This window comes from Eucalyptus grandis, chromosome 6 (assembly GCF_016545825.1).
Source record: "Eucalyptus grandis isolate ANBG69807.140 chromosome 6, ASM1654582v1, whole genome shotgun sequence".
Classification (NCBI taxonomy): domain Eukaryota; kingdom Viridiplantae; phylum Streptophyta; class Magnoliopsida; order Myrtales; family Myrtaceae; genus Eucalyptus; species Eucalyptus grandis.
In genome coordinates, this window is record NC_052617.1 from 46,204,528 (window position 1) to 46,271,223 (window position 66,696).

The 66,696-nt window shown below is 41.0% G+C and overlaps 9 protein-coding genes across 10 annotated transcripts in view; 2 read left to right on the forward strand and 7 right to left on the reverse strand.

Annotated features, from left to right (window-relative positions):
- Positions 1 to 5,378, forward strand: part of LOC104450296 (prolyl endopeptidase) — a 6,285-nt gene extending 907 nt beyond the window's left edge. The window contains exons 2-12 of the mRNA XM_010064798.3: positions 70 to 289; positions 395 to 595; positions 676 to 746; positions 1,498 to 1,657; positions 2,315 to 2,908; positions 3,136 to 3,516; positions 3,593 to 3,668; positions 3,782 to 3,845; positions 4,125 to 4,260; positions 4,852 to 4,965; positions 5,055 to 5,378. Coding sequence (XP_010063100.3) covers positions 70 to 289; positions 395 to 595; positions 676 to 746; positions 1,498 to 1,657; positions 2,315 to 2,908; positions 3,136 to 3,516; positions 3,593 to 3,668; positions 3,782 to 3,845; positions 4,125 to 4,260; positions 4,852 to 4,965; positions 5,055 to 5,120 — 2,083 coding nt within the window. The 3' untranslated portion in view covers positions 5,121 to 5,378. The remainder of the gene's footprint in view (positions 1 to 69; positions 290 to 394; positions 596 to 675; positions 747 to 1,497; positions 1,658 to 2,314; positions 2,909 to 3,135; positions 3,517 to 3,592; positions 3,669 to 3,781; positions 3,846 to 4,124; positions 4,261 to 4,851; positions 4,966 to 5,054) is intronic.
- A 19-nt stretch (positions 5,379 to 5,397) lies between these two features.
- LOC104450297 (tRNA pseudouridine synthase Pus10) lies at positions 5,398 to 12,036 on the reverse strand. Of its 2 annotated transcripts, none has more exons than XM_010064799.2 (15): positions 11,770 to 12,035; positions 10,623 to 10,993; positions 10,150 to 10,270; positions 9,782 to 9,899; positions 9,250 to 9,404; positions 8,785 to 8,856; positions 8,280 to 8,348; positions 8,057 to 8,137; positions 7,866 to 7,985; positions 7,705 to 7,779; positions 7,478 to 7,558; positions 6,491 to 6,564; positions 6,348 to 6,408; positions 6,204 to 6,259; positions 5,398 to 5,705 (listed from the first exon to the last, which is right to left on the reverse strand). In XM_010064799.2, the coding sequence occupies exons 1-15, from the start codon at positions 11,929 to 11,931 to the stop codon at positions 5,630 to 5,632; spliced, it is 1,692 nt and encodes a 563-aa protein (XP_010063101.2). In that variant the 5' UTR covers positions 11,932 to 12,035; the 3' UTR covers positions 5,398 to 5,629. The 2 variants fall into 2 exon arrangements, 1 of the variants encoding a protein (XP_010063101.2); XR_005551971.1 differs by having other exon boundaries at positions 5,664 to 5,705; positions 6,204 to 6,283; positions 11,770 to 12,036.
- A 1,843-nt stretch (positions 12,037 to 13,879) lies between these two features.
- Positions 13,880 to 18,751, reverse strand: LOC104450298 (transcription factor GTE1). Its single transcript, XM_010064800.3, has 9 exons — positions 18,594 to 18,751; positions 18,057 to 18,170; positions 17,706 to 17,912; positions 17,241 to 17,318; positions 15,714 to 15,938; positions 15,451 to 15,549; positions 15,195 to 15,253; positions 14,513 to 14,663; positions 13,880 to 14,382 (listed from the first exon to the last, which is right to left on the reverse strand). Exons 2-9 carry the CDS (start codon positions 18,168 to 18,170, stop codon positions 14,170 to 14,172), a joined length of 1,146 nt encoding a protein of 381 aa, XP_010063102.2. The 5' UTR covers positions 18,594 to 18,751; the 3' UTR covers positions 13,880 to 14,169.
- Positions 18,752 to 21,762: 3,011 nt separating this feature from the next.
- On the reverse strand, positions 21,763 to 26,908 carry LOC104450299 (T-complex protein 1 subunit beta). The gene is made up of 12 exons (XM_010064801.3): positions 26,749 to 26,908; positions 26,489 to 26,526; positions 26,332 to 26,388; positions 26,008 to 26,073; positions 25,716 to 25,827; positions 25,305 to 25,433; positions 24,530 to 24,601; positions 24,169 to 24,284; positions 23,910 to 23,986; positions 23,243 to 23,728; positions 22,805 to 23,120; positions 21,763 to 22,186 (listed from the first exon to the last, which is right to left on the reverse strand). Exons 2-12 carry the CDS (start codon positions 26,492 to 26,494, stop codon positions 22,040 to 22,042), a joined length of 1,584 nt encoding a protein of 527 aa, XP_010063103.1. The 5' UTR covers positions 26,495 to 26,526; positions 26,749 to 26,908; the 3' UTR covers positions 21,763 to 22,039.
- Positions 26,909 to 28,024: 1,116 nt separating this feature from the next.
- On the reverse strand, positions 28,025 to 33,937 carry LOC104450301 (L-ascorbate oxidase homolog). Its single transcript, XM_010064802.3, has 8 exons — positions 33,572 to 33,937; positions 33,283 to 33,392; positions 31,487 to 31,757; positions 30,095 to 30,197; positions 29,600 to 29,945; positions 28,868 to 29,233; positions 28,713 to 28,791; positions 28,025 to 28,483 (listed from the first exon to the last, which is right to left on the reverse strand). The coding sequence occupies exons 1-8, from the start codon at positions 33,704 to 33,706 to the stop codon at positions 28,271 to 28,273; spliced, it is 1,623 nt and encodes a 540-aa protein (XP_010063104.1). The 5' UTR covers positions 33,707 to 33,937; the 3' UTR covers positions 28,025 to 28,270.
- A 3,955-nt stretch (positions 33,938 to 37,892) lies between these two features.
- Positions 37,893 to 42,085, reverse strand: LOC104450302 (cytoplasmic tRNA 2-thiolation protein 1). The gene is made up of 10 exons (XM_010064803.3): positions 41,857 to 42,085; positions 41,307 to 41,421; positions 40,827 to 40,969; positions 40,339 to 40,458; positions 40,013 to 40,125; positions 39,836 to 39,928; positions 39,653 to 39,693; positions 39,069 to 39,135; positions 38,833 to 38,944; positions 37,893 to 38,671 (listed from the first exon to the last, which is right to left on the reverse strand). Exons 1-10 carry the CDS (start codon positions 41,959 to 41,961, stop codon positions 38,507 to 38,509), a joined length of 1,074 nt encoding a protein of 357 aa, XP_010063105.1. The 5' UTR covers positions 41,962 to 42,085; the 3' UTR covers positions 37,893 to 38,506.
- A 2,416-nt stretch (positions 42,086 to 44,501) lies between these two features.
- LOC104450303 (lysine-specific histone demethylase 1 homolog 1) lies at positions 44,502 to 47,034 on the reverse strand. Its single transcript, XM_010064804.3, has one exon. The coding sequence runs from the start codon at positions 46,996 to 46,998 to the stop codon at positions 44,896 to 44,898; it is 2,103 nt and encodes a 700-aa protein (XP_010063106.2). The 5' UTR covers positions 46,999 to 47,034; the 3' UTR covers positions 44,502 to 44,895.
- Positions 47,035 to 47,214: 180 nt separating this feature from the next.
- On the forward strand, positions 47,215 to 50,201 carry LOC104450304 (hypothetical protein). Its single transcript, XM_010064806.3, has 2 exons — positions 47,215 to 47,603; positions 49,521 to 50,201. The coding sequence occupies exons 1-2, from the start codon at positions 47,491 to 47,493 to the stop codon at positions 49,726 to 49,728; spliced, it is 321 nt and encodes a 106-aa protein (XP_010063108.1). The 5' UTR covers positions 47,215 to 47,490; the 3' UTR covers positions 49,729 to 50,201.
- Positions 50,202 to 50,312: 111 nt separating this feature from the next.
- On the reverse strand, positions 50,313 to 54,511 carry LOC104450305 (4-coumarate--CoA ligase-like 5). Its single transcript, XM_010064807.3, has 6 exons — positions 53,626 to 54,511; positions 52,887 to 53,422; positions 51,521 to 51,666; positions 51,338 to 51,405; positions 51,100 to 51,202; positions 50,313 to 50,736 (listed from the first exon to the last, which is right to left on the reverse strand). The coding sequence occupies exons 1-6, from the start codon at positions 54,351 to 54,353 to the stop codon at positions 50,623 to 50,625; spliced, it is 1,695 nt and encodes a 564-aa protein (XP_010063109.2). The 5' UTR covers positions 54,354 to 54,511; the 3' UTR covers positions 50,313 to 50,622.
- Positions 54,512 to 66,696: the final 12,185 nt, after the last annotated feature.

A 66,696-nucleotide genomic window follows, 5' to 3' on the forward strand; every position in this document is an offset into this window, starting at 1 on the left:
GCTTTTAACTTAATAGATTTTGAGATGTATTGTTTGTTTTAGATTTGAATTTTACCATTGGATCTTTAGGCTTGAAGATCCCGACAGTGAAGAAACAAAGGAGTTCGTGCAAAATCAGGTGGAATTGACGCAGACGGTTTTGAAGACGTGTGACGCGACGGATAAACTGAATGAAAAGATAACGAAGCTATTTGATCATCCTCGGTATGAAGCACCGTTCAGGCGAGGGAACAAATACTTTTATTTTCACAATACAGGGCTCCAAGCACAAAGCATCCTCTACGTGCAGGTTTGTTTGTTGAAATCTGGAATTGATCTGAAAGAGAATTTTGTTTATGCCTCTTTCTTGGCCCTTGAATTAAGAGTTGCATTGTGGACGCATCATGTCTTGCAGGATAGTTTAGATGCAGAAGCAGAGGTTTTGCTCGATCCTAATGCTCTCAGTGAAGACGGGACTGTCTCTTTGAACACTCTTTCTGTCAGCGAGGATGCCAAGTACCTTGCTTATGGACTTAGTTCAAGTGGCAGCGATTGGGTGACTATTAAACTTATGCGTGTTGAGGATAAGAAAGTTGAGCCGGATAATTTATCATGGGTGAGGATTTGTAATTTAGTTCCTTTAATGTAAGGCTACACTGGATTGAAACTTGACTAGTGGGAACATACTGGTGACAGGTTAAATTTACTTCTATCAGCTGGACCCATGATGGCAGAGGTTTTTTCTACGGCCGCTACCCAGCCCCGAAGTAAGTACCCGCAACAAATTTAAAACATCTCTCCGGAAGATTTTGTTTGAAAAGAAAAGTCTGACAAGAGAAGAAGGGATTTGAAAGGTAGTTTTAGGATTTAAAGCAGTACTTGTGTTTTAAAATCAGTTGACCTAGGGAAAATTGGTCAAACCAAGACATTTTGGTCGTATTCTTTTACTTCACTTATCTGTTATGCATGTCTATCTCGGTACTGCTTGAAGCATATGTTGTCTTCTAACTTTGTGCTGCCATCGGTTGATTGCGAGTCAACATCAGCCACATAAAATCTTTATTAGCACTTTCATAGACTCTTTTCTTTACAATTGTTCTGGTTCAACTTCGATGTTGGGACTGCATATCTTTGAGAACTCTGAAAGTCGGTGCTGTTTGGCAATATATTCTAAATTTCGTCATTCTGGAGATAAATAATTTAGTCAGTACCGTTTTGCAGTATTTTCTAAATTTGGTCACACTGGAGATGGATAATTTAGTTAGTACCGTTTGACAGTATTTTCTAAATATCTTCAAACTGGATATGGGTACTTGAACACTTGGAGAAGCCTCAGTGGTAGAAAGATATCTGTTGGTTAAATGGATGTAGATAATTGATATGCGATATCCAAATAATGATGTCGTTGTCTTCGGTAGTATCCAAATAATGATCTGTTGTCTTCAGTAGTTTGAGATTATTAGGCTATAAGATGATTGAAAGAGCTAATCATTAGCTAACAGCTGTTCTACATTGTAGAGAGGGAGATATTGATGCTGGGACTGAGACCAACTCTAACCTTTATCATGAAGTATACTATCACTTTGTGGGCACGGATCAAACTGAAGATATTTTATGCTGGAGGGATTCTGATAATCCTAAGTACATGTTTGGAGCCAGCGTCACAGAGGACGGGAAGGTAATTATTTCTTCTGCTGTTCTTGCACAGCAAATGCAGTCTCTGTAAAGATTATGTTTGCACTAACAAGCTGCATATAGAAACATATTTCAGTATATCTGGAGTGTAAGCAAAAACACATAATAGTCTATCTATGTTACGGAGAAACTCCATCCCTTCTGAGTGTGAAAAGCATTTTAATTTTGAATTGTGGAACCAACATAGATGGCAGATAATTGATTATCACTTGTCTATCAACTTTTAGCTATATTAGACAATAGATCAGCAAACTTGCGCTCGTATATTTTCCTATATCCTAAGCCCTCTCTTATCATTTTCGTATGTCATTGGTGCTGCTCCTAGATTTTTCCTTCTTTGATTACTTTGGTCATTTCACTTTGGTCCCTCAGAAAATTAGATGTAGTTCCACAGGTTAGGGAATGTATCCCTAGATGACTTAAGGCATGATTATATGACCCAATGCACACGCCTTTTCATCTCCAAAATTGCATTTCCTTGTTTATTTGCAATTATGCAAGTTCAAGTGGGAATAGATTTGATGGTGTTAACTTTATACAATGTATATAGGCATGCTTGGAGAAGGGCCTGTTTTAATGTCTTCTGACAGTATCTTTCTGAAAAAGCATGTGTTGCTGATTCTTTTGTTTTATTTTTCAGTATGTTCTCTTGGATATAGTAGAAGATTGTGATCCCGTCAACAAAGTTTACTACTGCGACATGTCCAGCCTGCCGGATGGGATTGAAGGTCTCAAGAAGAGAAATGAGCTACTCCCTTTCATTAAGCTTGTAGATAACTTGGATGCAAAGTATGAAGCTGTTGCAAATGATGAAACTGTATTTACTTTCCTGACAAACAAAGATGCCCCCAGGTATAAATTAGTGAGGGTGGACCTGAGAGAACCCAATGTTTGGACTGACGTCATAAAAGAAGCCGAGAAGGATGTGCTGGAATCGGCTTCTGCAGTCAATCATAACCAACTGATAGTGAGTTATTTAAGTGATGTGAAATATGTGGTGCAGATCAGAGATCTGAAAACAGGTTCTTTGCTACATCAATTGCCCATTGACATTGGGACAGTTTCTGGGATCTCTGCTCGCCGTGAAGATAGCACCATTTTTTTTAGCTTTACTAGTTTTCTTTCTCCGGGCATCATATATCAGTGCGATCTACAGAATGAGGCTCCAGATATGAAGATCTTCCGTGAAATTGTAGTTTCTGGATTTGATCGTTCAGAGTTCCAAGTTAATCAGGTAAATAAGAATTTTCACCTGTCAGTATTGGATATATTGTTGACACCATTAGCATTCTTTTCTTAAGTTTGGAATCTGCTTTTGTTGCATGAACTTTTCTTTTCTCTGGTAAAGAGGCCCCGGCGATATACTTTTGTAGCTTTTGTTGATTCGGGGTTTTATGTTAAATGGCTTATGTATGTCAACAACTTATGCCACAATCACATCTCATGGGACATAACTTTCAGGTTTTTGTATCTAGTAAGGATGGCACCAAGATACCGATGTTCATAGTAGCCAGAAAGGGCATCTCTTTGGATGGATCACACCCATGTTTGTTATACGGTTATGGTGGATTCAACATTAGCATTACACCATCATTTAGCGTCAGCCGTACTATACTCATAAGACACTTGGGAGCTGTTTACTGCATAGCAAACATTCGAGGTGGTGGCGAGTATGGAGAGGAATGGCACAAGGCAGGGGCCTTGGCAAAAAAGCAGAACTGCTTTGATGATTTCATCTCTGCTGCTCAGTACCTCGTTTCTGCAGGTTATACCCAACCTAAAAAGCTGTGCATTGAAGGGGGAAGCAATGGTGGACTTCTTATCGGGGCTTGCATCAATCAGGTTTTGTGACTTATCAGTTGATCTGTTTGACCAAATTGATTAGGTAGCTCTATATTCATCTCGTGTTTGTTGGCAGAGACCTGATCTTTTTGGCTGTGCTCTGGCTCATGTTGGTGTTATGGACATGCTGCGATTTCACAAATTTACTATTGGTCAGTCTCCCTCTCCCTCTCCGTCTCCCTCTCCCCTTTCGTGAATTCACGCGTTGCTCGCTTGTCACGTGCAATTGTCCATAACTTTAACATCTAACATAGGCTAACCACAGGGCATGCATGGACTTCTGATTTCGGTTGTGCCGACAAAGAGGAGGAATTCCATTGGTTGATTAAGTAAGTTTGTCCCTCACTTTTACCTGGACAGTGTTAGTGTCAACGGTGACCTGATGAGCTCGTTGGACACACTGACATCGGGTGACAGCTCTTAAATAACATACAGATTTTGACCTGCCACGCTTTTGGAAAGTCCTCTATGCTCCACATCTGCGTCGCATCGAGATTTTTGGCAGCCCTGATGTTGTTTTTCCTCGCATTGCGCCTTTTATTCTTCCAAGTTTTTGCCTGTTTATTTACCATGACCGACAGAGAAATGCTGAGTTATTCTTTTTTTAGGTACTCGCCGCTGCATAATGTGAGGAGGCCATGGGAACAAGGTCCGGATCAATTAGTTCAGTACCCACCTACCATGCTATTGACTGCTGATCATGACGATCGCGTTGTGCCACTACACTCGTTGAAGTTATTGGCTGTAAGTTCTTCACCACGCTCATTGACTGTGTACTTTACCATGATTGACAGCAATCGGTGATGCCCTCCACTTTTTGCTTTAAGCTTGTTTCTAATCAAGTTAATTTGGTCTTATGTTGGTCACTCTTGTGTTTTAGGCTCTTTTCGTTTTCCGGAAAAAAAAAAAATGAATGATTTGAAAAATATTTTCTAAAAAGATTTGCCTATATCACTTAGAAAAATGATAGAATGAAAAAAATATCCGCCCACGGAATAATTTGACATAAATTAGTTATTGTTAATGAAAATATTTCTCATTGATCGATTATTTTAACTGATATAAAAAAATCATTTTCAGGACTATTTTTTTAATCATCTATTTTCGTGAAACAAACGGAACTTTAGTCTTAATGAAAATCATACCTAGCAACCGGATATCACGATAATACTGGTGACAGAACATGGAACGATGGCTACTTTTCATTGTTTTAGCATTATCGCCACGCAGATGGCCGATTCCTATAAAAAAAAAATGGAGCGTGAGGATAAAAGTGTTCATATTTTGTTCATTTCAGAGATTTGATAAATCGGCTTCTACTTTTTCTCCTTTCAGACAATGCAATACGTCCTATGCACAAGCCTTGAGAAAAGCCCCCAAACGAACCCAATATTAGGTCGAATCGAGTGCAAAGCCGGACATGGAGCTGGGCGTCCTACAAAGAAGATGGTATCTCTCTCTCTCTCTCTCTCTCTCTCTGATTCAATTCGACACTATAGTCCATTAACGAAAATTCCATGCCGGTCTCTTTGGTTCAGATTGACGAAGCTGCCGATCGCTATGGTTTCATGGCGAAGATGCTGGATGCCTCCTGGATTGATTAGATGAAGCGATTTAATCGATTCTGAAGTGCCCAGTTTATTTTCTTTTTCTTGTTGACTTCGTAGAAACTTAATTATTGATTATTACTTCACAATGTCTGGGAAATTTCTTTTGAATTAGAAGCTAACACATTGTGATAATGGGATCAAGATAGAACCACAGAAAAAGGTGCTGCTAAGTAGGTTTGCAGCTTAAGCTGATTCTCGTCCTTCCTGTAGTAGCCACCGTTACGCCGATTGCTTTTGATTTTACTTAGCAAATATGAGCAAGTCGACAATCTAAACCAATGCCTGAACTGAATTCGACTTCGAGCATGCATCAAAGTCCATAGCCTCATTAAAAAAAAAAAAAAAAAGAAAGATCCGTTGCGATTGGGTCCATCAGACCGAGATCGTGCGCTGTCCTAGCAAAGAAAAATGGACCCAGAATTTTCTTCAAGGGAAAAAAAAGAAAAGGAAAAGAGGAAACCTTGGTCGTCCTCCTCCACGCTCGTGCATACAAAGGGTTTTAGTTAAAAGACGTCCATTTTGACATCTGTAACGTCAAGCTGCAGTATCTCAGCCCGGCAACCTAGAATTGATCCAACGCTGTATAAAAAGGTTTGAAATTAGTTCCTAGATCTCTGTCCTATCAAAGAAAGGTTCTTAAGATATTCTTAAATCTCTCCCGCGTGCTATCTTGGCTTTTCAAGCAACAGAAAAAGGAAAACGCCCACTTAACTACTTGAAAAGTTCCAGAGTCCATCTTTCTAGGATTGAGAGAACATCCCACATACTTAAAGGCTATTTAACGTTGTAAAGTATACCGTATTAAATTTTATAGGTCTAGAAGAGAACCTACAATCAAATGTATAAACATATATGGACGAAAGATTAATCAAACAATATACAGGATTGGTCAGTTCCTCCTAGTAGGTGACACTTACGATTGTTAAACTACCAAGGTGGTATTTCATGAGCTTGCGCAGTAACCGAATCATGATGTGCAGGTTACACTTGCCTAAGGTTTGAGCTTTACCAGGATAGAAAAGGGTTGTACACTTGAATAAATAATATGTCATCAGCTAAAAGATGGAGCGTACATACCTTGGATGTGTCCGGCCAAGATCACCATGAACAAACTCCTTTATGTATGTGCCAGCCTGCAGATTTAATTGTACCTTTCACTGAAGCAACATCACAAACGAGACGTATGTTCAAAATATTCTAAACTCAAAGAACCCTGTCTACCTGTGTACACAAATGCAAAATGAAGTACTGTGAAGTTCCCGCAATCCTTTCAATCTTCATCCTAAGATTGAAGAGTAGAGATTCTTACAAGCATGCCTTTATAAGCTCGATAATGACACTCACTGAGCTGGAAAAACACTAACCAGTGTATTATTTTCTCGCGATCTAATGGACTCCGACGGTGAAGCACCCTTATTGGGGTCCTTTGCAGAACACACTGATCGAAAGCAAAAGAAATAAATTGCACAGAACTTATACATCATAGAAGCAATGTAATAAGTAAAACTTCAACATTTAATGTTGATATCAGCAGCTTAAGGAATTAACTCGCATAACTGAGGAACAAGAAAAGCAGAATGAATAAGAAGAATTGAATGGAAGCTTTCAAGATTATGTGATCATGGAGTCATTTAGACATCAAGAATGAAAAATGAAAGGCCTTGAACCACATGGCTCCCCCCTTTTCCTGAACACCGTTAAATCGACTGCTTCTTCCCCCATCATTTGAGGGCTCTTTCTCCCCCAAAGGAAAGTAAAAAGAAAAAAGCAACTGTCTCCCAATTCTCTCATGTTTGAAGGTTCATAGTCTCGCAATGCAAATTAAATTTTCTGAGCAATCTAAAAGGAAGCTTTAGGGACAGACTGATAGCAGGCCATTTTTAACATCATCTCATAAGCCATAGACCTCATCTTTAACTTATAACAATGGCATTGGTTCTCAGCACCTCACAAGATGGAGTTTACTATCTCCATTTCAAGTACCACATACTTTACTATTCAGCAGAAGGAAAAAAAAAAAAACTATCATGTCTCATGTGTTAGAAGTCTCCCAAGACGTGTTCAAGCACGTATAGTATAATGCCGTGCCTGACATTCCATTTATTGAAAAAAGAAAAAGCAAACCCATATGCAAATAGCATAGAATTCTTACGATAAACGAACAAAATTGGCCAGTTTTTCACTTCTGCTTACATCTGTGGTCTGATTATGGTTGTCATGATAGTTTGTACTGTATAAGGTAGAGCAACAGTTTCCATGAACCAATGATATCGCACAGAAGGATGTCTCGATAGAAAATTCAACCTTCAAACTTGTCCACAAGGCGAGTGAAATTACCCAGACAAACTTACCATATCTCTGACTGAAGATAAAGACAGCACATCAGGATCCTCAAGTGGCCGGGAAATCCACACCAATGCAGCATACTGCTTCTGCTTGTAATATACCAACAAAACCACAGGATTAACGAGGAGTCAGGTTCATTTGATCCGCTTACAATTTACAGAAATTTGCTGTATATTTTTGCTCCATAATTTCATGTAATTACATATGCAATAGTTTGAGCCAAAAAAATTACCTGCTTTTCTGCTTCTCCTTCACGCATCAATGTCCAGCCCTGACTTCCAACCAACTTGAGATTTTTTATTCTAACCTGAAAGAAGCATTAGTAACTTATAGCTAATAACAATTTCACCAAAAGGGAAGATACAATGCTATAAAAAAACCATTCATACACACCAGTTTGTCTCTTGAGCTATTAATTTTTTCTTCTATATCGTTTAGGAAGATATCCGATGGGACATGTCGCGGATTTTGTATCTCAACCAAGAAAGGTCGACCCGAACCCAACATACGAACCTGGAACAGGAACAGACATTATTCCAGACATGTTCATTGTCAATGTGCAAAGAAGTTCAGAAGTTCAGTACATCAATATCCTCTCTGCCAGCAGCATGAAACTTGTACTTGTCACCTCTGCACATGAGAAGAATGCAGCTGCTTATAATTTCCTGCATGAGAACATAAGGTTCCAAGATTCATATTCATGGTTATATATGAAATCACATGACAAATTGACTCAGCCAAAGATGAGGGGAAAAAGAAAAGAAAAGAAGGAGTGCTATTTTGATAAAAGAAATCACTAGATAGTACCTCAACAGACGCCTCCCCCATTCTCTCTTCATCAATCATCCAACAAGTTTGACTGACGTTTCTTGAATACTATAGCACAAAGAATTGCAAACATATTGCAGTGAGCACCAAAAATATAAGTATTCGCTCGATACCTCAGCTCAAATTGCACAAACTGTCCCAGTTAGAATCTTGAATTAATTAAAAAATTAGTCTAACACCATAATGATTGCCAACATTGCTTACAAGATAGGGCAAGTTAACAATACTTCTCTTAAATGTGCAAAGTAACCCCTTCGCAAGGAAAGATAACACCACACTTGAGTTGACTTTTGATCTTTTTCTTGTTATGAGAAATGAATTTTGAAGATTGTACCTAGTCAACTAATAATCTGATTCTTGACGAAATATGGAAAAAGGTGATGCTCATGACACCTATATCACAGGGATGCAAGATACAGGATACTTTTAAGTAAATCTATAAAATGCCATATATCCCAGAGATTTTCTCTATTAGAGAGTTTACCTTTAAATATCTCCCACCAAAGTAGATAGGGTCCCTGTTGCAATGAAATGAGAAGCTGCAGGGCCTCCTTACCTACAATTTGAATAAAAACCTTGTAAGAACAACCAGTAAAATGCAGCCCCTACTTAATTGCAGAATCAAACAAATTGCCGGGAAAAATTAATATGCTTAATGCATGCAAACGAATTCCTGTTCAACTTAGAAAACTTGACTTCACAAATAAATGCCATCATCTCCTTTACTTTACAACAAGCTTTTTCAATTCCAGTCAAGTTAATAGCAGCAATCATTTCAAACAGCATCAGGAACTTCAGAAGTTAATAACTAACCATATCCATTGCACTATTTCCAAAAATTAAGCATTTAAGAATTTTTTTTCGCAAAAATAAGCATAGCAGCAGCAGAAATAAGCGCCACCAAGCCTTTCTCAGGAAATAAAATCCACAGATGTAGAGAGATAACTACCTTCTCTAGCAATAATTTAGACAAATCAGAACTCTGATGGTGCTGAAGCTCATTTGGGGGTGCGTTACTGACTACTGTATGCCCTACTCCCGTAGTATTACACTGAATGCCGGAATTCGCTGACTCCTCAACTGTCTCTAACCCATTCTCATCGCCTGTGTTAATAGTATTACAATCACAGCAAGGAATTAAAGCTGTTCTTATCCGAGAAGACTAAAGTGAAAAAGAGTAGGACTCAGCAATAGCTTAAAAAAAATTCACCCAACAACATCATTAAATCCTCTTTTAAAGTGCCCATGTAAATTGGAGTACAAGTCTTAGGATAAAAATGAAGATAAGACTGTTGATGGATGAAATCTTAACTTAAACAACATAGTCCCAGATTTATTTATTTTTTACTTGAAAGATGTCAGGATTCAGGAGCTTATATCATCCATAAAATTTATGTGTAAGAAGGGAGATACCCAGGTTGATTGCAGAGCATTCTTAGTTATAGATACAATCTGAACATGAAAAATGAATATGAAAGAACCTGTCTTCCTTCTCTTTGAAGTTGAACCAAACTCGCGCTCAACAGATTTCTCAATAGTTTTTGATGATTCAGAGTACGTCAGACGGATGTGAAGAGGGCCTTGGCCATACTTAACGCCCTGATTCAAGTTCATCAACAGTTAAACTGAGTTCCACCAACATTTTCTGAATATAGAAGCTTTCTATGATTTTTTGGTTTTTGTCTTTTTGGTCAAAAGAAGCTTCCTATGATTAAATGCATCCTTCTTCAGCTATTAGTTTCTCTTCAACTTATACTAACGAAGCCTTATCAATCCCATCACTGCGCAATAGTGGGAAAAGTTGCAATAGTCAACATGCCATGAATCTCACATAAAACATTGCACTCACCAATAACATTTCAAGAGGAGCTGTGATCGAGGACTTTAAGGCATTCTTCAAACAGATGCATTCAGAAAATGGTCTTTCCTGAGAAAAAAGTTGAGATCCATATTTTCTGTCCATATATGACCTGCTTGCAAATGAAGGTAGGGATTCTGCAGTCACTATGCTTCATTTATGTATAAATTGAGCAGCTAAGAGGAAAAATACTGCATACTTCAAGTATACTTCATATAAACAAAAAATTCGCACTTGCAACGGTAGTTTTACTGCATCATAAGAAATAATTTTAGAAAAACTACATCATGAGCAATTCTCCTTGACTGCCTTTAAGCTTTTAACTCGTCATGAGCCAGAACAATTGGCAAAACCGGATGTTTGATGAGAAAGCAAGCATATCTTGAGTATTTTATCTTATATGCACAATTGAAAAGATCAAAATACACTTCAAAATTTTCTGTTCAAATAAAAACAACTCTTACGTAATTATGCGTTCATTATCCAATGTAATTGATGGAATGGAGACTTCGAGAGAGAAACTATCAGTTTGGTGACCTTCTTGCTTGACCAGCTCAGCGATTGAAGCAGCCAGATCATTCATACCATCCTTGGACAGCGACAATTGGCCATCATTGTCGTGATAAAATTGCAAGATACCTAAACAAACACTGCATACAACTGGCTCAGCTAGATTGGTCAAGTGTTCACTTTCTGAAGTCTGACCATCAATAAAATTTCCATCTGAATTTGCCGGCATTTCAATGAGTTCAGTGAAGATGGATGGCGAAAACCAAGGACAGGAGCATACTGGTCCTGGGATTCCAAATAGCCGAATGATGCAACGGCTACATACCTGAAACAGCATTTAAGAAAAAATAAAAGAATTAAACAGATGCACACCTGGGAGAAAAAGGGAAAACTACTTGCAAGTTGCAATCTATCTGCATCTACACTTCGACCGTAAAAAGCTCGAAGACATAATGCATAGTTAAGCTGTTGCTCTCAAACTTCCTCCAACTTTGCCAAAATGAAATCATAATGCATGTGTCGCTATTCCAGCCAACTCATTAGTAGAATAGAATTGAAATCACCTCAAAAAAACACCCGTTCTTTGATTACTGCATTGAGATTTCAATAAGCAGTAAGCTGGATCATGATGCAGAGTTCAAGCATTCAAACATCTATTGGATGAAGATTTTCTTCTTCAAGCTGAAGAAGCAGCAAAAATGATTGCACGCCTGAGGTATATGCGCATCATGTAGTCGAATTCGTTCATTATAATGAGGACCGATCCTCGGTGCGTTCTCAGAGATCAGCGAATTGAAATGGTTTGAAGAATCCAGAAGATACATTCGCGACGCCCGCATGCATACATACACACATACATAAATACATACATCCTCTTGGAGCAATTTCAGCAAACACAAAGCACGAAACATATCACCGCATCTTCTCCAATCATCGAATCAATGCTATCTTCGTTTGATCGATTTACCGCATCAACTAGGCGACGTAAACCGCATTGAGTTGCTCAAAATGACTAGCAAACTCGAACGTCGTCCAAACCACGCGACGGAAAATATTCTTAAAATGCGAAAATAGAGGAGTGACGAGAAGTCGGGAACAAACCCCCGCGGACAGCAGGTCCTTCACGGCGTCGGAAGGCAACGAGCGGACGGCTTCGCGGAAGGCTTGAGAATCCGCGTCGCCGTCGGAGGCGGAGGCGGAGGCGGAGGCGATGACGGGCGCCGCCTCCTGCTGCTCGACGTCCACCGCCGCTTCGCCGGCCATCTCCACAATGGCGCTCTGCTCTCGCTGAGGAATGTTTCGACGGCACTCCAGCAGTGACAATTTTCGCCGGGCGGACGAGGGGAAGCTATCAAATTCGGTATAGTCTGATTTTCATAAAATTCTCGATATCGACCCTAAGTTGAAGAAACCTGATTTTTATTTCAACATTTTGTAAGTTTAAATCAATTTAATGACAGAGCAAACAATATTCAAACCACAAATAGATAAACTTAGGTAGAATTATTTCAATCGAGATAAGCGATTATTTCTATAATTTACGAAAAAATTTAAATACTAAATTATTATCTATAATAAAGATAATTTCATTAATTATTTATTTTATTTCCAAGTGATATAAGTGATTATTTTTAGAAAATAATTTATAAATTATCAATTTTTTTAATGGAGCGTAAGAGCTTATCCTACCCATATTCACATTTTTGTGAACGTGGTCCATAATACATAGGTGTTTAGTGCAAGATGCAATTTTTTATTTTATTTTATTGAATCTTAGTTAGGAGTGGAACAAAAAAAAGAATTAAAATTCAATGGATCCTATGTTAGAAAGCATACTAGCATTGAGCGAAGCAAAAGAAAAAATCTACATTTAGCTCGTAGATGTTATTCTTTTTTTCTCTCGTAGATTTTATTCACTATATAGGATTATGACTATTCATGTATAATTTTTTAAGATGCGCAAATTGAGTCTAAATCTCTATTCAAAATTATTTTGATTCTAAATTATGACACGTTCTGCTAGAAAATAATATATGTATATTTGTACAGCATTAAATGGCACATTTAGCGTTAGAAAGTTCAAAATCGAATTTATATTGAAATGTTTACTTTTTGAATTTTTTGCTCTTTGTAAATCTTCCTACACATGTAATTCGAGTTTTATTTAATCATAAAAACCTAAAAATTTCATAATATTTAAATATTGACACATAAAAGTTTCGAGGTTTTTTTGGAAGTAAAAGAAGATTTCCAATTTTGACAGAAAGTAAAATAGAGGTAGGACGTTTGCCTTTTGATAAACCTAAAAACTCAGAGAAAAATTGCAATAGTGAATTAAATCCAGTAGTTAACTTTGTATAATCACTAGGATATGTGGATCACGATGCATTCCCAGAAGCCAGCAAAAGAAATAGCAAGCCAAAGGCAAAGAAAGCAACCGAGAACCGACCAAAAAAAAAAAAGAAAAGGGAAAGAAAGCAAGACAACCACAGGTTTCATCAACCCTCTGAATCATCTCGGCAGCCTCGGTTGCAGATAAGCAATTTGGTTTGCTTGGCTTTAAATGACTCTGAAAATTCCCAGTTTTGCCGAGAAGCAGCAAAAACGATTGCAAGTCTGAGGTATATGTGCATCCCTGTAGTTGAATTCGTTCGTTATAATTAGCACTGAGCATCACTGATGTTCTTAAGATCAGCGATCTCAAATGATTTTGAAAAAATCCAGAAGATACATACATATACATGCGCGCATAGATTCATACATACTCGTCTTGAAGCAATTTCGGGAAACGCAATGCATGAAACACATCACCGCATCTTCTACAGTCATCGAATCAATTCCATCTTCATTTGATCGACTTACTGCACCAACCAGGCAACGCAAACTGCATCGAATCTGCTCAAGATGACCGGCAAACTTGAACGTCGTTCAAACTATGCAGTTGAAGTCCATTTTGAACAATTGACATACAATTAACCGTTTCACACAAAAAGACGTAGAGGGGCGCTCCTTAAGGATAACAAGAGCATTACATTCATCTGAATCCTTATAGAGATACGTCTCAAAAAGCATGAAAAACCTGCCCAAAATATGAACAATTACATCCACATAACCAATATAGACAAAATAGTTAGACCGAACAAATCTCTATAGTTGAGCTTAGGCACTACGTGATTCTCATTCCTTCTTGCATGATCGCAGATGCTAAGCGAGATGAAGTTTCTAATGTGGATACTATAGACTGGCAGTGCATAGAGTACAGCTGTATCAATTGAGATGCTATTTTGGGTACTCACAGGTTCAGCTGTTCAGGGTTATTACACTAACATCAAAAGCAAGAGTGCTTATCAGTGCGACAAAATTTACAGAGCACTATTGTTCAAAGAATTGTATTGGATAATGCCTCCAAGCTCCAAAAAGGGGGAATAACAAATCTGGTTGCATACCGAGTGCATTAAGGACAAAGCCCCAATGATGGAATCTTTTTATGGTTCAACATGTTTAGGACGAGGGCTTCAAACTCCTTTTCTTGGCAGTTCTAGCAATAGCACTACATATCTCCTTCTTCCTCTTCTTGTTGTTATTGCAGTAGGCCTTATTTTCATTAGTGCGATCGTGGTTGTTGTTGGCATCAACAACAACAGTTGAGCTCCTTTCTTGAACTTCCAAGGCACCCTTAACAAAAAATTTCAACCTCCATAAAGTGCGTTCACTCTACATCACATCAACAGTGAATAAAACAATCAATATATATTGCTCTCCACTCAAACAAAACAAAACTTCAAGAGAGAGCATGTGCAGGAGAGAGAGAGAGAGAGAGAGAGAGAGAGAGAGAGAGTCTAACCTGAGCATCTAAATCTAGGTCCACTAGATCACCCTTTGATTGGAAGCTTGGATCATACTCGGCAACAATCTCCAAGGCCTTGTCGACATCCTCCATTGGCAATTTATCAAGGGCCACTGCTATCTTTCTTTTTTCATCTGTCGAGATTTTCCTGTGATGGAATTGTCAAGCAAATCTTTTGTTAGACGTTTCTGCTCTCAGTCTTCGAGTAAATGCATGCATAACAGCAAATCAAATTCAGTTAAAAAACTCAAGACACTTATGAGTGAAATCTATTTTATTACATTTTAATAGAAACCGCCTTGCAGCAAGCAGCCAGGACAATCTTAAAGCCTTAAAATCTTGACCGGCATCAATCTGACCGGACCATGAGTTGAAGAGACATTGCCTTTATGCAAGGATGAGCTTAAAGCCCGAAAGCACAAACTTGCGACCATAACAAGTTAACATGCATTACCTACGTTGCATGTGCACTATCCACAGAGAAATACACAATGCACAGGCACATAACAGAAACACAGCTAGGGACCAAAAATAAAATAACAAACCCAGCTTAATTATTGATTACATGAAAGTGAGAAATTCGCATGACCAGAGCCAGGAAAGAGAAGAGAGTTATTACAGACAATTTCTTATCCTCAATTCCTACCATGACTTCACTAGAAAAGAACACAAAACTGACCTGCACTTTGAAATAACAATTGCCCTGAGTTTTTCCAGATGCATATCTGCATTGTAAAGCTGAAAGAGTTCCACAAATTATAGTTGAGAAATAATCATCTAGAGTCAGCAATTAGAAGATAGATCTGCTACAGAAGATGATATCTTTACCATTTATTAGCTGACTACACTCTGAATGAAAAGGCTTGCCTGTCCTTAAAGTAGTACTTCCCCATTACAACAAAAAATCTGTAATTTTTATGTTCGTTGGAAAGTACCTCATTACTTATTTTTCTGGCCATTCTGGCATTAGCAGCATCCTTAGCAAGTTGTATATCTAACTGTGCCTCTGCCTCTTCCTGTTCTAGTCTTTTTTCCTACACACACATGGTTATGAAATGAAAAGCAAAATTAATTGTCAACAGATTAGCAGCTCATAGTAGAAGAAACCAAATTAACACTCGAACACATTCAACAGACTGCAAACTGGTGATGAAACCCAAAAAGCCAATAATGACTGGATCCTTAGAGACCAACTGACCTCCTCTGCAACTTTAGGATGTAGTGGGAGCCACTTTTCCTCAAATTTTCCAAGCAATTTCTTGGCCATGACATGAATTTCACTCTTTTCATCATTGTACTTCATTGCATTTTTGAAGACCAGCCTCACGTCAGCACATATCTCTTGGACATTCTTATAAGCAGTACCATCAGTGGCCTCCATTCGCTTTCTAATTGTACCAAAGTCCATTGGCTTCTCAATTACCTAGAATAAATCACCAACCCAATAAATAAAGAAAGCAGTAGAAGACATTAATAAAAGATGTAGCGATATTTAAACTAGCCTGTGCACTGTCATTTATGGATTCTAGTGACAAATTCGTCAACCCTTCTATGTCTTTTGAAAATATTACTCTCATCTCTGCCACACTGAACAGAATTGAGTTGTGCGGAAGAGGCAAAGTTCCTCACTTCTCACTCTCCATGTTTTCCCCTCCAAACAATGTTATTGGCCAATCACTTACCATTATTTCACTCCACCCCCCAAAACCACCACAAAAAGGGGAAAAAAATTGAAAAAAATAAAAGAGATGCCACATTTCCAAAACCACACTCTATAGTTGGACCAAGAATTGCTTGTAGTCTTAAATACCAACACTCTGAGCAAAACCTTCCACTACCTAAAGGACAAACACTATGCCAGGGAAAAAGCTTATAAAAACACGCCATATATAATAGAGAGTGACTGTCATCAAGTTACTAAAATAGGTGATGTAGATGTTACCAAAGATGGTTCAACATAAAAGCTATTCTTTCAACAGAAGAGAGAATTTGTTTTTTCTTTCTCAAATGCAAGTATATGCATAGGATGATTATTAGCAAATGAGGCCTACAAGTTCCTCTACATTAACATGATCTACATCTTACCAAGCACAAATTACATAATCCACATCCATGTAGACGCAATTTTTAAAAAAAAGTCTCCGATAACCAAGTGTCCTATACATAGAGTTACCCAAAAATCTCTGGTAAACAGTCTACAGTAACTTTGGTGCATTTTGGGCCAGGACATCAATCTCCAACCAACCTACGACATATATGAAAAGGAAAAACTGATCCTACAATAGTTGACCTACATATGAGGATGGCCAGCTAGATCATCTCTCGGATCCCGATAACATTGTGAGGCAAATGTTATCGCTTTTTGAAATAGAACTTACTTCACCTCTGCACACATTCTTCTGAGGTAAACATCATGAGTACATCAAATTTTTTATGTATGGAAAAACATGCTAGACAAAAATGTGATTACATCTCAGCACCTCACTTTTAGCTAGTTTGGAAATCTGCTAGCCCAAAAATAGTAGTAGTTGACATTGACAACAAAAGTTTGACCTTCACGAAAGTTGTGTCATTCTTAGATGCAGAAAACTGTAGGTTAAGAGAACATAAAGTAGGGTCAACAAACATCGACAAACAACATTAAAACGCTCTGAAACACCGATCCAAATAATATTTGAGCATCCTGATCAGAGAGATGAAGAGATGAAAAGTACAAAAGCCATACCTTGTGATAGTCATGTAAACCAAGAGCTTTGACATCTACAGGTTGCAGGAAGGGCCATGCCCATTTGTGTTGGGTGATCTGAGAGCAAAATGTATAACATATATCGCCTATCAATATGATTGAAGGATGCCACCAAGTTTCTCTTCCTTAAAAGCCAAAATTCCTAGGTGCTCCAAGTGACAACCTTTTCCACCATAAATAAGAGGCAACGAATACTACAAAATACTGATTGGGAGTATAGAGCAAAATGAAAAGGAGTATCAATTGCCAGCTTGGGACATAAAGTAAGATGAGTTCGGTTCCCTAGAATTTGTTTTTCCCGTTGCTGGGGGTGAAGTAACGTTCAAATAAATGTTCTAATATTGACTAAAACCAAACACGTTCAAGATTACTCAAGCAAAGATAGGACGGATGCATGATTCTAGGACAATCAGTGTCGGCTCGTGCAAGTAAGAAACAACCTGCCTGGCGGAGTATTACACCAAACTGACTGATAAGCTGTTGCATTCTCTTCGCTGCTGCAGCTTCCCTACTACAACCATCCCGTTGCAGCTTCTTGAGACCGCTGATCTGCCTTTCGTCCTTGCCGCGCGCACTTCCTTTGGAGATGCTCAGTTGCTTTATACTTTGATCGTGATGGAATTGCTCGACCTCGCTGACCCTTTTCTCCAGCTGTAAGGGAGTACAAAAACCAAATCAGCACAGCAGAACCCAACTTCTCCAGATACAACGAAACTGAGCATACATAGAGGAGAAGAACTGCGGTACGGTTTTAAGAGGCAAATACTAGTTGATAACAAAAAAATACGACCTCACCTCATTAACCTTTTTCAGTATTTGATCCACGCCGTGCCCATATGCTTCGATCTCGGAACTGCAATTTCCCGCCCCCACATATGGAATCAAACCATCCAACTCCATTTCTTCCATCTGGCACCGAAGAAAAAAGAAACAAGGCCTGAATTCGAGTGTTTACCGCGAACAGCCGGCCACAGAAAAACGCAAGAGCGTGCGCACACGCCCCGGATTCGCACGCCCGCGAACGGACACGAGCCATTCACCGGGGCGTTACATAAAAACTTTATACTTTATACAGCAGAGAAAGCAAGCGCGATCGAGCAAAAGCCTCATGGAAAGGGCCTCAAAATTCAAGCATGCAGCTCCTGAAGCGTGCCTAGCGATTACACTCCTCCGCCTCGCCTTTTCATCGACGTTTTTCCTTCTTCTCTCGGATAATTCCACGCGATCGAACAACAAACAAAGGCTCCCCCGGCGAAATCGAAGGCGTGGATTCTAGTCCGGCAATGGGAAAACAAGTGATCAACGAGAAGATCAGAGGGAATGAGGGATTACATGAAGAAGACGAGCTTCGCTCAGCCGACAGCTTAACCGAATGAATCCTGACGAGAATGACGCCGCTTCTCGGGAAGTGAGAGGCGTTGCAGGGCTTTAGACAGTTTATCAACGAGTCCGTTAACCCTCTCTCGCTAGTGAGTAGTGATACTACTTCGTCTGGTAGAAGTCTAGCGGTAGCCCACTAAAAAGGAAAAAGCTATTCTCACGTAAGCTTTTAAAGCAAGGATAACATATGAAAAAATAAAATAAAATCATAGTGATCCAAATAATCCGTAAACAAGTAATGTGGTCAATGAATTTTTAGTTTATTCAATGTAGTCTCTAAACTTCTTTTTCATCGGTAGATTTATAATCTCAAGAGGAGCATGTCCTTATAATCCCTCATTGTTGGATTAAAAATGCAACATATAATATTTCAATCATCTAATGGCCGTTCCAAACCAAGATATGTTGGATTCCATTTCGATGTTGAAAAAATATAAGCAAACGATGCCTCGTGCAATCCTAAACTTACCCCTTTTCAAGTGGCTTTTACCCCACTTTGACAAATGGACAACTATATGCTGAATGTGATTGTATGCCATGAGTAATGACAGATCACTACTTGCAAATAGATTAAACTTCTAATCGAGTCTATGATTCTACATTTACATTAGTAATATTGTTCAAAGCTTGATTAACACATTTTTTTGGAGGGTACATAAATTTTTCGACAAGTTTGGGATATAATCTTGGACGATGAGTTTATAATCAATGTAAATCATGATATATTAAGTCTTTCAAGCTATAAAGGGTAGTTAGGCATTCCATTATGTTGTTAATTCTACGTATGCATCTGTAAAAGCTGCATAAATCAACAATAGCAACTTTTCTGAAGAGTTGATAATTTATTCCAATTATGTAGTAAATTTCAATTAGTCTGTTATATCCATGATAAGTTCTCTTTGTTACATCGGTAGACGTTGCATTAAAAAATAGGGTCCTCCTTGTTAAATACACAGTGATTGGAAGAATTTAATATTTAATATACCTATTATCTGTTATATCCATGATAAGTTCTCTTTGTTACATCGGTAGACGTTGCATTAAAAAATAGGGTCCTTCTTGTTAAATACACAATGATTGGAAGAATTTAATATTTAATATACCTATTACACATAGCACGAGAACAAACAGTACATTCAAAACTATAAAGTTTCATTTATCGGTTACTTAACAAGTAAGCGTCCTATTGACAAAATCCTTCAAAATAAAAGGAACGGGTACACCTTCTCATAGAAATTCTACACATGCATCAGTAAAAATGCCTTTGAAAGCCAGCTGAGCAACATTCCCAAACACATTAGTAAATATTTGATTAATCTAATATAGGACATAGACAATGACTTCGACATTATAAAATAATTGAGAACATTTCATTGAGTTAGCATTATTCGCACTCTCTATATATATATACACTTTATCGCGTAATAGCTTCTTAAGTGATTCCATTATAGTTATTATGAATGCTTAGTGGGGTAGGTTATGTTATGCCTTTCAAATTGACACGTCATGTTGCCTTATTTATTTACGGCAAAAACACAGGATGGAACACATTTTTCGGGTTTAGCTTAATTACATGAAATAATTTATCCACATCCCAAATGGATCGATCCTCACGCGCGCGAGGGCCGAGGCCCAAAGGGGTCAGGCGCGCGGGATGCAGCCCAGGGAGGCCTTTGCAAGCGCGCTCACGAGGTGGGACCTACACCGTAACGGCCTGGGAAGACTCCAATGGCCACCGCTCCTCCCGCCCGCATCGACATCGTTCCCTCCTTCGGCCACCGGGAAAAGCGGCGCCGGAGCTCGCCGGCCTTGCCTCTTCCTTATGTCGCTCAGCTCCATCCTGGCCGGAAACTTCGTGATCCCGATCAGAGCCCTGCGCCTCCTCCACGGAGAAGGTGACCTGTCGCAGGTGGTAGCCGGAGCGACGGAGCTACTCGATCGCGTCACTCGGAAGAGGGAGTCGGACCGGATCAGATGGCCACTCGCGATCGCTCGGTCTCGGGGGCCGAACGAGTCGGAGTGCAGCAGCAGGGAACCGACGCTGGATTCGCGCTCATCATAGGGAATGGATCTACCGCAGAAGAGGAAGGCGTCGACGGCGGAGATGGCGGGACCGGCGGAGAACTCGAAGTCGGAGGCGTCTTGCGGCCAGGAAGTCGGAGGACGGGTGAAGAATCCCTGGGGGTGGTCGAGGGCGGCGGAGAGAGGGAGGTCGCAGAAGGAGAGGTCGTCGGCGTCGGCGTCCTCGAAGTCGCGGGGAACAGGGGCGTCCGACATGGATGGTTGTGGTTGTGGTTGTGGTTGTGGTTGTGGAGGAGGATGATGAGACGAGATGAGATGAGATGAGGGAGAGCCAGCTGGGCGTGTTGGTAACTTGGTATTTAGCTCGTGAGATCGAGGTTGTGTGGGGCAGAAGGAAGTTCGAAGCTGAAGCAATTATACAGAGGTTCAATTTGGCGGCTTCTAGAACTATGATGTGTCTATAGAGATAGGGAGGGAGAGTGGAGATTGCTGGGGGGTTTAGGGCTTCTAGATGAACACGCACAAGCGACGAATGAATGCAGTGCCAGAAAAAGAAAGAGATCGCCGTTAGACATTGACCCGGGGGGGTGATCGTGAGGACAAAACAAACGCAGACCATCTAGAACGAAGTTCCTTTAAAAGATAAGAACTTATATCAATCATAAAATCAAACAAATTATAAAAAGAATTCACCATCCATGAAATATCTAAACATAAATTATTATTATTAATAAAAAAACTTTTTTTGACTAATTATTTTAAAAAACATGTTATTATTTTGAAAAAAAAATACTTTTTCAAACTATTTATTTTTCACAAAAGAGATAAACATGTAAATCATTAGACTGGACTTGAAGAATTATCAAAGTCTTTTTCATCTAAACGTTGCATTTTATTCAATATTAAGTTTTCAGCAACAGACCACAAGAGCGGACAGCATCAAGCAATACAGCATCAACATAAAGTCAACGGTCAACACTACAGTGAAACACCACCTGAATCATTTGAGAGATGCGTGAACTCCTTTTAGGAGCTTGAATTCGCCTCCACCTCTAAGTTAGACAAGCAGAGCCCCGACTCGAGGAGATGAACCACAAAGTAATCAAGGGCCAGCGCTTCCATTTAGTCAAATATCTCAAAAATGTTTGAAGTTCAGAGACAAAAAAGATAGGCAACACCATGGAGTTGCTCAACGAAGATCCAGATAAAACATAAAAAAGTCTCAGATTGAATAAATCCAGTGGTTAAACTTTGCATAATCACTAGGATATGTGGATCACAATACATTCCCAGAAGCCAGCAAAAGAAATAGCAAGCTGAAGGTAAACAAAAGCAAGAAAACCACAACGGTCTGGGAAGATTACGATCCTCAATCTTCACATTCTATCTTCTCTCCTTCGTGGAGCACAGGTAATGATTTCATCAACCCTAAGAATCATCTCAGCAGCCTCGGTTGCAGATAGCAATACGGCCTGCTTGACTTTAAATGCCTCGGAAATTCCTAGTTCTGCCATATCTCCTACCTGTCATAATGAGAGAAACTGAAATTTGAGACACACCAACACCAGAATTTATGATGGAATGAGCTCGAAATACGGAATGAAATGCAGTACAAACAATGTCAAAATTGTCCTTGATATGAGAAAGGCAAAGAAAAACAAAACATGCAGTTAAGAGTGTGCCCATCAAATGGGGAAAGGAAAAGGCAATTCTCTAACTGGAGCAGGAGTGCACATTCCCCCCTCTCCAAATGTGCATTATGCCTTCAAAACTCAAAACCAAAGAAAATGCTATTCTCCCCAACAAGAGGGAACAAGGACCACGATCAGATCAACCAATATACCCATCAACTCAGAAAATTCAACATGCCCATCTCCTCTCTCATTCCATGCAAGGTTTCAAGTGCGTTAGCCACACATGCATTTGATAATCCTGTGCCCTTTTGGACTCATTGGCGGAGGCTTAAGTATAAAGAAGGTAAAATAAACGGATTCTCCATCTCTTTGGGGTGGAGCATTTGAACCATATTTGAGAAAAAAAGTGTGCAGACCTTGCAAACATGATCTGCCAGATAAATTCATATAGCAGCCAAATTAATTATAATGAACACGTGTGTAATCATTTTGACATGGAGAACTTACAGATCCAGAAATGACATCAATCCCTGCAGTACATCCTTCCTTATGGTGCTCAGCACGAAGCTTAGCAACCAGCTCAGCACTGTCCAGGCCTGCATTATCTGCAATAGTCGTGGGGATAGCCACAAGTGCTCTTGAGAATGCTTCAATAGCATGGGACTTCTTCCCAGGGGTCTTACGGGCTAGCTCATCCACTTCCTTAGCCATGACCATCTCAGGCCATCCACCACCAAGTAACACTCGGCTGTCATTGACCGTTTGAGACAGCACACATAAGGCATCATGCAGTGATCTCTCTGCCTCATCAAGTACATGATGGCTGCAAAAGAATTGAGACATCAAAATGCAACAGCTTGCTAATATAGTATCGCTAGAGTTAGCACAACTCAGCCAGAACCAAACGATTTGGAAGACAAACTAATCGAGAGAATTAGATTGTACCTTGCACCTCTCAATACAATGGTACAAGCCTGACCCAATTCACATCCAGAGAAGTGAATCAACTTGTCCTCACCAATCATGATTTCTTCAATTAGTTTACAGTAGCCGAGCTTAACTGACTCTGGATTGTCGAAGGTTGATGCAATCTCACCACCTGTCACTAGTCCAAGTCGCTCGATTCCCTCAAAATCTGCATGCTCAATTGCGAGTATTCCAGCATCTGCGAAAAGTTCTTCAGGGAAGTTGTATATCAATTGTCTATTGATGAAACAATTGATTCCATGAGCTATAATCTTCTGCACCTTTTCCCTCATCTTTTCTTTCTCAGCCCCTTCGATCTCAGCAACCTTAGACATAGAATCAACACGAACACGTGCCCCATATATCTTGACTTTATCAGTGTCCATTGCAGTGTTTGCCACCAAAATTTTTGCATTCTCTATACGTTTAGGTTGCCCAATACCAATTTTCTTGTCAAGAATAAAACTGGATAACAGAACATACGCAAGTAAGATTTTCTATGAAAATGAACTATCAAACGTATTAGATCAAATACAGGGAAAATTGCTAAATGAAAAGGCAATTTCAAAATAGATGAACATAATTTCCAACTCAAGTCGATGGGGAGGCAGGTGCAAAGGAATTTACAAGGTCTTAATTCACTCACCCCTCATCCAGAAAAGAATCCTTCAAAGATCCTCCGGGCTTCTTGATAATCTGTATGGATTCTAAGTTTGTGCTGCCCTGACAGTTTAATAGACATATCAACAAAGCATTCAAGAGCAGAGGCAGTGCAAGCTAACAGATACTACAAATAAGATCGTGTGCTCCAGACATATATACAAAGAAACTCAGAAGTGAGACCAGCAGCACTGAAAAGCTTTTTTTTATTTATTTTTTTCCTTGCTTGATAACTGGAAACAAACCTTTAGCCTCATAACAGCATCAACGGCCAACTGGGCAAAATGTTCCTTGTCTTGAGATAATATTTTGGAACTCAAAGTTGTCCTCGCAATCTTCATTAAGTCTGACTTAAATTTCTCTGTATCATCCAAGGTGATTGTGAATTAGTCATACAAGTTACAAAAGGCACAGATGTTGAGCAAATGAACCAGCAAAAGAGAAAGGTAGTTGGATTTAGCAGCAGCAAAAAACAACTGCACCTACATATATATAATTAGTGAATTTCACTACACCCAAGGATACACAACAATAAAATATTCACCGTAGAAACAAGAGTTATCTAAATGTTGCAAGCAAATCACAGGCGATGGTCAAGAAGAACACCTGCATCTTCTTTGTTATCCACTACCCTCTGTAATAGAACATCACGTGCGCATTCAGCTGCCATTCGATATCCTGCAGGGAGGAAGCACTCAAGATGACTCCGACCTTCAGACATCAGCATCAAGTGAAAGGTGGTAGAGATTACGGAAAAAATAAGACAACTCAGCCCTCGACATTCTACTGCAATGACAACCCTATCTATAACAGCATGCATAGACCATTTTAGCATGTGATGTATCCTGAGAACCGACATTCCTCTTGACTGAGCATGACTGGAACCACCTATCATCAGCATCCACCTAGACGACCAAAACCTAATCAAAAGATGTTTACCCAACAAATGATAAAGTGTCATCCAGCTTACATCAAAGCATGCCTTGAGGGAAAGATTTTTCAACTGGACGTAAAGTGTTCAGCGCTCTATCAATGCATAAACTTCAAGAAATGGCAGAACAGTTTTCACTACAGATTAAGAAGGTTTGATGTGGTTATGAGTGTGACTAGTTAAGAAGAACCAAAAGAATATTGAAAATAAACAGGGTCGCAAGAGGAAAATGCTCAAAATTTATAGGAAATGTCCTGGGTCACAGATACCAATATTCACATCTCAAACTCAGTGGAAAATATCGGAACAAGCTGAGCTACCATCGAAGAGAAATGGCCAAGGAAGTGTACGATTCAGAGGAAACGAGAAAGGAAGATAAGGATTTCTACAAAAGAGAATAGAATCCACAAGAACTTCAAAACATCCCAAATAGAGAAAACAAGCACAAACCAGAAATTATCGTCATTGGGTGGATCTTTGCATTGACCAGCTTCTCTGCCTCACGTAGAAGCTCTCCAGCCAATACAACAACTGATGTGGTCCCATCACCAACTTCATCATCTTGAACTTTAGAGATATCTGACTCACGTATTAAGTTTTGCCACACCAGATATTGACATCAGACTCCAGAAAGCAAACAATGAAAAATCTTCCCTATGTGCCACAGTTAACAGCTCTACAGTTTTCCTATTAATAAACTTGATTCTTTCAAAAGTAGAATATTTAGAATCAAAATCATAGAAATTTTCCTTATCCACTAGAGTACATTCACGGAAAATCTTCTACAGCCAGAAAAACATGTAATTATGAATAACAAGAATTTTTCATAGTAGAATAGCACTTGTATCATATGAAGGATACCAACGAGGACTTTAGCAGCCGGATTGTCAATATGAAGAGATTTTAAGATGGTGGCACCATCATTTGTAACAGTGACTTCCCGTCCTCTGCCCGTTGATTGCAGAATCTTATCCTGAAGACAAAATACATCGAGAGAACCAACTTCAAATCACATAACAAAGGCTAGGGTTAGTAGCATCTCCAATCCATAGCTCACATCAAGCAGAACTCCAATTCAAACATACATTGGAAGAGGCTAACTAATGGAAGCCATTCCAATTAGACAATATGCTCGAACAACAGTAAATCTTACCATTCCTTTTGGACCTAATGTGGTCTTGACCAAGTCAGCAATTGCCATTGCTCCAATAAAGGATGCCTGAAACCAAAAGCCGTAAATTCGTAAGAGGGAACGACCGAGCAGTAACTCCCATACTCGGTGCGTTACCGACTACGCTCAAGTCACTCCACTCTTGTGGCCAACATGCATATTGAAAAAAAAAAAAAAAAAAAAAAAAACATTTACCGTCTGCCAATTAACCTACTTAGGATGCCGTAGTGACAAAAATGCATGAACAAGCGACTCCAAAAGAAAATCAACCGACTCTCTAGACAGACGGTTGCAATCGAAACTCACCATTCTGGCGCGCTCCCCCTTTTCTTCACTGGCCTCATCCTTGAATATCCTATCAATCTGAGATTTCCCACAGAGAAGAAACGAAAATCAAATCACACGGAACCACGAAACATACTAAATGGAAACCGCGGCCGTCGAAGCCGTCGGCCGGACATACCGCCATCGTGGACTCGCGAGACGCTCCGAAACTCCCACCTGCAAAACAACATTCGCAACAGCATTGCTTTAACGCAACAGCACAACATCATTTCGGATCGAAACGCCGATAAAAAAACCACATCCTAGCGCGGCCGTTTTCAGTTCCATTTGCAGTACACATTCGCAAACGAAAGAAGCGGCGAGAGACGAAGCTCGAAAATGGTTTGCGAGCAGCGATCTGCGAGAAACGAAACCCTAGTTCGACGATTCGGCGATTACCTGGGACCTGAGCTTTGGATGGAGCCGAAAGAGTGTCGCCGAGGAAGAGGCGAGAGTTTAGGGTTTTGAGAGTTTCTAGTCCCGCGCGGAGCCGGCTGGAACTTTGGAAGTGGCAAAACTTCTGATGCTACCACGCGAGGCCCGTCCAAAGTGTTAAAATTGAGAACTAAGAAAATGATTATATGCTTATGGACATTATTCTCGTATATTTGACAATGGCGAAATTAGTGATAAAATACACAATCAACGACAGAAATATTTGAATATAAATATATGTATAATCCAAGTATTAAATGATTTGAATTTTTTTTCAAAATTTTTGTTTTTCTACTTTCAAAATACGCAAGTTTACATAAAATTATATAATCCACGCATTTTCCCATGAATTCAATATTTATAACATAAGCAAGGAAAGATATTTAAGGAAGAAATTGAGATCTCTTAAAAGCATGAGGATTTTTATCTTTGTAAAATAATATAAACTAAATCTATGCAGTGGATTAAGGAATAATTCATTTATCTTGAGAGATTGTTTTAATAATTCCTTATAGTTATAAAAATAAGGTGCTGGGCAATTTTTTATGAAATTTTCTATAGATAATATATAGAGGTGATTACAAGACAAGCTATCTAACATCGCCGTCAAATAAGGCGGATCGATAGTTTGAGATAAAAGAAAGGCCAAACGTAAATATTTATTAACATAAAATAATATATATTTTCTTTTAAAAATTATTCCTTAGAACTTCGTTTATTTTGAGGAAAAAAGAATAATTAGAAAAATATTTTCTAAAAAATAATCATTTATGTCCTTTAAAATAATGAGTTGATGAAAAATATATTTTTTTTTTTGGGTGAAATTTCTGCCTAAAATGTCCGTGAACGATACGTGCTCATTAATTTTTCTAAGTGATGGAAGCGTTATTTTTTTAAAAACACTATTTAAATTAATATTTTTTTGTGAAATAAACGAGCGTAAGTTTTTGGCCACGGAGGGCGGGAGACAACACCAGGCCCCCGAGATCTACCGATGAATGCAAAAATACGCGGTAACCTCCTAACCGGACCGGGCCAAAACTGAATATGGGCCGATCCAACCTACGTGAGAAAAGAACCAAGCCCAAGCCTTCGAGCCTACCGCACCTCGGGCGAGTCGGACGGGCCACGGTCCATCGTCCCCGAAGCAATCGTAGCATTACATCGACATTTTCGAGTGAAGGTACCGTCAGCAGAAGCAAGCAAGAGGAGATAAATTTTCCTTTAGAAGCCAGATCCAGACATCGAAGAATCTCGATCTATCGATATAAATATATTATCGCCATAAGAATCTTGAACAAGGAAAGAATGCGACCTCGAGCTGAGGTCGTTTCAACGTCTTGAAATCACAAAATAGCCCTAGCCAAAGCATTCAAGAACAACCTTGAATAAATCAAAGACACCTTTACTCTAAAGACCATTCAACTTGAGCGTCAGAGACTTTCTGCAACACTGGCTCCTCAAACTTTTTATAGGCTTGAAATCTTTAGAAGGGTCTCGTGTGTCGTCCTTGCGCTCGACCGCACAGAAGCGCGTTCTTCGGAATGGGGAATTCGTCTCGCAGCGAAGTCGACGTGGTGTAGACTCGTAAATAGAGCTGCTGGCCGAGGTAATGTCGCGCCCAAAATTCGGTCCTCAAGTTCCACATTCCCACGTTATCTAGTGCCACATAGATGGCCGTCCATGAATAGGGGTAAACCTGCATTAGCCATCATAATATCACGTTGAGTATCTGAATTTGCCGACATCTGATTCATTTAAAGACGAGATGTTCTACACCCTAGAGGTGTATTCTGCTGTCGAATCGCAAGATTTCATATCGACTTCCTTACAAAAGTAAAGCAAATGCTGAATAAGAATACTGAGACGAACAGGTTTTATCTAAGTGTAGTCTGCCTCAGGAAAGGCAAAATCGTACTCTTTTGTACCTGAGTGGTGCTCCGGAAAACGGCATCGCGGAGATTGTATTGATTTCGACTGGCAGTTGTCCATTGCCCTCCATCCATGCTGCAGTTATCCAGATATCTCTCAATTAACATAAACCAATTGTTTAGAAGGCTCGCTCCAGGTCCAGAATACTTACCCCACAACAAAGAAACTGTATCCATCAAGATGCCAACTCTGGACTATGTTCTCGTTGTTTTCGAACACTATCTCAACGAAGGCTCTGTAGTCGACACCCAAAACTGCGGTGTCAAGGTATATACCTCCGCCAGTGGGTCTATCAGATATGCTATTTACCCGAAAAACTCCACCAATGTTGAAGTAGTCTGCCAGCTTAAGAGGAGTGTCTGCTGGGATGAAGGAGACGCTGTTAACAGCATATCGTTGTTTCCCATTAACTTGACCAGCAGAACTCGACAGTCTGATTGTCCTGGTGGGGGTGATGAGACCATAATGATATGAACCTTGGGGGTTAGGCCTTGGTCCGCTCGCTGTAAGATTAGTCCTGCAATTATTTTATTTGTGTTTAGGCTTCAAAAGGTTGAAGGTTAAGTGGAAGCATCCTATGCCAGTAGTATGCTCTGATCATTATTGGATCAACTAGCTTTAACATAATTCAAAGCGAGAAGTTGAAGATAGAAATGCACTAGGACTTGTCCCGAAAGAAATGAAGGAGCAATATGAGGAAGCAGCGGGTCAAAAGGGCCAAAGATTCTCAAACAAATGAGCAGTACCGTTAGGATAAAATCTCAGTTTATTAGCCATGACTACTGGACTAAACTTGGTGTTAATGCAGTTCTCGTGATTCCTAAGATAAGCAAACGAAGATAATCATCGCAGACTGAAAATGGGAACAGCGAATGAGATTAACCTGATGGCACGGGCCTGGTTCAGGGACCAATCGATTTGGATGGTGGGTCCGCCCGGAGGAGGGCCAGAGACTGGGCCAGCAGAGTTGCTGTAACGAAGAATGCCAGTTGTGGTGAGGATTTGAGAGGAAAAGCGAGTCGAAACCACAATGTAATAGTCTTGAGCAGGTTGATCTGCTGTGACTAGGACCGAATAAGATTGGCCCACATGAACATCCAGTGAGGAGAAGTGAGTTTGCATCACGTGCGTCCCCTCCACCTCTACCAACAGCATTTTGTGGCCTTGAATGCGGAAGTTGAGCGAATTCATCAGTCCCACGTTTGATATTCTAAGCCTGTAAGTTTTTCCTGTAAGGGCGAAACCAGAAAGCAGTTGGTCATGACTAAAATTTTTCAATAATAATGTGAGAATCTATGATTTTAGAGGAATAGATTGGACTGATGGTAATAATAGTTTCACGAAAGTCATGGGCCAAAGGATCAAACTGAGGACTGACCTTGTTGCACGTCGAAAGAGATGCCATTTGGTCCCCGACCATTAATGAGGATCCCATCAGGGTACTTTAGTTTCTTACCTCGGTCAAGTGTGGCAATGAGAGTCTGCAAGAACGCATAACGTCAAGCATAGGTTTCAAAAGATAACTACTCAGATGCAAGCTCAGGGTAAAAAAGAAGTGCAAGGAATTCGTTAGTGCAGTCGGCAGAAGAGACTACTGCAGAGCGGGCCCATCCAATGCGGAAGTCGAGGCCTTGTCACAGGGCAATAAGCATTGGAATTAGCTCATTAGCAAGCACAAAAAAAAATGTCGCCAGGTGATTTACTGCCGAAACATGAATGGAATTATCTTCGTCTCGGTTGCCATTAATGCACCACAGCCATCTTGTTTACAGCTGAACCTGAGCTACACGCATGCGATTGAATTAAAGGCGGGATGGGCTGCGGCCATCGGGATCTTATCCTGCTGTCAGCATGGAGAGAAGCTACCTAAAATCCTGAAGTATTGAGACACGGGATGGCGATGGATCGCCGTACTTAATACAAGGCAGCCTCCTGCATGCGAGCACTGACGCATTCAATACGAGGGTAGTTACTCATGCTCGACAAACGATGTGGAACCCTCCGCAGTTAAGGATGACGTGATACATGGGCTATCTATGAATAGAAACAACAGCAAGTTTCTATATACGAGATTCTTGAAGTGACTAGTTAGTGTACTTACTAAGAAAACATACGGTTTTCCCAGATATTGATTATACGGAGCACGAGCAAAAATAGGGTACTGACAGCATCTGTCATTTTGAAGACTCCCGTGTAATGATTTCTTATAGACAATCTATGTTTGATGCGATGCTAATTCTAAACCCGGATTGATCCTCGAGCTTGTGGGAGAATATTTTTCGTATTAAAGTCATACGGACCAGAGGACCTACTGAACTTTATGGAAACATGGCAACCTTTAAATTTTTCTCTTTAAATAGCGCGGCATGCATGTAGCCAACCCCACCCAGTGCCATCAATCACCGCATTTCAAGCAAGCAAAAGACATCAAAGTGTCCCACTCGTGCCTAAGTGGCCAGACTCCGTCCTCGAAAGTGACGCATCTTTATGTTTCGTCGCTCATCCATTTGACCGACGTGGTTCTTGAAAAATATTTAAAATCGCGAGAAGATAAATCAATTAAATTTGACTAGTGACACCACATAACCTAGCCATGCCTAACTTTAAGAGCTTTGCGCAGAAGACTGTCCAAGGGAGCGCCAAAATCATGAAAACCATTCAATTCAACCTAAGCGAGCAGCAGCTGGGCATCCGGTTCACTAATGTACAAGATCATGAATAAATGTGGCCATGTAGCAAGGTTTATAAGTCTAAGAGCGAACATAATTACCGTGTGATTGGCCTTGTACCAGTCTCCAATAAGAACAGTGTAATCACCGGCCGGTTCTGCGAACGGGACGGGAATTAGAGGTCGGCTAAGGATCCGGATCCCACCAAACCCACCGGCCGCCTTGTGGAACTTAAGGGATGGGAAGTAGAAGAAGCTCCCTATCTGGTCCTTTACTTGGAAGATGTACGTGAAGTTTCTACCGGGTGGTATGGGGCAAGTCGTACCATACACCCCATCTTCGTAGGAGTTCCTCCTCTGTTGGATTCCACTCCTGCATGAGACAACTCAAGAGGCATCAACCAAACTGCTTTCCAATTAAGAATGACATGGCCCTGAGAACTAATGCACTGCAGTTCACCACTACTGTATCAAGTTAAATTTCAGCTGGTGGCGTATGTTAAATCTGGCCAACAGACTTTCCCTTTACAGTGGAAAAGAACTCTTACAATAACAGGCTTTCGCCATCGGTATGGCCACGGTTTCTTTTGGGAACATGTGGGTCTCAAACCGCAAGTCGTGGTGGGTCTCAAGTAACATGCGGAACTTATAAAGAAATGGGCACGAATCATCGGTATTCCAGTAGAAAAATGGGCCGTAGCAGAAGGTGGGGTTGAGTGCTTCCGCGAAGATAAGCTACTGCCTTTTCTTCTGTAGTGGACTGTACTGTAATGTAATGTAACCCGAGCTTTCAAAGCAAGACTCCATGATTGTGTCCCTACTGACTAAGAATCCTTCTCGAAAAGGTCGCGTGTAGTTGAAGACAGCTAAAGAGGGCAGACGTGGAATACAGAGCTTTTATGGGTCACGCTGACTGAGGCAAGGCGTTTGGAATTAATGCATCGAAATGGCAATTCAGGCACCCAAGAACAAATCTTTTACTTCTGTTCAACGCGGGCGGAATGGGTCATTTCCCAAATCGGGGTAGATGGAAACTAGCAGAGATTCAATAATGAAGCACGCCAATCGAAGAAAATAATAACGAAGCACGTGCACTTAAATCTTCTGCCGACTCTTCGCACCAATAACATGTTATTCGCTAAAACATGACATACTAAACATTCGCGAAAATGCTTCGACCAAAAAAAAAAAAAACATTCGCGAAAATGCATTAATGTTGGAACATATCTTCGCACACGGTCGTGTATGAATTATGCAGCGGATGATGAAACGTTGTTTTAGTATAATCACTATTGACGTAGCATCACTTGAAAAGAGAGAACATGCTCGTGCAGCACGTTCGATCTCAATTCAAATTAACAAAATTCAAATAGAAGTAATGTAATGAGTGCCGAATGAACACATCATGCAGGATCATGACTGAAACATATGCGGTAGTAGTGAATAGAACTCTCTTTCCTGCTTTTATCCTATGCCCGTGACCAGGCGAATCGTTTGTGCGGATCGATGGGTGTATTCAAAAAGGTTAATGAGAAATGGACATTTGGCCAGATCTACATCAATTCATTGTACAAAGATTCTCTCGGCATCGACTGGCATTTGCTTTTTGAAGGACTATGAGAAAGCTGATGAATGAGGGCACGGCAAAAGATGCGCAAAAGAACAAACTAAAGGCTGAAGCATCGCAGATTTCTGCGAGGTCACGAATCAGAGCATTTAGGAAACCAAAAGCAGCGCAGACTGAGTAGGTTTCACGCGTAACGCCAAGCGAACAGTGCTTCACACTCACTCGGAACGAAGTTTGAAAGAGAAGAAGCAGATTCAAAATGGAGATATCTACAAAGCACAAGCTCACAGAACAGAGAGAGAGAGAGAGAGAGAGAGAGAGAGAGAGAGACCAGGAGATGAGGAAAGGCACGTCCAAGCTGTTGAAGACGTTGATGATGAGGTTGTCATTGGTGACTGAGTGAATATCGGGACCTGGAAACTGGCCATTGATGAGTATGCCCTGCGACGACCACAACAACAACATCAGCAACGAATCTCATCCTTGCTTTAAAACCCGCCAACAAATCTAAAACATCACTCTATAAAGCAGTGAACACTAGCTCTTCGCATCCTTTTACTAAAAAAAAAAAAAAAAAAAAAAAAAACACTGGCTCTTCGCATCCCATTTCCAAGACTCACCTGCTGACGAACGCCGAGGGGGTATATGTCGCCGTACGTCACGTTCCAGTCAAAGAACCTGTACGGGTTTTCAGCCCCGACAATGGCGAAGAACAGAGCAACCGCCAACGAAGCGCAGATCGCACCTCCCGCCATCTTCAGCGTCGTTTTCTCGCCACAGACAGTGACGGAGAAAGAGAGGAACAGAGCTAGAGCTTTATCTCTCGCTCTAGGCTAGAGAGTGACGACCTATGTCAGCGTCGCCTCGTGTATTTATTCTGGGAAGGAGGAGGAAGTTGCGCTTGCGGGTCTGGAGTTTGGCTGAGTAAAAGGTGGGAGTGAATGTGAACGTGTGTGACCTTGCTTGAAATTGGAGGGAGGGCTAAATAATAAAAGAAGAAGAAAAAGGGAATGGAGTGCGACTATTTAAGTGCGGTACAGACGTGCAGCTGGCTCTGGCTGACTGATGGGGATGAGCCGCGAAGGAATGACAATAATTTGAGAGTACAAAAAAAGAGGGAGGGAAAAACTAAATTTTTATCGGCTTAATCAACAAATTTAGTTGGTAGCATTGACCTTAGGAGGGACAAGGTCTTCTTGCACATCAAAAATTAGTTGATCCAGCGATCAGGGTAATCCCATGCTTTTCGACTCGGAACCAATGTCCGTGGGTTCGGATCTTGCCTTGGGATATGCTATTTATTAAGAGAAAGTGTTCATGAGTTTTCCCAAAAATTCGTAGGGGTGATAGGTTTCCGGTTCGGTTTGGTTCAAAGTGGGCAAACTGGACCGGGAGAATCGATTCCCAATTTTGGGAACCATGGACCGGACCGTGGTCTTAGGACCAAGAACCTGGACCGACCAACCATCGTTCCCAAAAGAATTGACTTTTATTTTTTCACTAAATAATGACCATTCACTAAAAAATAATTATGCTCGGACCGATTAATCAAATTCGGTTTCCGAGCAATCTGATAAAACTACTCACACATGTTTCAAACTTCACTTGTGTAAATATCAATCATGGTTTATGTGTTTCATGCTTAATTTTAAGCATAAAACCCATAAACAACGTGATTAAAGGTTGTGCTTGGCTTAGGTTTTATAAACAATCTCTCTTCTATACTTTGAATGTTTAATTGATATGAGACTTTTTAAGGCTTGAAATGTCTTGTCGTTTGCAAGTGAGGGGAGCAAGAGAGAGAGTGTGAGCATGAGGAGAGTTTTTTCTATAAATAAAGAGTAACAACAAGAGTTTTGGTGGTCTCTTGGCTACATAAGAGGTTGTTATCTAAATTACAATTCCGATTGTAATAAGTTTCATATATAATATGAATATATTTTATGAATATTAATATATTATATGAATTTGGTCCAGTCAGGTTCCCAAGATTGGGCAACCGGGAATAACCGGACCCAAGATTAGGAATTGGGAACCGCCCAAACCATGGAATTGCCCAAAATCGGCCGTTCGGTTCGATTCTGGTTCAGGCGATTTCCGTTGCACACCCCTAAAAATTCGTGCGTCGACCAATCAGTCGAGAGCACCGATTATCTCGAATTCCCTCGTAACACTTTTTATTTATTTTGTGCGATTGTGTTTAAATTTCTCTTGTTTAGGATCAAATGAAAAGAGAATAAGATTGAGTGAATATGAATTAACTAGCGACCCAATAGCATGATCAAATGCCTCCACGGGAGACCTCAATTCAAAACGGGGTTATTGCTTTGCATGCTTGGTACTCTCTAATGCAGTGAACATTGAAAAGTGACAAACGATGTGATTATTAGGTTTCATTTATTTGATGGAAAATTAACAATTTGAAAAATATTCTTCTAATCTTATCACTGTTATTTCTTGAAAAAACAAGTCAATCAAAAAATCTTTGCGTTATTAACAATAATTCATGTGTAAACGTTATTATTGTAAATGAGAATATTTTTCATCACATTTTTTTAAGAGATGCAAAGATCAAAATTAGTAATTTTTTTTTTTGAATTATCATTCTTTTTGCGAAAAGAGCGGAACTTTAGTCATTATTGCATCGGGACAATATGAGATCCAATGGAACATGCGAGTGGTGATTAGAGGGAATATAGATCTATGGTTGGAGGAAAAAGGTTTTGGAGTGTCGGCGGGGGGGTCCATGCATTACGTTGGTTGCTAAATAGGAAATGGTGGTTACCGTGGGCGACTCGGACATCCACATGGGGGCTGTCTTTACGTGCGGCGTCGTGGGGGTTCGGGGAGACTTTGCTTGTGGTCGTGTCTCGACGCGGCGTACCAGAGCGCACGTGACGCGAATACCATTTGCTCCGGCTGATGCGAGGGTTTTCGTTTTAATATTGTGATATTGGCCGCGTAAGATTTTCGATCATTTTACATCCTTTGAGAGTTTGCTGCTGCTGTCTCCACCCTTTTTTCGTAGTAGAATTTCGCTTATTTTTCTTTCTTTTATTACTTGGGAGTTGGGATATACTGCAGAGCCTCGACTATTAAGAAGCTCGTGATACGTATTCCGAAACCCACTAATCGGTTAAGAATGGAAGTTTTTAACTGCGCATTTTGCCTGATCAATAACAATTTACATGTAATTTGCGAGATTTAAGTAAATAACCTTCAATCCTTTAGTCATAAATCCTCTCACGCGCCCAAGCCAAATGTGTCGATCCTTTCATGCCAAATGAGAAGCTGATTTCTTGAAATTTTAGTGCATCCATTTATTGTCAATGGCTCTTGGCAACGTGTGGAGATTTTTAACAAATTGAACAATGATCTAGGTATATATGAAAATTTAATTCTTCACCCTCACATGCACAAAATAATTTTACATTCGAATTATTCATCCGTGTTCTAACTCGCATCGTACAAAATCACATGATATTTCATCATATTTGAATTTTACCTTCTTATAAGCAAGTTTTTCCCTCCTTAAAATTAAAAAGCGTCGAGCTTTAAATATTAAAAGCAAAAGTCACTCTCATGACACATTAAACTTCGAGATTGAATTTCCTAACATCGCATTATAGTCAACTTTCAAATTTTTTCAGAACTTTTCTTTTTCACGAGGTTGGCCCACATTATTCGCATGAGAAAAATATAATCTATCCCCACGTAATCTCCTGGCGCTTAATGTCTTCAAGATTTCATTCGAATGTTTCCTAAGGCACGCTAGATCCGCAACTTTCGAACTCCTTTCCCACCAATTTCCTTTCACTATTATCCAAGATCCCCGTCATTTTCGAACCTATGATTACCTGCTGCTGAACTTTTTGTGAAAGCTAATCATCTTTCGTTACCTCATCTCCCGTATTAATCTCACGGCTAGGAATGAGAATAAATCGTCCCCCGGTCGGTGCGTCGTTATCGAGCGTCCGGAAATCGCATTGGTCAACAGATTCCTGGCCTGCATCTGACAACCCCATCTTCCCCCGCCCTGGAAAATTAACCTTTCAATCCTTTTCTTTTCTTTTCGTTTTTGAAAACGAAAATGTGGAGCTTTTAAAACACTGCCTCCGTACAGATTGAAAAATGTCGGCAGCAGGTTCCAGGATTGGTTCACAGCTGCAATGCAACAACACCAGTGCTCTCTTTTACGACTTTTCCTTTGGACATTTTTGGAACACGTTGCTAGATTTGCCCTCGCCTCCGACAAGATTTCGGCTTCAAGGCCTTTTCCAAATGGAATCAGAAGCTTACACGTGCCCTCGTCGATCATCTATTCGTCGCCATTAAAATTAATTGGGAGAAGATAAACGCTGCATTGGGACCGAGTTGCTTTGCTGGTTTAACTGGTGAAGTTAGTGGGTGAAAGTAAAATTGAATCGCGACAACCATCGTTCCGATCCAGCTCACCTGGGAAAAAATTCAGGCCACGCAAGAAGAATTGAGAAGCTTATCCACCCAACACATTTGAAAATGCCCATCAGACCCATCGCCATCTTTCCTATCACGCAAAACTCCTATCTTCAAAAGAGAGGATTTCGCGGTAGAATTGACATTTCCTTCCTTCGAGCAGACAAGACTTTCTCGTGGGGGCAAAAGGCAGGGAGTCAAACCTCAGTTTTGCTGGGAAAATATGATTATTTGGGGGCCCCCTTTTTCAAATTCATTGTCCGATCGATGCATCTCGGAGGCCACTTCTTTTCCTTGGCCATTTAGCGAAGAGGGCACCAGCCAACCGGACGGTCGCCTCACATGCTGCTGTCCCCATCATTGGACTTGATATCAAAAAGTGTCCTTCCGATAATGATCGCGAGAGATCACCATTTTCCAAAACACAAATCATTTCCTCCCTTCTTCAATTATCTCCAACTTCCCGCGCTTCGGACTCGAGTTTCACATTGCTAATTTGCAAATTATGTTCACACCAGATGTCTGAAAGTAGTGCCAACTAATCAGCGACTTTCTCTACCCAGTTTTCGCCATCTACCCACCACTGTTTCTTGGACGCCAAAAAGGACCTCTCTCAATACATGGAAAAAGGCATTGCAATTTCAACAGTTCAATCTTTATCGTATTCTGCAAAGAGAAACTGAAAAACAAAAACGGAAAACAACATCTATGCATAGAAGGGAAGTCAAGAGCTGCCAGTCTTTTCATTCTGAATCTTCCTCCTACCAATTCACAGCCCAGAGCCATTGATCAGCAGGAACTCCTGAACACGATGAAATCCCACTAGACCAAAGATCACAACCAGATGATTGATTAAAATGGGACTCGTACAGTCATGTTGGGAATCTTGAAGATCCGAAACCATCAAACGCCCCGAAGATATGGTAGACTCTCTATAAGCAAATTCAATCTTGGGTCAGTGGCAATGGAGTGCAGAGATCAGCTCCTCGACAAGTAATGCGTATTAATACCCTTGCAAATGTTAGGTATCCTTGAGCTGATATGTGCAGGCACTGAGACTTGAACATGTCAGCCACATGCTACTACTTGACAGATCTAATTCAAAAATCCAACGACCCACACTGTTTACTTGCTATGCTCTTCACCCCACTAGTCTGCTTGAGATCCTTCTTTTGATCCTTATCCGAGACTCGAGTCCGCCCTATTCCTAGTTTTGGCAACCCCCTATTCAGTCCTTCCAGCAAAACACAGGCTTTACACCATTTCTGCCAGATAACCCAAAGTAAGTAAATTACATTCCAACAAGACCAACAAAATATATTTAAGTTAAAAAATTTAACTCAGCATAGATAGCTGATGAGAGAAACTGAGTCATTTCCTTTCATACATTTTAAAATCAGACCCAAGGAAGAAAAGTCCAGTTTACCTGGCTTGAAATGTAACCACAGCGTTCACACATCCCCTGCTCTGGCATTTTTGTCGAAGTAGATATTCTGAAACTTTCACCTGATTTTATAATGTCGAGTATGGCTCTAGGTCTGCAATCTTAAAAATCAAATAGTAAGCAGATGAAAAGTGTAAACTTGATATAAAAAAATACAGATGCAAAAGCATAAGAAATCACATCATACTGCAGCATTACAACTAAGAGGTTAACAAGACCTTATTCTTTCCAGGTCCTTTATAAACTCACGAGCGAAACCCCGATATGCATTAGGGGAATAGATGCCTGCAATTTCAGCAAACTAATTCAGTAAAGTCTAAGCAGTGATCCTATAAAATAATCACGGTGCAATATGAAAATACTTCCACATCTAGCCCGGCACACAAAGAGTATGCTAAATTTTTAGAAGATACAGCCGAAATATTTAGAAGGGAAAAATCCTTGAAACTTTACATGCCCGCATATTGCATAATGACACCTCACACGTGAGCACAAAAGTATATATCAAATGCATCCAGTCAGCTGCTGGAAAAATATTGATGTGAATCAGCAAACAAAAAGAATCTGTGGAGTGGACTCAATACAGCAGCAAAATGTTCATCTAACATAAAACAACATACACAATTAAGGCCTTTGAACTTCACATTACTAAGTTGCAGATTATATAGCCATAACACAAACATAATGAACTAACAAGTGAACCCATCCGGGACAAATGGAAGGTCGAAAAATTCCAGATAAGTTCTGCACAAGTGACATCAATCACAACGTAGGGAAGTGGAAGTTGGCAGAGGAAACTTACATTCAGTCGAGAAATAATCCAGCCTCTTGAAGTATGCATACGTGATGAGTAGGTTAAGGGTTGCAATCAACGGCACCAATAAAGAAAACAAAAGCTGTGAATACTCCAGTACAGATATCACAGTCTACTTCTCATATATGTTCTTTAAAGGTAAAATGCAGAAGAATTTAACTATCAGGATATATGACAATCTCTTTCTCGTACGTGTACTTAAAAGGTTTGCACCTAGGAATTGGTCCATCTTCACCAGTTGTAATGGCAGTACACCTGCTCAATCTACAAAATAAATGAAAGGACAATTAGTCTTGCATAAAAAAAGAAAAAGAAACCAGAGGTAAGCTCTGATAAATAACTACTCACCGCGCAATGTCACCCCGCAAAATATTCAAAAGAACTGTTTCAGCAATATCATCAGCATTATGTCCAGTAGCAAGCTTGTCTACTTTCAGCAGCGCAGCGCCTCGGTCAAGAGCCTTAGAGGTAAAGCAATTCAGTAGGCATAATTAGATTTGGCCCTGATTAAGTGAAGATTTCTTTGGGGGAATGGTAGAAGGGTGAAATGGCACAGTATCCCATTTAATATGTTGTTGTCAACAGAATTTTTTAGCGATTCATATTCCAAGGGCTGCATAAAAAGCACGTGCACATCCCCATTCCCCTAGATAGGTAGAAGATGGCTTGTATACCTGCCGGCGGAAGACCCCACAAAATGTGCAGTTATTCTTCAATCCGATAATCTTTACTATTTCATCCATCGTCCATCCATACAAATCTTTGTATGAAACAATTTTCAATGGTAATCCATACTGCAGACAACAACGATAAGATTCAATCAAAATAATAAAGAGGAGATGACTCTATTATAAAAAGGGGGGAAAAATAACCACTTTTCATGACTGTCCAGGTTACATTGAATACCCACCTAAGGAGAAAGCATGGCAAGACCAGATGCGTGCAGCTAAATAGAGAAGTCAAATGAAATATAAAAGATGCAAATGCAGCAGTTATTTCATATCCATAACTCCAAACTACACTCTACTGACTACATTCTTTCCAACAAGCTACCAGCAATTGAATTTAGAGAGAGATTGGAGTTAAAAGAAGAGACTCGACTTAGAAAAAAGAACTTCAGATAAGCTAATGATTGGAGAAGTGAATGCAAAAGCGGAGTCACCTGGACTTCATTCCTTTTTACAGTTTCAAGTGAATCATCCCTATACCCAGTAATTCCTTCATCAACCGATAAGAGGAAGAGGTCCAATCCATAGTTGTGTCTCCGGTTTAACTCTGATAACACGCAGGCTAGGACAGTGGAATCTGCATGAAAAGGACAAAACAAGACACTTAACAAATAAGCAGAAAGAACTGATGTAACTTCTTAAAAGCAAGACATCCTGGGTGGTGTCATCAATAGAAAATAGCTTCACGACAAGTGTGAACATGAAAACTAGCAGGAAATATGGCAGTAGTAACAGCAAGTAGCAGCACCGAACGTCTCTAGAGGATGTACCCTAAGTTGTCCCTGTCTGACGGATATGACGACAGATTCAAAAGGAGCCAATATGATTGCAACGCTACTATCCAAACCATCCGAGTGAAACAAGAAATGGTTTGTGAAATAATAAGGGACCCCAATCCAATTACGAAAATTTACCTTTACCACCGGATGCACCAATTGCAATGCGCTCCCCAGGCTTGAACAACTGATTTTGCATGATTACTTGGTGGATCTCCTCCTCGAAAACAGCAAAGAAACACTCCCTACATATCTATGCGGCACGTTGGTTCAGTTCCCGAATGAAAAAAATTAAATTAAAAAAAAAAAAAAAACAGAGCACATCTCCTTTGATTTATCAACCCAAAAGCAGCATTCCCGTTTACCTTTAGATATGTAGAGATTTAAAAGCCGATCAGGGGATCATCAAACGAGCTCACGAGAACGACCAACACAATCACATAATTCATTGGAACGGAATCGTACACATTCCTTAGAAATTGCAGCCGCGACGGCAGTTCGCAATCGAGTCAAAAAGCCCGCGAAAGCATTCTTCGCTATCTCAAGAACTGCCCCCTCGTGGCAAGATTCACTCGACCGAACTAAAATGACCCCGCGTCGATCGTTTCTCGAACAACAGCAGCGAACGCGTACATGCAAATAGGAATTCCGCGGCGGGAATCGGCGACCAAGAGACGAAGCGAGTTACCTGCTCTAGGGTTTTAGGCCTCTTGAGGGCAGCTCTCCTTTCGTTGCAGACGCAGCATGAGCGTCCTCCCCCGGCCTTTTGGACTTTGGCGGGGCTTTCCGCCATTGAAGCTCTGCAGAGAAACAATTGAGAGGAGAAGAAGGCCACGGGTTATCGTCCTGCCGGGGGGGTATACGTGCCGCCGTGTCTTCAGTTTCTCGGCCCGGGGCGAAGTGATTCGCGCTTACGGCAGTCGTAGCAATATTTTCAGTTTCAGCCTAATTGTTTCGATTTTTTTTTAAAGTTAATTTGTTTAGCAAAAAATGAATAAATTTTAAAAATAATTTCTTTATAGAAAATAACCACTTATACCACTTAAAATAATTAGCTATTGTAAAATATTTTTATTATAGACGACAATTTATGTTTAAATATTTTTGTGAATAATAAAAATATTTTTTATTTATTCATTTTTATAAGCGGCGTAAGTGATCAATTTTAGAAAATACTTTTTTTTTTGGCCAAATAAAAGGAGCTTTAGTGCCATTAACCTAAAAACCACCGTCTTTTATTAAAAGAAAATGGAAGATTTTTCTACCTTGTAACCATTAAGAAAACATGTTTTGCGAAATATTAGAAACAATACAAACTCATAAATATTTTAATTGGATCGATTTAGTGACAAACCTATTTAAATTGGTACAAATTCTGTACATCCAATTAATTTAGGTTAAAAATTGGTAATGCAGACGTCGGCTTATTCTACATGGCACGGGCGACACCAAAATTGACATTTTTCAATAATATTTTTAAAATTTTATCTTTTTTTTCCCTTTCTTTTTGCCGATGATTGAGGAGAATGAGAGTTGGCCTTATCAAATCTAGCAAAGGGGTCTCAATAGTGCTCGCCCTCACCTAGGCATGACCGCATGACCTGGCTAAGACCTAGAACCCTCACTCGTGGCCAATGAGCCGACCATCAAGCATTAGTTGTGTCATATAAAACGATTAACGTTTATATCAATAATTTTTAATATAAATTGATTGAATATATTGAATTGATATTTATGTGAAAATAATTGTAACTAAGTTAAATTAAAAAGATTCATGATTAGATTGGCACCGATTTAATAATTTAGATTTTTTTTTTTATGCTTTTCCCGCTGAATATTTGTATCCTCTGCATATTTGCTCCACAAAACTCGTGTCCGGCGTCCTCTGTTGTATAGGAGCCTTTGCTCCGTCGTTTTATTCGATTTCTTCCTAGGAAACAGGAATGAATTAGTTTGTTCTGGTGATGCTTCCTCGTCTTCGTCATTCTTGTTGAGCTCATTGTAATGAATCGGCGAGGAAGTTCTATATCCTTGGAAAATATGCTATTCGTCTCTCCCATCTTCTTTCAAATAGCAAATATCGAGGTCGTAAGGTAGTCCGGACAGTCCGAAAAAGGGATCTTCTAGGCAGAGTAACTTGGTGCGAAATGTACAGGCATGATATTGAATCATTTTAGATATTTAATTGGAGTAATTTGCCTTTGTGGGTGTGAAAGAGGGATAAGTCTTGTGCCTTCGTGGGCCAAAAAAGGGATAAACTGTACAATCTGCATAAAGGACAAAAAATGAAGAGCTTAAATATTCGGATCCGATTAGATTAGTTGGATGCGCACACGCAAACAGGCACGTCTCTGCTCATATCGAATCCTGCAATCCTTAAGCTAAAACTGAAGCTCCATACCACACAAACAATCCCCTTTGATCAAATTCCAAGCTTTAATCAGGCACGTACTATACAGTCTGCCGTCCTACGGCTGCATATTGAAACAAGCAAGCACAGTCGTGACAACCGCAGCCTTTAGAGAAGTAGCCATCGTATGATGCTTACTCATGAGTTTGCTCTCTCCTGCCACTTTGTTAACGTGATCCATCATTTATAAAGTGGCCATTTCTGCTAACACGCTGCATACATTCGGTGTCATACCATTTCTCCTAGTCCGGTTAATCATCAATCAATTTGCTTAAGGAGACAATTCACCTCGGCTTCATTGAATTTAGAATCTGGCGGTGAGCTCCTTGCTCGCAATTTGGCCGCAAAGTTTTATCAGCTGCAGAAACTTGCACTGTATGTTGCCTTTTATCTCACCATCCACGCAAAAAGAAGAAGATGGTGTGCGACAAAAATCTTAACCTCCCTAACACCAACACCATCTCCAGTTGACAATCCGGCACACTTGATAAGACACATCATCTCTCTCTCAGCTCCTCATTCATAACAAGGTCTTCAAAACCAGTGCATCGCATAAGAATCTTGTTTCCAGAGTTAGAAGCACCCCTCCACTTTAACATTGCAATTTAGGACCAAGGTTGCTCGTGAAATGTAAAAAACTCTAGCGAATATGCTTAAACCTCTTCTTCAATAACTTGTGACGCCTAAAGTTGCCTGGTTAATAATGAAAAGCACAAGAAGCAGAAACTTAAAGTGACCAAAACAAAGCAGCTGGGACAAAATCCCAGGTCCACAACATTGCACTATCTTGGAGTAGACAAAAGAACCGAAGCACATGTGGAACAATCATGTTTCATCATGATTTGATTCAATCATCAACTGAAAATATGGGTGAGGTTACTGTTAATCAAATTGCCTGATAATGAACCTCTTGAACACGTATCTTCAGGGAAGTGAAATATGTTTGAAACTTACTAAAGGTCCATAATAACGATGAAAAAGCCACATATACACAAAATGGAAAGAGAGAAATTTACCTTGTCTGCAAAACTGAAAAGAATTACATGCACCTAAGTCATTTCTCATCTAAGTAACAGAAAGCCGCAAATGATTGGCATCGCTATGTATAAAACCTTCCTCAACATCAAACTTGCTCGAAGTGGGTCAGTTTTATTTCTTGTTAAGCTCAGCTACCGTCTCTGCAAAATCAAGTCATATACAAGAAGACAACCAGAACTCCAATATTTGCTCTCCCTACTAGGTGACTGACAAAAAATTAGAGAATTGATTGCTTGACTGCATTTAGTGAGACTTGTACACTCCAAGTGAATTGCTGTGTCACTGTGAACCAATGCCCCTTCTTTTAGCCACGCGAAGCATATTAGCGGCCTCTCTCATCCCACTAAGAAGAGCACCATGCATTGTGGCTGGATATTGTTTATTAGTTGCCTCTCCTGCAAAGAAAACTCTTCCATCTCCAACACTCTCAGAAAGAATATCATAATCGTCACCAGAAGATCCAATTGCAACATAAGAATAAGAACCATACGCAAAGTGATCCTTCCCCCATCTAGTGCAAACTGCCTGAACTGGATCAGGAACAACAATCCCTTTGGGGGTGAATATACCTCTCAATATGTCTAAGACTTTATTCACAGATTCCACTGGAGACATCATCTCAAACTTGATTGCTGCTTCCCCTGCAACGAGAGCTATGAGAAGTGGGCCTCCTGAAACTGAGTGGTAACTATAGAACAGAAAGAACTCCCCTCTCATGCTCGGGTCTTCAGCCAAGTGCCCAAACGTATCGATGTCTGCTCCCCAAAAATTATACGTGAACAACATTGCAACTTTGTTCAACAACCCAAACCCTAATCTGCTTATGGCATCTAACTTTCTTTGAGGAAGTTCAGGAACAAACTCGATAGTCCCTTTCTTTAGCACACCCAAAGGCACAGTGCAAAGAACCATGTCTCCACGAAACTCCTGCCCACCCGCATAAACCAAAACCCCATCAAGCCCATACCTAATACTCTCCACCGTCCTTCCATAGAAAATTGGCAAGTCCTTGGCAAACTCTCTAACAAACCTCTCATTGCCACCAGGGATGAAACAATGATCACCCCCCATCTCATATGGATCATCCTGATCCCAGTACGCCATTGACAAATTAGACATCAGAGAAGCATTTGCATATTCCAAATTCGCGAGGTGCCAATCCAATAGCATTCGCTCTTGTGGATTTCCTGCCACATTATACACGTGCCTAAAAGCTTCCAGTGCAGTTCCCAACGGAACATCAATCGATTTCACTTCCTCGATCATAGATTGCCTAAGATTACAAACTCTATCCAACAACTTATTAAATGAGACCTCTACTTTAGAATCAACGTCCTTATTCACAGCTTTCCCATTAGGCAGATACAAAGGGCAAACATCTCTAACCTTATGAAGGGGTAACCCCAACTGCCTTGCCAACACCCCAAGCGGATTCCCATTTATTCCGGTGAGCACACTCCCACCGAGATCGGCTGCAGCCTCTACTCCATCTCCGCTCATTTTCTTAGACCTAACGCGCCCACCCGGCCGAGCCCTACCTTCCAATACCACAACCTTAAACCCTAGAAACACCAATTGCCTCGCAGCCACCAAGCCCGCCATTCCAGCTCCAACAATCACCACATTTGCTCTCTCGACACCATCAGCCGACCGCAGTTTCACTTCCGTGATAGCAGGTGCGAGGCCAAAGTTAATGTATCCGTGTTCGAGGAGAAAATAGTACGCAGAGTGCACGAGGGTTCGGTGCTCCGTCCGAATCGCCTCGAGCGCTTGCTCAAACGTCAACCACATCGACACGTTCGATCTCCACCTCGCTAGAATGTGGTTCCGAATGATTATATAGTTCGCTTGCTCCGAACCACCGAGTACCGACACCACATTGGCCTCAATCTCTTCCTCCGTGAGCGAGTCCACCGGGAAACCAACGGAGATCGCGATTAGCGCCTCCATGTCGATCTCCTTCGCCGGATCGGCCAGTCTGTACCTTCGGTTCCGTGACAACGACGGCCCGCCGTTGATCTCGGTGAAGAACTTCTTCCTACGGCGCCGCTTCCTCGTCGGCGCGACGGAGATGGCTCGCCCGGCCTCGGTCGCGGCTCCGCTCCGCTCCCCGGCGGCCGGCTCGGAGAAGTCGTCCCGGATTTGAGCATCCGGGAGGGGGTCGGAGGAGTCGTCCTGGGTGTCCGAAGCGGGAGGCTCGACCTCGGTCTCGGTGCGGTCGGACTGGTCGGACGGCGAGACGGGGGCCCGCTCCAGAGGAGCCTCGGACTGCGCGACGAGGTTCTCCGGCGTGGAGACGTCGGAGCCAGAGCCGGAGCCGGAGCCGGCGCTGTTGGGGTCGCCGGACAGCGCCGGCCCTGGTGGCGCTTCGGGCGATGCCATGTTCGAGGTTCGAGTTCTCCGCTCGGTCGCAGCTCTCTCAAGTCACAGATAGTCGCTCCTTCCATGGAGAAGGCTGTATACTTCTTGTGGGCCCATGAAGCAAGAGGCCCAATACTTCTTCGGGGCCCTAATTGGGCCCAAGAGAGGCCCAACGACATCCCCGGTCAACCTCTCCCCCACAGAGAAGGAAGGAAGCAGAAACGGGGAGGAAAATTCAAGCTACGGGAGGGTCCACGTGAAAAACCCTGGTCCGAATCGAATCGGACAGTGATCGATCGATCGATCGCTCCTCTTTGATTTCGCGTTCCTTTTCGTCCTCCTCTCTTCGTTCGATTCCGTTCTCCAGCTCTCGAAGCTGCAAAAATCTTTGCCTTTTCGCTCTTCGATTCTGGAGCTGGATTCTTTCCCTTTTCTTCCTCCCCCGCCCCCCCAAGTTCTCTTGAGCTCCCCCAATCGGAACGGAGGGAGAAGGGCCGTCCTCGCGGAGCAGGCATGATAACGAGATCGAAACTGGCGGAGCAGTTGAGGGAGTACCAGCTTCGATCCAAGAATGATTGGGCCTCTGTTTCCCTTTTCTGCTCCAGCTCTAGTTTCGGCTCTTCGAGGTAACTTTCACGGCTTGCTTTGCCTGAATTCAGCCTGAATTCAGCTTTCGTTTTTTTCTTTTTCTTTTTTTGGTGGGGTGGCGAAATAGTTGGTGCTGTAATTCGTTCTTGCCCCTTTCTGTTATTCCAAGATTGGCTTTAATTTGTTTTGTTGCGAGATATATGGAGTGTGAGGGATCATGGGAAATCCTGGTGTATGTGATTGTGAGATCAAGCGTCAAGGGCCACGAGATGTAGACAAAACTATGATTTTGGAACTTTGGGTAGTTGGGTCGGTTTACTGCTTCTTTCTCTTGAAGCTATTAGCAATTTTAAAGGAAGCAATGATTCTGGGGGGAGTATATAATTGGCAGTCGTAGGAAGGAAAGCCAAAAAGAGGTTTTGATGGTTGCTATCTTAAATTTTAATTGCATATGCATCGTGAAAGGGGTGATGCATGCTGGGTTTGAATGCATGAGGTATCTGTTTGCGGGTGGCAGGCTCGTGTTAATTTTCTTCGATAGTTACTCACTTTGGAGCCTGACTAAAATCAATTCCATTAGGAGGTAACTTGATGTAAAGAGGATGTCTTCTCTATCAAACAATCGTTGGTAGAAGGTCTTAAACTTTGTTGTTGCGGAGAGAAAAAGCTTTTGAGGTTAAAAATATGACCCATCAACTCAAACAAGATAGGCCATGTCAACTTAAAGCAGAGCAAATTTCTACTCTTTCACTTTGTGCTTATGGTCCCAGAGTAATGTGTTGTAGTCACACCGTTCGTTTATGATATCCTGATTGAAACTGGACTTCATTGTTTGCCTATGGGATTTCTGAAGGATACTTGGTTAAAGCTGTTCTATGATATTTTGTGAAATCTGTACAGAACTCTTGTCGTAATTTATGAAGCGTGGCTGATGTTGCACAAACTTCTTGTAGATTTTGAAGGCCTTCACTAGATTAGATCTCATTATTAAACAAAGAATGGGTCTTGTCAACTTTGAACATTTTCCTTATTCATTGTTCCACTTAGTCCAGTAATGTGGCTCTCAGAGATGCAATTTTCCACCAGTATCCTTTCCAAGATTACTCCCAGACATGTTGTATGCTCTTTCTATAATCAAAGTCATTTGCTATTTCTCTTACCATCCTTGTAAATGCAAGCTTCACCAATTTTTGGTTCTGCCTTTTGAGGAGATATAGTGTAAATAGGCTGGCAGTGCACATTTCACTAGACTACATCTCATTGTTGAACAAAAAATGGATATCACCTTTGAACATTCTCCTGATTCATTATTCCACTTAGCCCTGAGGCCCTCAGAGATGCAATTCCCCCCATTATTCTTTCCCTGATTACTCCCAGAGCTGTTGTGTTCTCTTTTATAAGGGAAGTCATTTACTATATTTCTTACCATTGAATATTCTATTTTGGATAAGTTAAGAGCTGAAAATTGAAATATGGTATGCCCCTTGCACATGCAACTGACCTGTTTAGCTCTAAATTCTAAATTTTAAATGATTGCTGCATGGATCTAAAGCTTGCACTTCACCAGTTCACGGTTCTGCCTTTTTGAGGAGATAATAGTGTAAATAAGCTGGTGGCGCACATTGGAAAGTGCCACTATAAAATTTCGTGCCTATTGAGTATAATGTGGTTTCTCGTGCATAGATACTTGTTTTAGCCTTTTCTATTAGTGAATTTTTTACCACTTACAAGATCCAATTTTAGCTAGATGTGTTTTCAGCTTTCTGGGGGTAAGTGCTAAAGCAAAAAAAAAAGGTTGCTTGTGACGTGTTAGTTTAAGTTTACCTTGATTAAAGTGGAAAACTTGATCACACTTGCGAATGAATGGCCATAACTGCAATATAACTTCTGCTTCCTTTCTGGGGATTACATTTAACTATGCAGACTATAATAGTCTTCGTCTTATTTGGATGCAGGGTGGATGTTGTGGTCTTTGTGATATGGGAGCTTGTAATTCTAGCTTTCTTGGTTTTCTCAGCAGTGTCTTTGTACTTCCGGCACATGCAGCTGGCCTTAATCTTAATCTGCGTCACCATGCTGTTGCTTCTATGCATGAAAATTACAAAGCAAATAAGATTGGCCAGGAAGAAGAAGCGAAGGATGCTTCTTCCATTATCCATGTAGTGTCAAAGTTTGGTCACAGATTTTTCCTGCTTTCTCATCCGGTCATGTAGCTTGGGGGAAGTGGTCGTTCATTGAATTGATCCATCACTAATTGTTTAATTGAGTACATTCATCAGGCTCAGGTTGGGTATAAGTTGACATGACAAATTGAAAGCGCTCCTCATTCTCATATGATACAAGAGACTCGGATTGATGATTATGCAAGCAGCTAGGGGGATATAGGGGGCTCGGCCTCTCTCTGCAGCTTTTCAGAGTGTCTGCACGAGCAATAACAGAGCGGCCTGTGGGAGATATTGGAATGGAGGTAGATGTATGAGAACGAGCATACGTTTCGACAATGTAATATGTGGCTTTATGAGGATGTTCATTTACATTTCTCAGGATGACAACATAAACGTGAGAAACCATAACTTCTCAAGATACAATTGCTTTCAGTTTGCATGTCAAGTTATTACTGTTGATTCATCATCTCACCTTCTCTAGTACTCTCTTTGTGACTCACGCCATAACTCTCTTTACGTTCATGCAAATTTGGGATGAAAGAAAGTGGAGCGTGGGAAAAGGAAGAAAGGAAAAGAGAGTAGTTAAGCCCGAAGTTGGGGTACACTCGACTGATGTCAATTTCTTAAATTATTCTCGTCGCATTCAGCAAGAGAGGATGTCTACAGATAATTGAGGGCTGACATTCCCAAAGAAGAGAACTATACAGAAGTTAACTTGCACGCTTTAGCTGGATACAAGATAAACATGGGGCTCACAAATTTATTCCCCGGAATCTCAATGTTAAAAATACTCTCTAGGAGTTAACGTCACGCAAACAACTAGCTAAGTGAACTCAATATCAACCGAGAAAGACAGATTGCACGTTGCGGCTGCATAAAAGCTCCCGATGCTTCAAAGTTTGGACGTAGCAAGCTTGATGAGATCCTTCCTCAGGATCTTGCCGGAAGGATTCTTCGGTATGGAAGCTATGAACGCCACTCGCCGGATTCTCTTGTATGGGGCCACCTGTAAAAATGCAGAATTACAACTTGACCGCAAATTGAACAGAAAAAAAAAAAGCAACCATGGGTGATTAGAGGGCATTGCAAAGAAAGTCTACATGATGTTTCAAGAGATTGACAAGGTGAATTAGCACTGGTCTCTGCATTTCACGCTTAGCTCTTTCCCTCTCGACATTGATAGGGGATCATAGTGTCATCTTTCAGTCAAACAAATCCTAAGGAACACTTGCTACGATAGCTTAAATAGAAATACATTGTCGTATGGTCGACGGGGCATATAGATCAAGCTCGTCTCATGTGATCTATGGACCATGCAATAGCTTTTACCCTTGAAAGGGTAATCATGCTTTTTAAATTACGGACACACCTGTCTCGCTACGAAGTCCATGACTGCCGTCTCCGATAGCTCCCTTCCTGCCTTTCTTGCCACATATGCCATGGGGAATTGTCCGACCTCCTTATCGGGGAACCTGCCACAGCAAACCACGCACAGCTCAAGGCAAATGAAACGGTGTGATATGTAATGACTTTCTTCCAACGAATTATGAATTGAATTTCGTGAAACTGCATTTCGAAATTGTTAGGTGAAAATGGGTGATGATTACGGTATAACGGCAGCATCGGCGACATCGGGATGTGTGAGCAGCAATGCCTCTAATTCCGCTGGAGGAACCTGCAGAATGTAAAAAATAGGAACGAGCTGAGCTCTATAGTCTAAGTGTGAACAAATTCCGTCGAGTAATTATCGCAACTTGCAATGGGATCGAGTAGCGTTCTCGAAAATTTACCTGATACCCTTTATATTTGATGAGTTCCTTCAGCCGGTCGACTACGAAAATGAACCCGTCATCATCGAAGTAGCACAGATCGCCGGTTCTCAGCCATCCCTCCGAATCCAAAGTCGAGGCGGTTGCTTCAGCATTACTAAAATAACCTGCGTGAATTCATTTCCAAAAACCCAACGAAATAAAATTCAGAAAAATGGCAAAAAAATGGATCATTCTTAGAAAAGTCTATCTGGAGTGTCAACAGAAAAGAAACACATCATCAGTGATCCACTCGATAGGTACTGCGATCATATTTGATTGGAATAATATCAAAACTTTGCACTCTTGTTGACACACCTCGCTCACCCTTTCTCTCTCATGCATGCAGCTAGACTCATCAAACAAGTGAGGTGGGTCGAAAATAGTCCGATCCAAATTGATCAATTTAACTTGTTGTGGCACATTTTCATTTATTACAAATCTAGTAATAATACTTGATCCAACCTGATTCCTATATTTAACCTAATTGAGAAAAACTCATATCCAAACTAAGGTGAAAATATGAAATAAGTAAGCGCTAAATCAAGCGAGGGCAAAAAAATGTGTCGGATTTATGTAAGTTGTGAATTCATTTAATACCCATAGTATTTATCAGATTTACATAAGTTGCGAAATCATTTAACACACATAGTATTTTAGGTCTTATTATTCTTTTAAATTCATTCATGATCTATTTGTTAAATATAACTTATCCATATAATAATATACCTCATCAAATATAAGGCTAAGAAATGGGTCCACATTCCATTTTGACTTTGCAGCATGATCAGGTACCAAACAAGGATAAAGCATTGGAAACGGAGAGTCTACAGTATAGGCCGATGAAGGCTTATGGCTGCTTCTTGAATAATCGGCGTTTGCCTGATTTGCCTAACATAGTCCGACTCATAATAATGTGACTCGAATCGACAATTAGTCCACATCATTAATCCGCTGCTCGAATCCCACTTCTAATTTTCTGAGAGGGGTAAATCATTGCGTGAATAGGAAGAGACGCGCATGGGAAATCATTTTTCACTCCCCAATAATGAGTGGAATACTCATCGTGAGAGGGTACCCAATGTCTGTCTAGACTTAATCAGATTTTAGACAAGATTTTACCGCAATTGCTGAATTTTTAGATTTTCGGAATCATTAGCAAGAAATTATATGAACATCGAGAAATCGATAGATAGAGAGATAAATAAATAAATTGAGATCTTTACCAAAAAAATAAATAAATTGAGATGCCGACGGGCCCGACACTGAAAAGCATCTGCATCACCATGCGCCATGCGTTTATTTGTAATAATAATAATAAAAAAAATCTCCATGCACCCACTATTACCTTTCATAATGGTGGGCCCCCGCAGCCAAAGCTCGCCCGTCCGATTCACTCCCAGCGCCGCCCCGCTGTCCGGATTGACGATCCTCGCCTCCATGCTCGGCGACAGCAGCCCCGCCGTGCCGTACCGCCGGCTCTCCTCCAGCGAGTCCGTCGACGCCCCGACCCCCGCCGACTCCGTCAGCCCGTACCCCTGCAGGATCCTCACCGCCGGGTACCTCTCCACGAACCCTTCGATCACCTCCCGGCTCAGCGGGGCCCCGCCGGAGAGCACCGAGTGGAGCGAGCTCAGGTCGTACCTCGCCCTTATCTGGTCCGCGTTGTTCACCATCGCGACCAGGATCGGCGGCACGAGCGGCAGGTACGTGGCCCTGTACTTGGCGATCGACGCGAACATCTCGTGCAGGTCGAACTTGGAGAGGACGACGATCGTCGCCCCCGCCGCCAGCAGGCCCGTCGCAAAAGCCGCCAGGCCGTAGATGTGGAACATCGGGACCGTGCACAGGAATCGATGCCCCCCTTCCTCGTCCAGATTGAACCTGTTGTTTGCATTCAAGTTGAGCGCGTGATGTTTCTCTAAAAACTTCGTGCAGATCATGGGATCGAATCGAATTGCAGAAATGATCAGATTTGCACGTGTTTAATGTCCCAATTGGTTGTGACGAGATTAGTACTCCCGTGCGGTGTTGTTCGACTGATGAACTGTCCCAGTTAAACCTAAAACAGGAAGAAGAAATTGGACCTGTTGAGGACTGTCTGGACCATCGCGATGAGGTTCCGGTGAGAGGAGACGACGCCCTTGCTCGCGCCGGTGGTGCCAGACGAGTAGAGGAGGGTCGCCGTGTCGTTCTGGTCGACTCGCTGCCTGACTCGGCTCCCGCTGGCCTCTGGCCCGTTCGCGATCATCTCGCGCAGAGTCGTGATTATCTTTGCCTTCGGAGCGGATCGATTGTTGCCGTCCGCTCGAGACGACGACGGCGACGCGGCGTCCTCTATGAGGACGAGAGGGAGGCCGGAGGCGGCGGCGGCGAGCTTGGGGGCGAGGTCGGGGGTAGTGAAGGCGAGGACGGGCTTGGAGTCGGCAATCTGCTTGGCGATCTCGGAGGCGGTATTAAGGGGGTTGGTGGTGGTGATGACGGCGCCGAGGGACATGACGGCGAGGCAGACGACGGGGAAGGAGATGGAGTTGGGGGAGAGGAGGAGGACCACGTCGCCCTTCCGGATGCCGGTGGCGGAGAGGCGGGAGGCGAGGGACTCGACGGAGCGCCAGAGCTCGGGGAAGGAGATGTGGAGGCCGGAGGAGGCGTCGACGAAGGCGGTGGAGCCGCGGTGGGAGTGGGAGGAGATGAAGGTGGTGACGTCGAGGGAGGGGTTGGGAGGGAGGGGGATGGGTTTGCGCTTGCTGTAGAAGGTGGAGTTGGGGCGACAGAAACCGCTTCGCCGGTCGATCTCGAGTGGGTTGGTCGCCATTGGAGTTGGGAGCTCGAGCTTCACAGCAAGCACTCTCTCTCTCTCTCTCTCTCTCGCGGAGACTGGTGATCTTTTTTAATCGAGACTGATCTGAGGCTGGTCGGCTTTGGAAATTGTCGCGGCTCACCGTCGTAAAACGGGGGACGGTGAATCCTCGACCTCTGAACTGAACAGAAGTGTTTCTTGACTTCCTTACTTTTCTTTTCTTTTCTTTTTTCTTTATGTTGACGTGGAGGTGGAGCACCAGCAGCCGTTTGATCGGACGGAAACGGCGACGTAAGCGTGCGAATCATCGACCGATGTGTACAGGAGTCGAAAGAAAGTAAATCGATTCATTGGAACTTGGGGTTTTCTTCTTCCTTCGCCATCTCGCGATCCGCCGCCGCCCGCCGCCGCCGCTTGCGCCCGCCGCCGCCTGGTTGCCTGGTCCGATTCCACCCTAAAATTAGAAACTAGACCGAAAAAGCTTGTTCTCAGTTTCTAGAACTGGGATCAGGCCAGAGGTCCTTGCAATGGTTCGATTTGATTTAGTAGAACTGATTGAGTTTAAAAAAAAAAAAAAATTGTTCTGAACTCTATAAGAGGTGAAAGAGATCTAGAGAAAGGAAAAAGCTTAAAGAAGTAGGCGTGAGCATTGTGGACGAAAGGGAAAAGCTGAAAAGAAGAGATGATGTGGACAGCCAAGATATTTAAAAATAAAAAATAAATGAATAAATAAATAAACAATCGGTTTGGGCAATCACTCCCCCCTTTAGAACCAAGAATCGGATCAGCCAGATAACAGTTTCACTTTCAAAACTGGATTAACACTCCCAAGAAGTGGACCCAACAAGTTGGTTCAATCCTATCTAAACAGCTCTCAATCCGATTGGCCCATGTTACTCGCCTCTAATTGGAAGTTTTGCCGAACTGAAAAAGAAAAATCAATAAGAAGCCTCTCGGCTCAAATGATGTGAGCCCCATTAAATAAAAATTTGAAAGAATTAATGTAGAGGATTTTGAAATAATGATTAGACGACTTAATATGTTAACCTATTATTGTTGATAATATAAAAATTGACCCGTGTTTGAAAACACTCCCTTTTTTCTCAATTTCTTATATTCTTTATTCCTTTTAATGAATTTATATTCAACAACAGTCACACCCCGACATGAAGCCCTAATAAAAATGACCCCTTCTTATCTCATGTAGTCAACATTCGGCCGCCTCCACCACCACTCCCATGGCTCCGCAATCTCCGACCTCGCTACATCACTTCCTCACCGTCCCAGCATCAACACCGACGGTCTCTCTATGTCGCCGCCGACGACCTTCTCGTGTTGACCCATGTTGTCTCTGTCTTTTGGGCGGCGCACGCGCATGTTCGCTTGTGTGTCTCTTCGTATGGATACAAAGGTCTCAGATCACGTGAATCGAAGGTTATTTTATGTTTACGACCTCATGTCTATCTTGATTTGTGGTCATGGTGGTGAGCTATGACCAAATGGCAATGGACGTTGGGAGGCATCGCAAGTCACAGATGGCAGCGCATGACAATGAAAACAAATGACCCATTCGTTACTGTTTTATGGAATCGAGTGGGGAAGGCAATAAGAGAGGGAATGAGGCCGCTCTTAGGTTTCATTCATTTCACGTAAAATAATTTCCAGAAAAAGGTTTTAATGCGTTCGTTTCACGGAAAATGAAATCATTGAGGAAAATATTTTCTATAAAAAAAAAAAAAAAGTCTTATAAACTAAGATAAAATATTTTTCACTTTTCAAAAGTGGAAAATATTTTCCTCGCTTGATCTCTCTTATCTCACACCTCTCTAGATTCTCATTTCCTCCTCCCTTTATTCTTCTTATTTTCTTTTTTTTATTCGAATTATTTTTATTTTTCTTTTTTTTTTAATTCGAATCATTTTTAATTTCCTTTTTTTTTTTTTCTTTTTTTTTTTTTCTTTGTTTCCCATCTTCTTCTTTTTGGCTAGTCGTCACTGTCACCGGGCGAACCTCGTGCTCGTTTATCTCAAGCTCGCGCTCGTCGATCTGGTGAGCCTCGAGCTCAACGTGTGCGCCGCCAATCTAGGAAGCGGCAAGCCTTGTGCTCATCAACAAGCTCGAGGCTCGCCGGTGGCAATCGCGGGCCATTGCCATGGCCGGCAACCGACTAAGAAAGAAGGAGATAGAAAACAAAGAAAAAGAAAAAAATTAATAATAGATATTAAAAGTTAAAAATAATTTAATTTTTTTAATAAATATGAAAAATCCATTTTAAAAATAAAATAAATGAAAATGAGTATATGAAGGAAACGATTTTCCTTACCAAATAACGAAAAATATTTTTCACTTCATTTTTAGGTTTCATACGAACACCGGAAAATAATTACATTTTCCTGGAAAATGACTTCTTAATTTTTTTTTCCAGAAATACCACATTTTCCGCGAAACGAATAGAGTCAGTGTTGGTTTTACTTTTTTTACATGCTTTTCTTTGGTCCAATTTTACATGCCTTTTCATTTGTTAAAATTAAACATGTATTTCATTTAAATAGCTAATCCGCTAATGAAAAACTGGTAGGAGAGAGTTTACTCCAATTAATGTGGTGCAAAAATAATTTTTTTTAATGTGTCCGTCACTTTGTGATCTAATTTATTAAATGACGGGAAATACAAAATCAAGATTAAAATTAAAGTGCTATTGGAAATGTTCTTTCTATATGTATCTTAACCCACAGCCGAAGTGACGATGTGGTGCTAATAGACCAGCAGCTGCTTGTACTTGTAAGTTCATGAGATGGCAAATTTATTAATCCATCTTGGGATAGATTCTCGGATTATATTTTTTTAGGAATAATACCCTGGTACACCTATGAAAATTTTACCGAAAACTAATTTTTTGACAACCAAAAACTCCAAACCGATACACATTTAATAAATTTATCCAAAACTAATATATTTGTGAAAAATTTAGCCTACATGAGTTTCTATTAAATTTTACTGTAATGACACGTGACAATTGACTAGTGTATTAATTTGGAATTTTATTTTTCGCTTGTCAAAGTTATATGATTTTTGTGATTTTTTTGTGATTTTAATCTAATTAATGGATGATATATTTGTCACAAATGTATTATTTTATGATTTTTTGCAATCGAATAAATTATTTTAGGTAAATTTGTTACAAATCTATCGATTTTGGGTTTTTTATAGTCGGTTGAGGTAAATTTATCACAGGTGTATCAATTTTGGGCTTTTTATTATCAAAAATTAGTTTAGAATAATTTTGATATAACTGTCTAAATTTGAAATTTTTAGGTATTCATTCTTTTTTTTTATAACTTATATATGAAATATCATCGCCAATGGACCAGCAGCTGCTGTAAGTCCCACGTGGCTTTGGAATCCGTTTCCAAAAGAATCGTAATAAAGATTCATCCCCGAAAAGAAAAGTGCAATGCCCACGTGCTGGTCCCAAGAATGTCCCGAAAAAGAAAAGAGGTTGATTCCCTTACTTATAGTGCACTGACGCTTGGCAAGATATGATAAAATAAAGGTTCGAAAAAAAGAAAAGGATTTGGGGTGTGGAATCAGCAGCAAAGGGTAAGAAAGCACTGGGTTGATAATTGAAAAAAACTTAAATATCAAATCATTTAAACTCAATGACGGGTAAGTGCATTAAATATTCTTTAACATGTTTGAGAAAATATAACCGAATTCTAAATTTTTAAAAAAAAATTAATACTCATCAAATCGATGTAATGAAATCTCATCAATATTATGATTGTCAATGTTAATTAAAGTGTAAATGAATGAAACAACATTATTTTCGTCCTAAGCATAGTGAAATTAGAATACAAAATAAGAAAAGACTACAGACAAGAAGGGCACCACCCTTACTCGAACAAAAAGGCTACAAGCAAGAAGGGCACTGTCCCTTACTTGAACGTCTAGGCCTAGCGACTCTTGCTTGGCCATGTGTGAGGGTCCCCCCCTTCCCCCCTCACAAGCAAAGGCCACGAGGGCTCGCTTGTGTGTGGTGGTGGCACCACCACTTGCCACTGAGGTGAGGAATTGCAAGCCCTCCCAAAATCATGGCGAGGGCTAGCAGCCCTCGATTTGTGGTTGAGCAAGGATAGCGGCCCTCATTAGCAAAGTAGGGGTGTTAAATCCCCCTCCTGGTGATCTTTCTTGCATTTGTTTTTATTTTTACCATTTTAGCCTTTTCTTTGGAAGTTCTCTTTTTATTGTGGATGGCGTGGTGCCACAGTCAACACCACATTCTCAAGAATAAGTATTATAAGATGTTGTGTTAACGTGGGAAAAGCTTCTTGATTATAAACAATTATTTTGTTTGGGCAGGATAAAAATACAAGAAAAACCAACAATAAAATAGCTCATGGATATTTGGTTGTGTCTGTTTGCTTTGACATTTTTATGAGATGAGATAAGGTAAGATATTTGGTTGCGTTTGATTGCTTTGACATTTTTGCATCATTTGTAATATTCTAGATATAACTTGAACAGGAATATGCATTATTCGAATGATTATTTGGCATGCATGTGTCACGGGCCGATCGATTGGGATCGTGACCGCGCGGCGACTCGGGCACTTTGGATCGGATTGGATCGCTGAAACACCTAAGCCAAGCCTTGCTCCACACAAATGCTCACTCGCTCGCCTTACTGGATCGTAGAGAAAGAAATAATCTAGAGAAAAGAGCTATGGAAAGATAGAAGTTTTGTATTGCGGAAGTAGTGGATGATTATAAATAAAGAAGGACACCCCTTTTTATAGTTTAGGGCATCAGATTACATCCATTGATCTAGAATTATATCGGCGGACGAGATCGCACCATCTCAACTATCGACATAAGTGTCAACCACTAGACATAAATGTTTAACTACCAGCTACCGACATTAATGAAGCTAGAGTCTTCTAGAAGCTTAAGGCTCATTGGGAATCCGAGCGAGCATAGGAGGTTTACTCCGGGGAACCTCTCGGGTCGACCTTCTTTCGGCCCGTGACACATGCATATAACTGTATTTGAGTTAAAAAAGCGAGGGATGGATGGTGAACCTGCCCCAAGTCATCAATGCATACACAAGAAATGTACTCACATATACACATTATTCGACGGTGGCTGCCATGCTCGCTGGATGAAGGCGGCACCGTCATGCTATTGGCCAACATGAAAACCACCGCAGTTGTGGGGGTTGCCATTCACGGTGGCCGCATCCAATCTTTCACCAGCCTTTCACCTCTCTCTCTTCTAAGATTTGTGGCTCTTTTTTTCTCCAAAAACAATAGAAAATATTACCTCGCTGTATCCCAATGCCAAGGTGGAATTTTTCCGATTCGCATTATTACGAAACTATATCCAGACACATGTGAATTTTGAGTTGCACTAATCACCAGACAAGATAATATGCAAATCGGTATCCATCAAGTACAACCTAAGAGAACTGAGCTTTTTCATTGAAAGCCGAAACGCTCATACAAGGGAGTCATCTGCATTTAATAAGAGATATATTGAGATGGTAAGTGTTGCTAGAATCTCTATACTTAAAAACTCATACCAAGATCCAATTATCGCACTAGTAGAAACAAAAAAAGAAAAAAAGAAAAAGAGAGACAAAAGCGGCAGGTATTGAGCACCACTCACTTAGATATAAGATTATCCGGGAATGCTGCTCTCATGATTTGGAGCGAGGATCCTGTCCACTTTCTGACACGTTTTCAACGACTCGCTTAAGCTCAAACCAACTTGGTTATTGCATTCCTTTTTGCAATGATGTGCACGTCTTACCTGACATTCTCTCTTTATTAAAAAGATAAAACGGCAGCCCCCGATGCCCTTGTCCTCCTCCTCTTCCACTCAAACAAAAAAGCACGCTCCCACTTCGAAAATCACGTGTAAATTGTGCATATCGGACAACGGGACTAAGTGACAGGTAGTTTCTTCGCTTTTGAGCTTTTTGGTCCTGTTGGCGGGATCTCGTGAATCACATGGAGATGGCAAAGACACGGACTATGGCAGTAGCTTTCGAGGTCGTAAAGATATGCACCTAAGCCGTAGTTACTTGACCTGAAATTCAAAACTATACTTTAATCTCGACAATGTTGAATTGGAAAAAGCGATGGTTGTGCTGAACTTGGTTCATCGTGAATCGAGTTATTTAAGCTACCAGACTTTATGGATTTCACTCGAGGTTCATGCATGGACGGTTTAGACCAAGCCTTAGACTCTAGACAAGACGGACGCCGTGAAGAAAAATGCTGTCGCCGGATCGGATGTCAAATGTCGTTTCCTCTAGGCTCCGACTCGAGATGGAGGGTGGGCTGAGTTCTTTGCTGGGTTGTCCAGCTCATACATCGGGCTTGTCTCAGCCCATATAGTTACAGGCCCATACCAGCAATGGTGTTCTGGTCTCGATATGGGTCTTTCTCTCTTCAGGTATTGACATTCGCTGTGCAGCGTGGGGGGAACAGATTGGACATTGGAGAAGGCCATGGGCACGGTGGGAACACCGCGGACGAGCGATTCGCCATGCCATGCATAGCCGGAAGCGATGGCAGGTGCCTCACTGGCAAGGGACTGTGTGCCGTCCCCTGGTAACGAAGCGTAGCGCAAATCTCCTAGTCTCTGCTTCAGCCCTTCATGTTATTTCGTCGTGTTTGTAATCATCGTCCATCTCCTAGTTTCCATTCGCCCGCTTTATACAGTAAACACTAACCCAGACGATCCATTTGACCTACATTCAGCCGCCTTATAAATACCATAAGGTCAACTATAAACACCCCCCACCCAATTAAATTACTTGGCCTATTATTTATGAGATTTTGAATTTTGGGCTTTCCATCGCGCTTGTGTTCTGCGTTTTATATATTTCAATACGTGTGAGATGAAATTTAACCACGATCATCTGGTTGCTGGGGCTAAACTATAATTGGAATCATATTAATCAGTCCGGAGCAAATCAGTTCAGTAGAGTAGGAAATTGGAAAGCTTTCCCTTGTGTCCTAGCTCTTTGTGAAGGAAGTCTCATGCCTATCTCTCTTTTAGGTCCTTTCAGGAGTGTCCTGACTGAATATTTACAATATTCTGCAATTCCCTTATAGATCCTTCTGTAGACTTATGTTCTTGTCTGGATGGAGAGAGACAGAAACCGAACTGGATCTTTTGTAAGGAAGAAAGTCATCCTAGCAGTGGATTTAGATGAAAGGCTCTGGAAAATCAGCGTGGCGGAGCTTGTCTCTGGTCCGGTTACATCATTAGTCTATCGTTTTTCTTCTCAACCGATACCAAACAAAGAGCTGAGGAGACTAATGTTGCAGTGGTTATCCCTCGGCGAGTTCTCCACCAGATGAATGTTGCGTATTGCCTTTGCTTTATATCCGTGAAACGAACTTACTGCTGCAACGATATGACCGTCGACTTTAGGACACCCTGCTAGTGCTAACCGCTTCCCTTTGTTTCCTTTGTCGCGGTTCTGTCTGCTCTCATCGTGACGACCGGCTTGTGTGTAAACTCAATTATTCCCCCGCTCTAGATAACTCGACCTTTGCGCTTGATTGAGGAAAGGCGCGCGTACTGAGGACCAGTCGCCATCTAAGAAAGAGACGGATCTCTGAACGAAAGTTGGAATTGCTGATGATGATCCGCTCTATTCTCCTCACCGTTCCCTTTGATTCTTTCCCTTCGTTGCCAATGGCACTGTCGTTTTCAGTGCTGTTTAGCAGCAAAAATGCATGTGAGCCTCCTTTGAATGCGAAAAGAGAGAAAAAGGTCCGCTCGAGGTTGAAGCGCGCACCATAAGAGAGAGTTCCAGTCTAGTGGTATTTCGATGCGATTGGGCAACTAAGGAATGCAAGTCCGAGGAATGAGAAATTGTCGGTCTTTTTCGGCGACGACTTTGGTGGTGGCGTTTGGCTGATGGTGTACACGGAAAAGCCACTTCCCCAAGATCAATGAACCTGTCTCCGTCTCCTGGCTTTAGCTTCTTGATGTCCTTTTTGGTCGGAATTGGGAACATGTGACAATACCCCCTTTTGTCAAATTTCGTGCTCATTTAACCCATGCACTCGTCCGAGAAGAATCGTCGCATTTTTCTTTGGGCTCAGCACGGATCCTGTCTTATCTTCGCCGCTCTCTCTCGGTGTTCTCAAACGCACAAGTGTCACCGCCTCATCGAGTAAAATTCGATGATCGTTGCCGAACATAAATGTCATTTTCAAGAAATTGGAATTCCGTCCGCTTAGCATAAACACATTCATTTCGACGCAACAAGTATTTCGAGGGCACTGATTGTTTTGTTGGAAAAATGCTTTGCTTGTCGCAATCTTTAATTTAACATTGAGCCAATTGAGAGATTTGAATTCTTTTTTTTTTTTTTTGAATCCTGAGAGAGATTTGAATTCGACGACATCTATTTTGGAGCAAGTAAGTTTAACTTGCATTCCACCCTTAATAAGAAAAGCGAAAAAGGAAGACAAACTCGAATTGTTCTTTTGTTTTCCCACCCTTGTGTTTGAAGCTGCATAGCAGTCTCTCCTTTTTTAATAAAACGAGGATAGAAAGTATCGATTCATCCTGTTGTCTCCATCGAGGTTCTTAAAATAGGGATTGGCGTCTCTCTTTTTTCCCTTCTTTTTTTTTTCCTCGGGGACGCGACATCGTGGCTGGAGACAAGTCGCCAGGACTTAATCAAAAGAGCAGGAAGGGAGAGTTCTGTGCGTGGATTGGATCGCTTTACCCGACTCTCATTTTACCTTGTCGATCTTATCAACAGACGAAGCCTCGTGGCTATTTCCACGTACAGTCATCAAAATGTAGCATCCTCTGAAACGAGTCTGGATGTGGTCACATCCATGGGTAGCCACCGACCCGTCAATTCTCTAACCTACTTAGCCACTCTCAATTTCCTTTTTTCTTTCTTTACTGTCTGCTTGATTATCATATTAACCTAACGTGCCCTCCAACCTCTTTCGACTGAATAAAAGACTTATTGCTAAAGCTATCTAGAGATTAGCTGAGTGTTTAAGAACTTGATTTGAATGCAGGAGGGGGTAGGCATATCCATTATCCTATGGATGAAATCTTACCTGAGTCATTTGGACACAACGGGTGGTTTAAGCTCAGCTCTAGAGATGAGTCAAAGGGTCATCCCACTTAGCGTAATATGGAGATATTTATGTCATAACAAATATGTGGGGAAAATTGTCCAAAAAGTCTTAAATCTATTACATTTTTGTCAATTTAGTCATAAATCTTTTAATTTTATCAATTCAGTCATAAACATTTTCATTTATTGTCAATTGAGTTAATCAGGTCAATTTTGGCAGAAAAATGCTAACATGAAACCAGAATAGCCAAACTGTTGGGCGTCGATGTTGATAATTTTTAATAATATTTTTTTTCTTTTTTTTTTTCTTTCTTTTCTTTCGGCTTTATTCTTTGCCTTTTCTGGTGGCCAGCAGGCCATCGACCACAACCAAATGGCTGGCCTCGCCCGCCAAAGGTGAGGCTCGGCTAGGCAAGGGCTAGCCCCGGCAAGGGGAGCCCTTGCCCAAGCACAACTCGGCAAGGGTCCCTTGGATAAGGCTGACATGTGCCCTGGCTTGGGCGAGGGCCGGCGTCGCTTGATTGATGCTTGGCGAGGCTACCCTGGCCTAGGCGAGGGTCGGCCTCGTCAGATCTAGTTTAGGTAAGGGCTTGTCTTACCGATTTGGCGAGCCCAACCCTTGTTCGGTGTCGCCATCACTTGGCCAACACCCGATGAGGCTGCCCTAGCCTGGGCGCAAGTCGACCTCACCCAAGTAACCCTTGCCAAGCCGTGCCTGGGTGACAGCTCCCCTTACCAAGGCTAGCCCTCACCTGGTTGAGCTTTGCCTTTGGCGGGCAAGGCTAGTCGGCTGGCCACAAGAAAAGGCAAAGAAGAAAGCCAAAAAGAAAATAAAAGAAATAAATAATTCAAATTCAAATTCAAATAAATATAAAAGATATTATTAAAACGTGTCCATATCAGTCCCGGCGATTCTACGTGGCATCGCTGGTATCCACATTAGTATTTTTGGGCCAAAATTGATTGGATTAACTCAATTTGTAATAAGTAAAAATGTTTATGACTGAATAGATAAAGTTAAAAGGTTTATGACCGAATTGGCAAAAGTGCAATAAATTTAGGACTTTTTAAACAATTTTCTCCAAGTATGTGAAAGATGGAATTATCATTAAAAGGCTTATTAGTAGATTAATATATCATTTGAAATGACATACTCATCACACAAACATAGGATCAAGTAAAGATTCTAGGTTTCCAACAAGCAATTTGCATTCATTTTATTAGGGATCCGTGATGGTTACAACCAGTAAACCAAATCTTACTTTCTCACCGGGCATGGTCCGGGTCAAGCCCCTTGAAGTTATTCTGCAAGTTCGAACCGAACATTGGGAAAGAAAAGACTTCCGAGAGCATCTTTGACATCGCTTGAATGCAAAGAAAGATTAAATCAAGGAAACCCAAAGGGCCACTACATACCATTAATGGATACAACGAGTACCCCAACGAGGACTCGGGAAAACCTCCAATAATTGACTAAAGGAATCAGGCTTTTTTGCTGCCAGGCACGGCCTACCTGCACTTGGTGTACAAACTGAGCAAAAAGGACGTCCAAGGCTCTTGGTTCCTCGAGGAGCTGGAGCTAGCGTTGTACCATTTTGCTACATATGAAGAAGGCCTGTGCATTATTGACTTAGCTGTCATCATCTCAAGGCACAATAGTTTGGGCTCGACTAGGCGTACGCCTCAATCTTGCCACAATCACACAGATTACAGTAATTTGATCGCGCGAATCCCATGCCTGAATTTCACGTGGTTCCCTCGATGAAAAAAAGGAATAAAGTATTGGCATGAGGGTACGATATATGTTTTCGATGTCTTCATTTGCTTCCTGCACGTTAGGCTGGACAAAGAGAGAAGCGTTTTATATTGAAAAGAGAGAGAGAGAGAGAGAGAGAGAGAGAGAGAGAGAGAGAGGAGGCATGCAGGAATTGTGCGAAGAAGTCGTTGCATGCACCCGATTCACAAAGTTAATTATGTTTTAGACCATGTGGGGTTCATCAAATTTAAGGAAACTAACACAAATGATTCATGACATTTAGTCTGATATGCAATGTAATCCATAACTTTTAATTTATTTAATGTGATCCATGAACTTTCGAAACATATTCGATTTTACTTACCGTTTTCATATAATATAGAAATTAGCTTGAAAATATCTCAAAAGTTCATAGACTATATTAAATAAATTCAAATTTCAATAATAACATTATATATTGGGCTAAAGTTCAAGAGCCACTTGTACATTAAGTCAAAATTTATAAACTATTTTTGTCATTATTTCTCAAATCTACAACTCCACATATGGTAGGGTCATTGACAATTCGAGGCATTCCCTGAGTCATGCAATAATTCGATCTTTGAACCGTTTCCTCGCGAAATTCAAAAGCTCGAATCAATTGGAGTCTATCGACTTCCATTAGCCTCGTGTGGAGACTTGGATCAAGTCAATTTATACAGGATAATGGGGTTTTCGCTCAAATAATAAATTTGAAGTTTTTTTTATGCTGTGTTGATGTTTGAAGTTTGTTTGTAAAACAAATTAAGTGTGTGTTTTCTTGTCCCACGCAGGAAAGCTATGAGGAGGTGAGCCGGTTAATAAGTGTGAGGCTTATTTAGTGTATCTAAAAAAAATTGGGTGTGGGCTAGACTCCACCATACCTGCATGCGGTACACACTTGTGCGCTTGAGTTTAATTAGCACTAATTCCTTTCTTCTTCTTCTTCTTCTTCTTTTTTTCATTTTATTCCGTACGGTTATCTTATTAACTTTAATTAGTTCAAATGTTCTTTTTTTTTTATTGAGAATTTTTGGAAATTATGAAAATTCAAAATTTCATTTTTTTTTATTATTCCGGATTTTTATATTTGTGTATTTTCAAGATAACTTTTGAAAATAATATTCGTTAAGTTTGCAACATTTCCCGAAATGTTGCATTTGTTTATTTTTTAACTTCTTCCAAATGAACACTTTTGTTCATTTTGCAATTTTTTCCGAAATGATACATCTGTTCATTTTGCAATTTTTTATGAAGAGTTGCCTATGTTCTTTAAGACCGATTTATATATATGTGTGTGTGTGGGTTATTCAAATGAACAAATTTGAGATCATTTTTTGAGTCTTATTTCCAAAATTATAGTCATTTTTTCAATTGTTTTCTAAAGAGATTATTGAGAAATACTAGAATTGCTATATAATATTCTCATTTTGAGATTTTGTTGTATTTTGGAGAATATTT

What these genes read in the sequence shown, in the direction of transcription:
- LOC104450297 (XM_010064799.2), bottom strand. Translation starts at nt 11,931, where the DNA reads ATGGCCGGCGAAGCGGCGGTGGACGTCGAGCAGCAGGAGGCGGCGCCC. An exon ending in TTCAAAGAGAAGGAAGACAG is followed by an intron (nt 9,405 to 9,781) that starts GTTCTTTCATAT and finishes CTATTAACACAG; the next exon opens with GCGATGAGAATGGGTTAGAG. An exon ending in AAGGAGAAGCAGAAAAGCAG is followed by an intron (nt 7,559 to 7,704) that starts GTAATTTTTTTG and finishes TATTACAAGCAG; the next exon opens with AAGCAGTATGCTGCATTGGT.
- LOC104450298 (XM_010064800.3), bottom strand. Translation starts at nt 18,170, where the DNA reads ATGGAAGAAATGGAGTTGGATGGTTTGATTCCATATGTGGGGGCGGGA. An exon ending in TTGGTGTAATACTCCGCCAG is followed by an intron (nt 17,319 to 17,705) that starts GCAGGTTGTTTC and finishes TTTTGCTCTCAG; the next exon opens with ATCACCCAACACAAATGGGC. An exon ending in ATTGTTATTTCAAAGTGCAG is followed by an intron (nt 14,664 to 15,194) that starts GTCAGTTTTGTG and finishes ATTCCATCACAG; the next exon opens with GAAAATCTCGACAGATGAAA.
- LOC104450299 (XM_010064801.3), bottom strand. An exon ending in CCCAATGACGATAATTTCTG is followed by an intron (nt 24,602 to 25,304) that starts GTTTGTGCTTGT and finishes TCCTCCCTGCAG; the next exon opens with GATATCGAATGGCAGCTGAA. An exon ending in ATGCTGTTATGAGGCTAAAG is followed by an intron (nt 23,987 to 24,168) that starts GTTTGTTTCCAG and finishes TTAAACTGTCAG; the next exon opens with GGCAGCACAAACTTAGAATC.
- LOC104450301 (XM_010064802.3), bottom strand. Translation starts at nt 33,706, where the DNA reads ATGGCGGGAGGTGCGATCTGCGCTTCGTTGGCGGTTGCTCTGTTCTTC. An exon ending in CTCTTTCGACGTGCAACAAG is followed by an intron (nt 29,946 to 30,094) that starts GTCAGTCCTCAG and finishes TCGCCCTTACAG; the next exon opens with GAAAAACTTACAGGCTTAGA. An exon ending in TACAGTTTCTTTGTTGTGGG is followed by an intron (nt 28,792 to 28,867) that starts GTAAGTATTCTG and finishes GGATAACTGCAG; the next exon opens with CATGGATGGAGGGCAATGGA.
- LOC104450302 (XM_010064803.3), bottom strand. Translation starts at nt 41,961, where the DNA reads ATGGCGGAAAGCCCCGCCAAAGTCCAAAAGGCCGGGGGAGGACGCTCA. An exon ending in TAAAAAGGAATGAAGTCCAG is followed by an intron (nt 40,459 to 40,826) that starts GTGACTCCGCTT and finishes TGTTGTCTGCAG; the next exon opens with TATGGATTACCATTGAAAAT. An exon ending in GTGGGGTCTTCCGCCGGCAG is followed by an intron (nt 40,126 to 40,338) that starts GTATACAAGCCA and finishes TTTACCTCTAAG; the next exon opens with GCTCTTGACCGAGGCGCTGC.
- LOC104450303 (XM_010064804.3), bottom strand. Translation starts at nt 46,998, where the DNA reads ATGGCATCGCCCGAAGCGCCACCAGGGCCGGCGCTGTCCGGCGACCCC.
- LOC104450304 (XM_010064806.3), top strand. Translation starts at nt 47,491, where the DNA reads ATGATAACGAGATCGAAACTGGCGGAGCAGTTGAGGGAGTACCAGCTT. An exon ending in TCTAGTTTCGGCTCTTCGAG is followed by an intron (nt 47,604 to 49,520) that starts GTAACTTTCACG and finishes ATTTGGATGCAG; the next exon opens with GGTGGATGTTGTGGTCTTTG.
- LOC104450305 (XM_010064807.3), bottom strand. Translation starts at nt 54,353, where the DNA reads ATGGCGACCAACCCACTCGAGATCGACCGGCGAAGCGGTTTCTGTCGC. An exon ending in GGGGCCCACCATTATGAAAG is followed by an intron (nt 51,667 to 52,886) that starts GTAATAGTGGGT and finishes GAATTCACGCAG; the next exon opens with GTTATTTTAGTAATGCTGAA. An exon ending in TGGACTTCGTAGCGAGACAG is followed by an intron (nt 50,737 to 51,099) that starts GTGTGTCCGTAA and finishes GCATTTTTACAG; the next exon opens with GTGGCCCCATACAAGAGAAT.